Source organism: Coturnix japonica, chromosome Z, assembly GCF_001577835.2.
Source record: "Coturnix japonica isolate 7356 chromosome Z, Coturnix japonica 2.1, whole genome shotgun sequence".
NCBI lineage: Eukaryota > Metazoa > Chordata > Aves > Galliformes > Phasianidae > Coturnix > Coturnix japonica.
Window position 1 is genome coordinate 57,751,749 of NC_029547.1, and position 71,908 is coordinate 57,823,656.

The window sequence follows — 71,908 nt, forward strand, 5'->3', positions numbered from 1 at the left end:
TAGAGTTTACCAATTAGTAAGTATAAATATCTAATTCTTCCCTTGAGATGTCTACAGCTTTGCTTGTTATGGCACCTTGTTATGGCTGCATGAATGTTCATAATACAATATCCATTCAAGTTTAGATCAAAAAGCAGAAGAGTTTGGCACTCACTATCCTGTTCTTGATCTTTGCCAGGATATCATGCAGTTATCTAGCAGCTGTCTGTCAGTGGCCCTTGGCAAAGATAGTTCTCATTACTGCATTCAGTTAAGTTTACAAAGCTTCTGGACAGGTTTGAAAATCATTCCTTTAAGCAGGGAAAGTAAAAAGAGGGAAGTTACTACATGTTCTGGACTCTTATTTTCATCCAAATTCTACTAAAGAGCCTTCCCTAGCTCCATAGAGGAGTTGAAACAAGTTTGGCAGAGCATGAGGGATTAATGCAATTGAATTCCAAGATTCGGCAAGCAATTTCCCTTGCAAGAAGAGATGTAAGACTTTCATACACACTCAGAGATAAAACCTCTTTATTTAAACTTAACTAGAACAGTTACTCATCTCAGGAGTTCCTCAGCCTGTGTATGAATTGTGTCTGGATAGCAGAGTGGCTAATACTCTTTGTTTGCTAATGCAGTGCTTCACAAAGTTGGCATAATATTTCTGATATATATATTTATTTTAATCAGTTAAATAAAGTTCACAGAGTGTCACTGACAATTTACTGCTCTGACAGAACTGTGCATTCAATTATTAAACAAAACCCATTAACATTAGTAGAACGGTTTAACACTTGCATATAATATATTTTCCTAATCAAGCAAGGTATGTACTTCATCTCTACACACACACTAGCTCGGCTGTGCCTTAAACACATTCACACAAGGCTGCAAATATGCAGTTTATAGAACAAGATACTTAAATGTTTTTCTGTTGGGAGATGCTGTTCAAAGATGAAAAAGTGTAGGTGATATTTTCAGTGGATAAGGATCACTGAACTCATACCTTTGCTATTCTGTGCAGAAAAGCAGGCAGCATATTTCTGAATTCCTAGCCTTTCTTTACAACACATAGAATCTTGTGTTCTTGCGGAAGTTTGTAATAATATCTCATCCCATATCTGCCTGGTATCAGCAGTCTCTCAATATGACATTCAAGAACAAGTCCTTCAGACCAAAGAATACACTGAAGATGCCCATGCTTTCTTCTCTGTCTATGCCACATCCTCCCAGGCTTTTTCTTAAATTGATGTCTGTCAGATTGGAGGGACAACATCTAGACCAAAGTGCAGTCTGGAAGTCTACGGTCTACCTAACTTGAAGAACACTCTTTAGAAGCCAGGTAGGATCCTTCACTCCTTCTGAAAATACATTGGAAAAGAAGAAGGGAGGCAGCTAGATAACTTCAGCTGACAGCACCGTGAATTTGATAATGTAAGCTATTAATCATTCTCCCTCTTTTTAGACTGTCAAAAATAGCCATAAGAGCTAAATATAAATTGTTTTCTTAGCCCGTGTGAAAGTGACATTGTTCACGACAGGTTCGGTGCACCTAGAATTTATGGATGGTAAATCAATATTGTTATGTAAGGCATGCTTTCCATGCCTGCAGCTTTGAACCACATGCTTTACAGACCTTTTAGTCTTTGCAGTACTCCTTTTAGTCACGGGTTAAGTCTCAGTTACCTGTATGATAACAAGACTAAGCGTTTAAAAGCTAGAAGGGTTAGTTCAACCACTGTCATTCAGTGTGGAGGGAACTGGCACATAATAGTTCAGGGAATATCCATTTTTGGCTGGTTTTTTGTTTGTTTGTTTTTCTGTTAAAAAGAAAAAAGAAAAAAAAAAATAAAAAGCTTTTCCAGCATGAAAAGCTCTTATGTGTGACATAACATTTATTTTACTTTTGCTTTGTTAAACATACTAAACACCTGTTCGTAGTCGACACAAACCTAGGAACCTCAAATGGAAGGAAGGGAAAGAGAGAGCAAGGGAAGGAAGGAGGGTGGGCAGGAGGGAGAGAGGGAAACAGAGAAATTCTTCTACCACTGCTTTCTCTTGTTTACAGTAGTAACTAAATTTACAATATGTGTATGAACATAAATTTTTATGTAAGTCTCTTTGCTTCTCCACATTCACTTTCATCAAAGCCTTCTGTAAACACTCTTAACAGAGAGAACCCTTTGCACTTTATTATTTATTTTAAGACTTGAATTTTAAGGAGGAGTATGTTTGTGCCAGTAGGAACAGTGCCTGGCTGTGAGCCTTCTATTTCATTGCATTTTTCTCATAAGCACCAGGACTTTCAAAGAATGAAAAGACTTTCAAAGACTGGCAAAGGACTGTCTCTATGAAAGCATTTCATTGTAAATAGAAATAGTCTTTAACTCCATTGTTTGTACCTCTGTCCATCCCTGGTTTCTTCTTGCTTGCTGTGTAGTGCTGCTTGACATTTATGCCCTTCAAACCTAGGTTTATGTCACGCATTTCAGTTACAGTGCCACAGATTCAGTGCCCATCCTCTGCAAAGTCAGGGTTGCAGTTTTGAATGTAGTAGCCTCATATGATTGCTTAGTACAAAATATATCTATGCTGAGAACAACTCTTTTCTCAAACACCCATCCATAATGGATTATGTTATGTTCCACTTTCAGTTGGTACTTCAGAAGCTATCCAAGCTGAGTACTGAAATGTTGACTTTGCTGTTTTAAGAGGTTGCTGAACTGATTAAACTGAAACTTCTCGTTCAGCTGCTACACAATCACTAGCTATTCTACACAATCACTAGTCAAATATATTCATCTGTGCTCCCTGTGTTGCCTTAAATTTTTTCCTATGTGCAGGTATACATATGTCACAAGGACTAATTTATAGTACTAAAATAAAAACAATTGCTAATTGTGAGACAAGATTTTTCTGTTATATGTAATTTGGCTCCAGTGTCACTGTCTGTCCTTCAACACGGATTTGAACTGTTGTATAGTTTGGTTTGGGGTGGGACTCTTAAAGTAATTCTGAAGCTTGCAGTATAAGATACTGGGTTTTGTCAGTCTTAACTTACTTTCTCTACATATGTGAAAGCACTTGTAATAAGATGATCCTGAAAACTTCCTGATTTTTCAGACTTAGGAGCAATTGCAATGCTACGCAAAGCTAAGTGCAGATTTGCTGGTTTCATTTACTGCACAAGTTAGTGAAGAAGACTGTAGGAAAGAAAACATCATCCAACACAAAGCAACTGCAGGAACTGTATCACCTTTTTGTTGTTGCTGTTTATTGTGAACTGATGGATGGTGACTTAGTCCTCGACTGGTATACTTGGCTGACCAAGAATCCAATAATCTATTTTTAAAACTCTGTTTTTGATTCTGTAATGCCTCGCCTTTAAATGAAGATAATAATATCTGAATGTATAGAGAATCCTGAAAGCTAAACACTTTGGTGTTTTGTGATATTCAGGCTACTCTGACAAAGAATCTTGAACTAGCCCAGTGGAATCAATTATGTTTGCAGAGAGACATTACAAAAGGTATAGAGTAAATTGCCAAGTCCTTGGACTCTTTACTCCAGACTGCTGTCTCATTTAAAGAGAGATCACTATGCTCACCACTTTCTCAAGCAATTCAGCATTTCCATTTGCGCACCTGAGGAAAGTCCTTTCCACAGTAACCCAAAGCCATTCAGAATACTGCAGGAGACCTTGAAGAGGATTACTAAGCTTCATCCAGCTTGAGAGACAAGTTCAGAAGTGCAGCATCTCTAACAGCATGGGCTCAGGAAACAGAATGTGAATAATAGTATCTTCAAGTGATTCCATTCCTACCACCATCACAATAATTTCTTCAAAACTAGATTCAGTCGTGTTATATTATGTTCTGTAAAGCTACCAAGTGCAGAAATGTGCTTCCAGATGTTTTAGAACACTTGGTAGTTTTACAGAATTTTTACCAATGCTTTGATTTACTGAAGTATCTGCACGGAATGGTTCAGCTCTGGAAAAAGCAAACATCATTGCAGAGGCAGATTACTGGAGATATTTAGTTATATGCACAAGCCAACATTTTCTTTCCTAACACAGATGTAATATATTTTTCTCCATACTCTCTCCATCTGCTCAGATAGAACAGGACAATTTAAACAATTGTTCAAGCACCCTTCTCAAAGCTATGGGTCTCCTGCAACAGCTCATTCTAATCATGAGTGATAAGAATGTACTTTCTTTTATTATGGAGTGCAGTCTTTCTTCAGATATTTGCCCACATGAAAGTTGAATTCCTGATTTCTACACAAGGATTAGTAGCATTTGTACCCTATTCCAGCTCCAATAAGCAGGAAAGACCAAATTCAAAAGGAACAAGTGGATTTGATTTCAGTGGAGAAATAAAAATCCGCTCCTTTTTCAGTTGATATTTTATAAGTAAGGTTTATTTTATTTATGAACATTACCATTCTTCTTTATACCAAGGATCTAAAAATTAGTTCCTTGTGTGAAGTATGCTGTATCTTAGCATAATGACAGAATATGGTACTTTCAGTTTGACTGTTTTACTCTCAGAATCAGTTCAACCAAATAAACTGAGATAATTGCTTATGTCCAGTGAAATGCTTTCTATTTTTGGTTCTATACTGAAAGAAATCTGCTTAATCTTCACACTAGCAAGAGAACACACATTAATTCTGACATATAATGATAGAATACCTCTATATGTATTCTTTATTTACAGTTGCTGCCATGCATCCAAAGAATGTCAAACATGGAAGAGTTTTTGGAGCTCTGGAATACTTCACTTCATGTGCATAATATTATTATAAGCAAAATATTATCCTGAGGACATTTGAAAGTCCAAAACTCCAAATGAATGGGGAAAGTAAATAGAATTGCTTCAGACAATTGGCTGGAAATATAGAGTCAGATCTTTGAAATTCCATGGCTTCCAACAATAACAGTATCAACAGAAAAAGGATGATTTTCTTAAGATACTTACTATTCAAACAGCTGCAGTTTGCAGACATTTGGCTCAAGCAACTCAAAATGTTATCAGAATATTATGGACAACAACTAAATTGCCAAAATATATTCCTGTAGAAAGCAAGACTCAAGATATAAAGAGAAAATATTTTATACAGTGAAAGCTTGCAGGTGTTTGGGTCCTGAAGGGTACTAGTGATCTGTCAGTTCTAATTCTGCAATAGAAAAGAATTATCCATTAATTTGCAAGGAGGTCTCTTGACTTGTTTTGGGCTATATCCTACTGTTAACTCAATAGCTTTAGCACCAAAGCAATCCATGGGTCAGAGGCAAATCAAATTGCAAAGCAGTTACAAAGCAGCAAGGTAAAGGTTAGGCTCGGCAGGGAATCTAAGAGGTGGTATGTGAAAAAAAAAACAAAGTCCGCAAGTGAGTCAGAGCTGGAGGTACATTTGGAATACAAACAGAGAGTAAGTGCCTGTGTGGTACAGTAACAATATGAGTGCATATTGTTAGGACAGGCAGCAAACCTTTTTCTTACATGTTTTTGAAAAATTAGGTGAAAAAATATAAGTTGTTCCAAAGTAACTCTTTTTAAATACAGAATACAGCCTCAGCCACAATGAAGTAAAATGCTTCTTTTTGAAATAAAGAAAAACCATCACCAACTAAAATCATACAATAGTAGAATCATGGAATGGCCTGGGTGGGAAAGGACCTCAAGGATCACGAATCTCCAATCCCCCTGCTGCATGCAAATATTAGCCTCCACAGCTAATACTAGACCAGACTGCCCAGGGCCCCATCCAAATGGCCTTGAACACCTCCAGGAATGGGGCATCTACAACTTCTCTGGGCAGTCTGTTCCAGCACCTCACCACTCTCACAGTAACAAATAGGAGATAAACCATAGGCAGCCAGCTACTGTGGGCTAGACTGCAATTGTTCCTGTGTGCAGTAACAAGGCTTCACATGCTTCAACTAAAAGGCATAAAGATGGCAAGAGATTGCATCTGTGACACATTCTCCCCTCTTTCACATGAATGTGCAGTTGCGATGAAGTTCCTTATTTCTAGCTCAGTAACAAGACTGTTGACATGGTCTACCTAGACTTCAGGCCCTTGACGCAGTCCCTGACAGCATCCTCATGGAGAAGCTGCCTACCCATACTGTGGATGGGCATATGCTCTGCTGGGTGAAACACTGGGTGAATGGCCAGGCCCAGAGTGTCCTGGTCGATGGAGTTAAATCCAGTTGGTGGCCGGTCATAAGCGGTGTCCCCCAGGGCTCAGTTCTGGGGCTGCATCTATTTAACAACTTTATTAACGATCTTGACAAGGAGATCCAGTGCAGACTTAGTAAGTTTGCAGACAACACACTATGCCCTACAAGGAGCAACTGAAGGAACTGGGACTCTTCAATGTGGGGGAAAAAAAGGCTGAAGGGTGACCTTATTGGGTCATCTAATTGGGACCTAATTGGGTGATCTCTTCCAGTACCTGAAAGGTGATCGCAGTGAGAGCGGGGCTGGTCTTTTCTCACTGGTGACAGTTGACAGAACAAGGGGAAATGGCTTCAAGTTGCACCAGGGGAAACACTTCTTTACAGAAAGGGTTGTTAAGCACTGGAATAGGCTCCCCAGGAAGGTGATTGAGTCATCATCGCTGGATGTGTTTAAAAATTATTTGGATGTGGTGCTCAGGGACATGATTTAGCAGAGGGCTGTTAGGGTAGCATGGTTAGGCTGTAGTTGAACTTCATGGTCTTTTTCTTTTCCAACCTGAGCAATTCTATGATTCTGTGATTCTAATAAACTTCAGTGATTGTTCTATTCACAGCCAGCAGAAACTGCTTTAGTCACAGACAAAAATCCCTCTAAGCTGCTAACAAAGTTTAGCAAGTTACACCACAGAATTATGTAGGTAGCTCCAGAAGTAATGCCTCCTATTTATTTCCAAGCAGATATGAAGACCAGAACAAACTATGCAGGGTGGAAGTGTGGCTGGGCCCAGATGTGGGAGGACTGTGAGGTGGGCAGGTTCCCAGAGCCCTCTGTGACACGGCAGGGCGTTACAGTGGGGCTCAGCTCCGAGTCCCCCAGCGTCCCCCAGCCACATTTCCCAGTGGGGCCTGGGAAGTGCCAGGGCTGTTGTTGCCAGCGCTGCTCTGCTCTGCTAGAGCTGCTCTGCCGGCAGGAGAAGGCCAGGGAAACCTTTGAGATAGTGTGAGAATCTGCTTGCCAAGAGGCAAGGAACAGGAGCAAGGGAGTGAGCACCGCTTGTCCAACTGCTGCTCAGCATGGTAACTGGGGTGTTCAGATACTTGCTCTTGAAACCCTTGGATCCCAATGAGCTTTCCTTACTCAAGGAGCTCACCACCTCGGGTAAGGCTTCAGGGGCCCTTGGGGCAGCGCTGTGGTAGCAAAGACAGAGAGGAGACGAGGTGTGGAAAGCTGGGGGCTGGGCAGCTGGGGGAAGGGACCCAGGAGGGGCCTGGTGTCTGCGAGCAGAGCCATGCCCGGCTCAGGGATTGCTTTGGCAGCTCAGGCCCGCAGCCGGTGCCAGGACCCCCTTCCCCAGAGCGCATCCCTTCCCTCTCCAGACCCGCCCCGGGCGCAGTGTGCACTTCCCGCTCGCTGGGCACGGTCAGGAGCTGTGCTGGGAAGCTACAGCAGCGCGAGTAGCTTCTGCTGAGGGCAAGGGAGAGCTTGGTGGCAATCTGCTCTCTCCTCTGTTGGGGAAGGGGTTTCAGAGTGGTTGGGCATTGCCAGCTCCAAGCGTGATGGATCCTTTTGCTTTCCAGAAATCTGCAGAGTGTGGGACGCCACATCCAAGTACGTTTGCAGACAGCTGCAGGAGAAGAAGGTGAGCCTTACCTCCTACTCGTTGCCCAGCTCGTCCCTCTGCACCCGAGTGGCAGGCAGGCCGCACAGCACCATGCCCAGGGCCAGCAGGTCAACCAGCATCTTCCCCACCTCCAACCCAGCACTGCCATGGTTCCCTCTTCTTGTTTGACTTCTCAGGCGGTGGATATCGGGATTGGGAGCTTTGCAGTTGTGCCAGCTCGTGTCGCCGCTGGAAAGGATGGGGTTCTGGATGTGGATAAACCCATTTTCCAGATGAGCCAACACGTTCAGAGATTTTACAAGCTGAAGAAGCCTAAGACCAAAATTCCTCGTAAGAAGAATTTTGCTTTGCTTTACTCTACTGAAAAATGCCCCAGCATTTTGCTCCATGCTGAAATCCCTGTGACATGGCAAGAGCAAAGTCTCTTGCAGCCTGGAGAGTGCTGGGGGATGGTGCACACGCAGCATCCCAGCAGCCTGCCCCTCCCCTGGGCACCAGCCCTATTTGCCCAGCTCTCCACGGCTTCTAACTGAATGCTGGGAGCTGGTGGCAAAGCTTCCCTGCCCCTTCTGGTGCCCATCAGCACTGCTCTGGAGATGTGGCCAAAGCAGACAGGGGCCCACTCCCTGCAGTGCTGCACAAGGCCTGCCTGATGATGACCCTTCCTCTGCGAGTCTGCCAAACTGCGCAGGGAGTGACATGGCTGGTCTGGGTTTGTTTTGCAGCTGAGGTTTTCGAGCATCCTCTGAACCTTAAGGAGATTGCTGAAAGCATCCACTTCCGTGTGCCAATCGTAAAACAGTGCATCCATGAGACCCTGCTCTTCTTTGCTGAGACCCTCCGAGGGAAGCAGGAAGTTGACTTCTTCTTCAGCAGCCTTGGCATTCTTTCTGTGAGAGGGCAGGAGGTCATCATGAACTTCTTTGACAGCTGTGCACTGCAGCTGGATGCGACGGACAACATGCTGCCTGCTCTTCTTGGGGTGAGCCTGCACACCTCCAGGGCTCCATGCAGTGCTATTGAATGAGGCTTGCCACTCTTGGGAGCAACAGACACGTGTCTGTGGCCTCTCCTCACTTGTGTTTGTCCTGACTCAGGACCCTGAGATAATGAATCTGATTGCACTAAGAGGCAAAAACAAATTTACTCAACGCAGTGAGGATGGCTGTGTCATACTGCCAAGGTGAGCACAGCCACTCCTGCAGCAGCTGGACGGCCAAGGGTGCAGCTGCTCAGCTCAGGCTTTGGGGCAGCTTCTTGCCAAGGCCTCTCTCCTGGCAGGGTTGTTAGGGAAGAAAAGGCCTTTTTTGGGAGAGCTGCCATTCAGCCCGTGGCTCAGTCCACCCAGACAGAGCATTCCAATGGGCCAGTCCATGGGCCGTGGGCCCTGGGTGAGAGAGACTGGAGGAGGGCGTGGGGGCAGCAAGGAGGGTTCCACTTTTAGGGGCAACAGAAACTCAGGTGCAGAAGTTGCTGGAGACTGGAGGACTCCTCAGCATCCATAGAGATACCTTCAAGGGCTCATTGCTGGCTCCCAAAGAGCCTGGCCACTGTGTCAGGCACTGGGGGAGCTTGGTGCCCCTTTTGCCCACTGATGTCTTTGTGTTTCTAGGATTGCATTTGAGGACCCAAAGACTTACAGACAACTTAGTTCCCTCAAGCCCCGAAGAAATTCACAGCCATGGGGCGAGGGTGCCCGAAGAGGTACGTGAATGAGCCTGAATTGGATGAGCAATCCTTTTCTCTGCTGGGGAAGTAACCCCCAGTCAGTAAGCCCTGGCGTTCCCAAGCATCTCCCCATTTGTCCCTGCTGCTGGGAGAGGGTTGAGACAGAGCACGATAGGCTCAGGAGGAATGCAGATCTAGGATGAGACCGATGTCCAGCAGGGGCAAAGAGCCCCTGAAATGGTGGCTCTGCTCCCAGGGTGGCAATGTGTGGGAGAGCACAGCCAAGCAGCTCTGCCACTGCTGCTTATCTGCACAGTCACAAAGATGACGTGGTGTTCTCTTGCTTCCCACATGCAGTGAGCATTTATGATCCAGTGGTGCTGGCTCGGCGCAGGGCATCTCAGGTTTTGAGGGTAGTGAGAAGATTCAAGGAGCTGGAGCAGCAAATGCAAAGGGATAAAGCCAGGTGAGCCTGGTTGAGAAATATAGTGGCAGGGGGTGGGGGACGCACCGTGCTCTGGCTTGTGTCAGGGAGGTGTTTCCCTCAGCCTTGGGGTCCTTGCCAAAAGGCCCTGGAAATGGCAAGGTGACAACCTCCACAATTCCTTGTTGTGATGGAGAAGAGCTGTGGGCTGCAAGACAAGTGGTGAGAAACTGCTTCAGCCTGTGTTCCCACCAGCTCAGCCTGCTGTCTCTCTTTAGGTTGAAGCCACAACTTGAGGAGGTACATGCTGAAGAGGTGGAACAACCGAAACCAGATCAGCCAAAGCCCTCTGCCAGTGCCAAGCAGTCCTCCAGAGTGGTATGTCAGAGGCATTGATCCGCCACCCTTGAATCCCCCTGTGCTCCAGAGGAGGGCAGACATGGCAGCAGCAGCAGCTGCCCTCCCAGGGGTCCCTGCCCAAGCCCCAGGAGACTGACGCTGCCAATGGTTGTGTTTCCCTGGCCTGCAGGCAGCGCGCTTGATGCACTTTCAGACCAAGGAGAAACGGCTCCAGGTGCTGATGGCCTCCAAGCGCAAGGAGGTCGAAGCTGAAATCCAGACAGAGTGCCAGGAGTACATAAAGAGGCTGAGCGCAGAGAGAAGCCAGGTACAGTGTGCACTGAGCACCCTCAGGGAAAGGGCATTTCCCCTGCTCCTCGGGAAGGGAGCAGCACAAGGCTCCTGGATACGGCAGCATTGCTGTGGCCACCTGGTGAGGAAGCATCTTCTGTCTGCCCACTGCCCTGCAAGTCACTGGGCAAAGGCAGCAGCTGGCTGGGCACGAGCATGGGAAGACTAAACCAAGACTGTGTGAGGCACCTGCCTCAGCTGAGGCACTGGGGCCCGTTCACCCACCCCTGGGCAGAAATGCCAGTGCTGGCCCTTGGCTTCAGGGAGCGAAGGCAGAGTCTGTGTTGTTGAGAGAGAGAGCCTGCTGCTCTTCAGTGCCATTTCCTGCACAACCACATCCTGAGGGGCAGCCCCAGCTCCTTGCAACTGTTCTTTAAGATGATCTTTTGCCTTTGCAGAACCCCTTCCACCGCCTACTGGAGGGTGACCCTCGTCCTTCCTACATTGTGAGAAGGGAGTACGATCAGCAGCTGAAAGAGAGGCTGAAGGGGAGAAACAGGTGTCATCTTCCATCAAATAAAGAGAAATTCACCCCTTACATAGTGTTTGCCTTATGTAGTTGCTTTGCACCCACAAACCACATTGCCTCAGCAGTTACTTCAGTCTCAGCAAAGCAGCATTCTGCTTAGGGAAGGTTGTTATTCTAGATAAGCAGGACATCTGAAGCCTAAAGCAGTGTCAATATTCCACAGGCTGTGGGACTTGCACTGAATGCTGCTAGGGCTGATGATGGAGGCTCTGTAACCAGTGATCATTAGCAACCAGGCAGCTTACCATGTTTTGTAGAAAAGTTGTGGATCAAATTTGGGACCTGACCTACTTAGCACACAAACTTTTGGCCAGACAGCACCTGCCAGTGGAACCCCACAGCTACCAGAGAGCCCCTGCAAGAACCCCATATTGCCACCAATTGTGCAAAGTATGAGATTTTAATATGTACAGCAGTTCTCAGAGAAGATGGGCACTTTCTGGAAATTCGGTGGACATTCACACACGTCAGTACAGGTAATCTGCATGCTTTAGTTCCTGGGTATGCACACATCTATCCGCATTAGACATTTTCGAGAATGCAGAAGAGGAGCTGGGGAGACTCTCCTATTTCTCAGAGTTTTCAATTGCTTGAAAAGCTTTTCTCCTGCTTTGGTTTTAGTGTTACAGTTCACTGGTCCACACTGCATTTACTGTACTGCAACTACTAAGGAGGGAAGAACCTTGCAGGGAACCTGGCCAGAAAAGTTTACTGTTGTCCCTACAAATTTCAGGCGGAATGGCTTTGGGAGTACACCTAGAGGGACAACAGATAGGTCGTTCTGAAAGCAGTGCCTCCTATTCATTGCCATGGAAACTACAACAGGTACAAAGAGCACAGGAACTACTGAAAACTATTTTTCCATATAGTCATCACCATTAGCTATGCAATGAACAGAGTCTGCATGCTGTGCTCATAACAACCTGTGCCAGTGGAGATGACCCACTGTTTCACAGCCCACGCAGTCCAGGTCGTCATACCATGGCCTGCTGTTTCAACTGTGGCTCGTACTGGTGACTCCACATAGTGTCACCAGTAATGATGCAATCCAGGAAACTGTCACCTTTAGATCTGTACTGGTTCAGTAGGTCCCTACAAACTTGCAAATAGTGTTCTTTTTGTTCATGTGTGAGCACACACCAGTTGCATGGATCCCACAGGCATTCACTTGCTGGTACTTTTCTCAGCTGGCACTTCTCTAAAGCACTATGTTAGTTAGAAACATGATGTACCCTTCCAGAGCACTCAGAATACGCTCTCTTTCTCACCCTCATTCAGTTTTCAAAAGCCACTATTTAGCCATTATGTTAAAGCATTCTGTAATGCATCTTCCTTTACATCTGATGGTGATGTAAAAACAAAAATAAACAACTACCTTCCCTCCCAAAAGAAAAATAAAATCCAACAAAATCCTGTCTAGCATGGATAGCAATAGCAATTACACCATCAGAGCAAAAAGCATTCTGAAGGAACAAAACAACATTAGCAAAAGAGCTTGGAAATATACTAAAGCTGATGACACTCCAATCGCTTCTTCAAAATAAAGTAAAAACATGATTTGAATGGCTACTACATTTAGCCAGCTATCTTTATTCTTCACCACTTGACAGGTAGATCATACCTGACATCCGGTAAGAATTTTGAAAGGTAGAGAACAAATGACGAATGGTTTAATGTTCCTACTTGTAGTGTCAGGAAGATGTAATTCCAGAAACACAAATGTTGAGAATCACTCACTGTTTCTTGAAAGGTCTGCAGTTTTATACAAATCTATGAGCAAGTCCATCATTCGCTCCCAGTCCTACTCTTTTGTTTATGACGTTCATATGATCCTCAGGTTGTCTCTGGGTCAGCTCTCGATGACAAATTTCCCACCACCTTAATACTACAGTGGTAGTGACGTTTTGGAAATTAATTTGCCCTGGATGCCAGGCATACTAGTTTAGTTTTTAGTAACACTGAGGTGATAGTACTAGGGCAGACCTCAGTGCTCCAAAACCTCCTGATACAGAATACTGTAAGTGAAAGTGAAGATGGACACTGGGCAGACTCCTGATAATGTCCTGTTTCACAGTGTTGACCTCACATTCAGCTGACCTAGTGACACTCAAAACAGAAAGATACATACCTTTTTTTTTCTTAATTTATTATTATTACATCAAGCACGGTGTGGATGGAAAATGCCAGACGTTCATGGAAAGGGACACTCAGTTGGAGATCACCATATGAAGACCAGGTGCTTCCCCAAGTTGCCAAGTACCATTCAAAGAGGGGAAAAGAGCAGAGAATGTGAGAAAAGGTTAATTTTTAGCTGGGACCAGGCAGCATCTCACCTGTCTGAAATCCAGGTCTGGCCAAACATGGAAAGCAATTGCATCTGTTTGACCTACACCTGTCAGTCAAGAAGACTGAAGTTAGTCAGAGCAGTCTGGTTGCATTTTAGCCGAATTTTAAAGCAACTCTTTATTGAAATATTTGTAAGATCTGGCTAAGAGCATCTGATCAGCAGGTCTCACATCTGTTCCTCAGCTGTGGCACTCAACAGAACAGAGTCTTCCTCAATTACTTGTTGATTTTGTCTGCTGTTACCTCTGTATATAAACACGATGTGATGTACAAGTCAGAAAAAAATGGACCAAAAAATGAAGAAGTAGTTGAATGATGAACCTTTACACAGCTTTGCTCTGTTTTATTAATATAGTATTTCAGATTACAATAAATGAAATCTCAACTACAGGCATTGTCCTTGAAACAAGCAAAAAATCTGTATAAACAGCTCATCAAGTTGCAGTGACAGAATGAATACCATCATCTAGAAATAAGGTCCAACCGACTAACATTGGGTTCTTTTTTTAATTGGGTTTTCTCTTCACTTTTCAGATAGCAAAATTAATAGTCCTCTACCCTCACTCGGTCCCTCAGCACTTATGCCTTATTTTAAGAAGATAAACCACAAACTGTGCATAGTGTGAGGGTGATTATTCCCAGCAGCACTTCTGGTAAGAGCATGTTAATGAATTAAGCATTCATCCCGGTTTGGGCCATTTATTCAATTAGACAGGTAAACAGACTATGAAATTTTTATTACATATGCCTATTCCAGTGATGTGCTAGATTAGTTCATTTGACATCTGCATAAAACAAAAATCAGTTTCCATTCACTAGAACCCTTGGGGAGGATCACTTATAATTAGGCTTGGGATTCTTTGTCAAGTTTTTTAAGCTTAAAAAGTAAATAAAATGGGATGATTCAAATTTGTGCCCTTCCAAACTGGTGAGACTGCTTGCTTATGCACATGACGCAACCCCTATCTAAAAATACTGGTAGAACTAATCTTCCAGGATATAAGGCTGTATCTTTTAAAACTGAAAGACAGAAGGTTGTTTCTATAAACGGCAGCTGGGAAGTGAAGGAAGAACAGGAAGGCTGCTATGTAATGGTCCCACCATTAATCTTAATATCCACTGATTTAAATGTGTTTGTAAATCCAAGATAGCGCAGAAAGAGCATGATTAGCATCTGTGATATCACAGGTCAATAGCTACTGTAAAAAAGTAAAGCCTCAGAGATGTTTCCCTCTATATTTTAATCATGTGCAGCATTCAATGGCCTGTTGATTTGAGGACAGGAGCAAGATTTCAGTTCTAAATTTAGGAAGTTCCAGTCATTCCATTTTTCAGACACGCTCAAAATTGTCTTCATTTCCCGTGGGTGGTTCTCTCTCCAAAAGAAATGAAATCAGAATGAAACCATAATCTGTTACCAAACATGGTGTCTTAAAGGACAGGATCTTAATCCTGTAATTAGGTCAGCTACTTCGTGCTTAACCGTCTGTACAAAATTTGCATCAGACTCTGGCACAGTGGAAGCTGTACCTTATTTCTCATTGGCAGAAGGTCAGAGCTGTTGGATACAAGGGCAGAGAGGCACTTACCGTTGGGAAGGGCACATTCAGAAGCACCTGCAGATGTCTGGGAGCTGGAGCACAGGTCGCTGCGTGAAAACCTCAGTTTGCATTTGTGCTGCCTCTCAGGCTACAGCTGGACCTCTGGCAGCACCATACATCGCCACCAGTGATCAGGATTACTTGCAGCAAAACCACAGCTGTGTGCTTATGAGAGTGGAAATAATCTTCATTAATTGTAGGCATTAATTAGCATCTTGCTAATATTGCCAGTAAATCCTTACATCTCTTTCCAAGGTATCTTTTGGGAAAGCCCAAGCAGTTTTTCCTGCTACTGATCACTGACTTGTTAGGATAATAGTACCTGACTCAGCAGAATTCATTCACAATTTCCTAAATTCATATAAATCAGAGACATCTTGCAGGCCACTTACAAACCAAGAAAAGGACAGATTCCTTTCATTATTGTGCTATGGATTTATGGCGCTTCACTCTTTAAAAGTACACCTGCAATAAAGACCTGAAATTGGAGAAGGATCAAATTAGTGAGTACATTTCCATATGTACTGAACATAGTGCAGTAGCTGTACTTACACAACCAACTGTTTTCTTCTGCACTCTGAAGCATGGATCCATGGCTCTCAGCAGCTCTTTTTTTTCTATAGCTCCAGCTATAGCCTTTAACTGACCCTCTCTGACCCTTTCATGTGTCATTGGAACACGCACATGTAAAAGATGGATTTCATCTGGAATGCCTTTGGCCTCCCCTCCAGACACATGGGCTACTCTCCTTGGGGTATAAGCTTACACCCTGCAACCTTCAGCATACTTGTATAAGCTCTGAGTTTCACTTGTGGATATACAGATGCAAGTAGATGCTGTAAGGTAAACATACATGCAAAACCATCCACAGAATATGCCTATTTCAGCACAGACGGTGTCAGAATGATCTATTCCTTACACGACTTCAGGCAGTAACTCAATTGCTCCACTCCACAATAAATACAGTTCAGTAGAGGCAGGAGCACACGAACTAAAAAATGAAAGATTGTATAATGCCTTTTTAACAACAACTCTGAACTTTCCCTTCCAATTGCACCTTCCAAGTCATGCTCATTTAGCCTTCTAATCTGATGTTACCTGCAGTAGTCAGAAAACACCATCACTGCTTAACCATCAGCATTGTTAATGGGCATATTGGTAATGCATATCCACTTATTGCCGTAGTCAAGTTCAGCTGGGAGGAAGACAGGAAATCAGAGCAGCAAACAAACCAGTCCACTTCATGAACTAAGAGAATACTTTATTGAATTCTTTATTACTTACTTCACTGTCACAGCTAGTTAGTGTTTTCTGTAATATCTTTCACAGTGGCTTCTTCAGATTTTAGGTGTGTAATGCAGGTGAAGTGTGTCACCTACTCCCTGTTCTCTTCATCAGAAGGATATTTGGAGCAGGATGAGGTGTAACTGCTAATTTTTTGTCTGACAATTCTTTTTCCACACTCAACTTAAACCACTCAACCTCATCACACATACCCACTATTTAAACTACTGAAGACAGAATTACCTTTTATTAAAATTGCCAAGAAAAGCACTTACTTTTCTTTTTTCAAAAAGGATAAGATTAATAGAAAATGTTTTTGCTCCCCCCCCCCCCCCACACACACACAGATACACACAAAGAACTGGGATGACCAGAAATTTGCACAAAGTTTCATGGTTTTCTCCTATTAAAAACAAAACAAAACAAAACAAAAAATCATTTGAGAAAAAAAATGCTAAAAATCCATCAGGATGAGAACAAAAATAATATAATGCTCAGGATGATCTGCAGAAAATAATAAGGATTTGCTACCATTTTCTTTTTTCATTTCTCTTCTCCCTCAAATAGAATTTTCAAGAATCCTTAGGTCACGATGTACCTTGTAGCAATCAGTGTTTCTGAATGGCCTGGTAAATATAAATACAGTGATTTGTGAAAATGAGTTTCCCTCCTTCTCAGCTACAGTGTAACCCACTTTCTGGGTCATAACAGCAAAAACTTAAATTAATAAATCCAGATTTTTAGTACATTTTACCTTTTAATGACCTATCTCACAGACACTACTCTGTCTGAAACTCTTATAAACAGCTGTTTTTGTATTCTTAATTATGTAATTACAGTTGTTTTAGTCTTGCTGGGACTGAAAAGAGTAACTCAAGACAATATGGAAACACACTGTGGTCTTGACGTATAATGTAGCAGAGGACAAGGAAAAAACAAGTGCTTCTCATGCAGACCATGAGAGCAGTAGCCAGAAGGTATTCTAGATCAGTACCAGCTGAGGATTTTGGACTGCTCTAGGGACTTCTGGGTGGCCGTGTCCTTAAGATGAAGGTGAAAATCAGCTGCTCTCCATTCCAACAGTGGTGTCCTGGTCCTCACGATGGATATACTCTTTCTACAATTCTGTTGTAGCCACAGGCATTGTTTCTCAGTTTGTGAGAATCTGTAAGACGCACAGCAGGTGTAAAACATCACTGATCTGCAAAATGACCTGAAGATAACAGATTAATTCATAGTCATACTGTCCTGCAAGTATAAGCAAGATGGTAAATTGTTGGGAAATTAATTTTTAAAACTTCTGAACTATTTTTATTTGATTGGAAATTAGATCCATGAAGGCAGCACCACACCAATTGCTCCTTTTGTATAATTAAAGAAAAACTTGATAGCCCTGGGATTCTAAAAAGTTCCAAACACCTCCTTGCAGAATGAGTAGCAGCAGCAGCAGTAGCAGATTGATTGCCATCTTCCTACATAGCTCCCTTTGTTACAGGGACTATTCATACAAAAATCTCCTTCCAGAAACTTTAGTTTATGCCCTCCTCTGAATCCACAGATCTTTGAATAGGGAAAAAAATGAAGAGTCTGGTAAAATCATTTCACCATCTCAAGATGATATCACTTTCCCAGATTGATTTCAGGTACTCCCCAAGAAGGTACAGCAAGATCTTGAACATCTGTTACCACCAAGTTTATTTGCTGGCATATGAGAAGATGCAAAGGTGCATGAGCTCCTCTCTGAAAGTGTAGGAAAGGTTTCTTAACTCCTCAAAAGGAACATACATACAAAAGATTTTGATTTTTTTATCAGGTTGCCAAGAGACAATGTTCCTCTTTCTCAGACATCGTCCTTATTTAAAGAACCTGAAGGATCCTTCAAATCTATGTTTAGAAGAAAGTGACAGTAGCAAAGGTCTTATTTAGCTAATAGAAGGTAAAATGCTTCCACTGTCAACATGGCATAAAGTAGGGCAAACACTGGTTTAGTTGCTTCTACTCACTCCCTTCATCCTATTTTGTGTGCTTGTTTGTTTTTAAATGAACTTATGAACAGAAGAAAACAGTTTTTCCCTTCGCTCTCTCCCATTTAGGCCTATAATTCTACTGCCAGTAAATCTGTTCCATAAGCTCTGTGCTTGGGAATATTCTCTGAATTTCTTACATTTGAGTCATGAGAAGATAAACATAGAATCAGTATAAAAGCAGAGCTGGAAGGGATTTCAAAGAAGTCATCCAATTACATTCCTTTGCCCCAAGCCAGAAACATCTTTCAGTGTATTAATTGTGATCTATTAAACCAGACTTGCAAACTACCATATGTAACAAAAAAGTAAAGCTGTTTCTGTGTGAAAGTACTGCAGATGCTGCAGGACAGGCTTCATGAGCAGCACAGGCACCAGATTAAATACACACTGTCTTGACAGCCTTTGCAAAAGAAAAGCAAGAATACAAAAAATTTGATGGATACCAAGCAGTTAAATAGGGCACTTACTCACTACTCTTGTTGTAAACATCAGCAATTTCCTAATGAAAAATGAAATTGATTTTTAAGGCTATATCTATTATTTCTATCTGCCTATATTTTTGTTACGTTATTATTTCTACTGCACACCTCTTCTGTCCACTTCCAGCTCCCTGAATACCCACTGGACATGGGAAAACATTCCTAAGCACATAGCTAATGCAGTCTATCCGCAGAGCAAGCAGATGATCTTTCGAGATCAGTGACTACTAAAAGGACGGAGGCTACAGATCTATACCCTCAGCTCCTGCTCCACCGACCTCTGACAGCCTGCAGAAGAGGATTATCACTTCTTGCTGACTCCTCACCTCTCTCAAGTAATAATTCAGTGCATCCTGAATCATCTCTGTAGGTATTTCTCTTATTTCTTCTTATGGTGTTCTGCAAAAAGAATTCTATAATTTCCCTGGCTATCTTCTTTTATTGTTCATCTATCCTTAGGGCAAAAATCTTTCCCAGTTTCCCTCCAAATCTTTTTTCTTCTCTTTTGCTGGAAGCTACTTTTAACCTTCCCCAGTATAGAGGTTATGGTGTTTATAAGGGGTGGTTTTCTGCCACCCTTTATAAAACAGCTTCTTAGTTCCAGATGGAGGGTACTATTTGTCTCTCTCCCATTTGTATTTCCAGAAGGAACATAGCTAAATTACCCAGCCCTTCGTCACAGGCCCTATTTGATAAATTCCTTATATTCCTGGTGTTGCCTCCTGCACCCTGACCAGTTCACAAGCCACGCTCCTTTAGTGCTGTGCCCCAGCTGGGTCACTCTGTTCTGGCCTCACCAAGGCCCAGGAGTGGAGCGTGATTTCCTCCCACATCCTACATTTGATGTTCCTTTTAATATATTTTTGAGTGTAACTGCCTCCCCCTCCTACCTCCTCTCCAACAGCACAGCTGATTCAGACTCAGTCTGTGATCTGCTGCATCGCTCTTACTCGCTTTTTCTTTGTTCAGTTCATTTTTCTCTCCTTAAGCATTACACTGCATTTGCACTCACTGGATTTCATCTCACTGATGCTGTGCACTTTCTCCAATTTATCAAAATCATATTTAATTTTAATCCCATTACCCATCATGCTCTCAGCCCTTCCTAGCTCACCATCTGGTTTCTCTAAACATTTCCATTTTGCCATTTAAGTCATTAAACAAGACATTATCTCCCTGCTACAATTAACCCTCAGGACATCACTTGCAACGTCCTCCCAGTACAAGGCAGCAAAAACATCCAAGGGATGCACATTTGTATCATGTTCTACTGCATTTCTTGGAGACTTGACAGCAGCCTTTCAGTAGCTAAAGAGGGGCTACAAGAAAGAGGGGGATAGACTCTTTAGTGGGGTTTGCTGTTACAAGACAAGGGGAAATTGTTTCAAACTAGAAGAGGGGACACACTGGCAAAGGTTGCGCAGCAATGTGGTGGATGCCCCATCCTTAGAGACATTCAAGGTCAGACTGGACCAAGCTCTGAACATGTGATTGAGTAGGTGTCTCTGTTCACGCCAGTGAGATGGTCTTGAAGGGCCCATTCCAACTCAAATGATTCTGTGTTTCCCTTTTGCCCAACAAACCAGATACACTGGCAGGGAAATGTGGTAAAATAGAACTGATCTTGTAATTAGTGGAATAGTTTGAGGGTTTCAGCCATATCCCATGGATGTCAGTGAAAAGCTGTAAGTGCACTCATTATTGCTTTGTTTGGTGGAGTGATCTTGGTTCGTTTATGATTCACGTATGATAAATTCATGCCTTTTTGTTGATGTCCCAAAAAAATGGAGTGCTGTTTTCTCTTGGGAAGGCTCAAGACAAAGCAGCAGATAGATGCCTGTGAGCATCGCACAGTGGAAAATACCTTGCTTCCTTCTGCCTCTGCAAAATCCCGTTGCTGCTGCAGGAAGAAAGAAGACAAGGTAAAAATAGGGGGAAAAAATGATCAAAGATTTCACCAGTGGTTACACCTTTCCTGACTGTATCACGGAGAGTCAAAAATACCTGGCAGGAGTCCAGTCCTTTTGTCTCCTTTCCCCACTCTGAATTAAATCCAAGGGTGCTCTTCTGTACTGTTTACCATTAAGCTTTTCTCCACAACTCTCTGCTTTACTTCACATTCTCTCCCTTCATCTTCACCTACATGCCAGCTACAGGATGCCAGTCTACACAGACTTTTGATCTGATTCCAAATTTCTCCTGTTTTAGTTTGTCGTGGTTCCTCAACAGCATTTGCCAGGAGAGACGATTAGGCATTTACATCTCAGAGAGGAAAAGGCACTGCTGTATTCTGCCACAAGTCGTGTCTAGTCAGTACTCATTGCAGTAACCAGCGATGTCCAGAACTTTGCCCTGTGTATCATTCATATTTGCAGTCATTTTAACTCAGCCCCCAGCCTCAGTATCTCAGAGCACAGAAATTAAGGTGTCCCGGATATGTGTTACTTTGTTTTTCTCTGGCTCCCATGATTTTGATTCAATTACATTTCAGTGCATAGGTAAGAAGCATCAGCAAGAGCTGGCCTCTAATTCTGTCTCCTATGACAAAACTACTATTTGCCGCACTGTGTGCAGTGAGCAGCCTTGCTTTATTCTGGCTCTTTCTTTATGATGAGCTAGGGCTAGATGATCAACAAAACAGCCAAGTTCCTGTTCTCTCCTCTTTCTTTATGATCTGGAAGAAAATTGGCACTTGATATGTCTAAAATAAGTTCTGTAATGGCAGTAAAACCGCTTAAATATATGCAGTGTGCTGAAAATATCAGATAAATGGCAGGCTTGGCTCATGCTAACAAGCTTTGCATTTTTTGTATTCTTTTCATCTGTGACAAAATTCAGCACTTACCAGCCATTAAAGTTGCATTGTGCAAGTCAAAAATGCAGACAGATATTCTTAGAGCATTTAAATCATATAATCACTGAACGAAACATTCATTCAGATGCTGTATGCTCGGATATTTTTTTTCTCCTCCTAATAAAACATGCACATTGACAAAATCAAGCACTCTAAGAGACGAGATTTTAAATATGTTTGTCGGAACAGCTGGTTTGAAGATGGCGGGATTGGTGGCATTGTAAGGGACAAACCGAACCAAAAAGTTCATAACCAAAAACAGAAAGAAAAGAGAGATCTGCTGTGATTTTTTTCAAACTCTAGAAATCTACAAATGATGCCACAGGTGACAAGAAGAATGACACTGCAGCAGCATGTGCAAGCAGGCTCTGGATATGTTGCTTTTTAACTTCTGATATTTAGAACAAAACCAGCCTGAGGTGAACACGGCAAATGTCCCTTCTTTCAGCTCCTCCTGGACACACACTATAGAGACAGAGAGTGCAGCGATACAATCAGTACCAGCTACCATAGAACTCAGGTCATGAGGCAGCAACTCAATCTACATGTTTCTTGAACATCTCCCAGGATGATAACTGCATAACTTACCCAGGCAGCATGTCCCAGTGAGAGCCTGTGCAAATAAGAGCTGCAGGTAGATTCCCAGCAGCCATAACTTCACACCTCTGTGTGCTGAGAACAAAACAGGAATATATACGGAGAGTATGGGAGGGAGAAGAGTCTGGGAGAACAAAAGGAGACACACACACGTTGCTCAGTGTTGATCCTCAGCATTCTGCCCCCCCACCACTTTGCCAAGGGTCCACAGCTTCAAAGACTTTTCAAACATCCTTAGAAGAGCATACATATGAAATCGGAGAAAGGAGTGGGCATAGCAAGGTGAGAAGAAAAACACGAAGTCCAATGTCAGCAATCTTCAGATATACATCTACACAAAACCAAGCTTCATCTCTACTTCAATCTGTTCATCACTGCCTGGAAGTTCTGTGATTGCATGGAGACATAGAGGTGATGTCCTTGTATGCACAACACAGGAATGTAAACAGAAGAAGAAAAAAGTTGATGGCTTCAGGTTGTCTTCAGTTCTGGCAGTCCCATATCACATTAGTGTTGGGTTTCCAAGCTGCCCACTTCAAGATGGGATAACTTCTGTGAATTGGATTTCTGAAAATTAGAATCTAGAAACAAAATGCTTTTATTGTACAAATACCTGAAATTCAAACCAATTAGGAAGCAATTTTAAGTGAGATGTAAGAGAAAAAAAGAAAATCTTCCTCATTATCTGAATTTTTAGTCATCAGAAACCAGGAGGAGTAGAGCCCACTCAATGAAAGCAGAACCAGAAAACTCTCAAAACCTATGACTAAAAAAAATATTTTCTCAGTAAGCAGAAAGAATTCAGGCCAGATAAGCTTCAGAAAATTCTAGATGCAGGATTTCAGAGCATTCAATCTCTTTTAAATCTTTAATGGGAGGAGCCTAGTTAGTAAATNAAACTAGAAAGTTTTCAGGCCAGATAAGCTTCAGAAAATTCTAGATGCAGGATTTCAGAGCATTCAATCTCTTTTAAATCTTTAATGGGAGGAGCCTAGTTAGTAAATAAAATGCTCTTAAATTACATGAATATTGCTGTTTTTCTTCAGAGTACTTAGGTCAGACACTTTGCTTAAATCAGGAGCGGAGCTCCTCAGAGGGGCTGTTTAGTAAAAGCTCAGGCTGCCTGTTAAGCCCAGTTATATGGCCTGCACAGCCTGGCACCTGAGACAAAAGCAAGAGCAGTTCTTATCAAAACAACATTTGCAAGACAAAGACCTTTTAGCAGCCAGAGGAACAGAAAGTCGGAGCTGTTAGATCCTGGCTCTGGCTGTTAGGGTGTTGGTGTTTAGGATTATTCTGCTAGGGGTGCATTCAGTCTTAACTGATCAATAATCACAACATACTAATACTGTGATAGGCAAGCACTATTAGATTCTAAAACATTAAAACTGAAGAAGTCATGAGAAATTAATGTTCTGCTGTGATTTCAGAAGTTATCTTTGTTTACTGGGTTGGCATGAGCAGTAAGATGAGGAGACATACTTTATACTTATCCTACTTTTTAGGAGTACATTTTAGGATCTATCATAGCACTACAGCATGTCTTTGTAGGCCTAATTTTAGCCACCGGCATGGGTTATGTCAGGTGTTAGTTTCACCCCCGTTTTATCTAAATTGGATGATTTTTACTGTAAGAATTCCTAAGGAGTCCAGTCACATTATAGTAAATGTCAGTGAACATACATGAGTCACTCATTTGCTTGTTCTTTCAGGCTATGACCTCTGGCTATCTCAGCTCTTGACATATTAGCCGCAAGAAAATATTTGCTCCCATTCCTACTGCATTTCTAGGCACGTCTCTATCTGACTCTTCCCATTAACAATCTCACAAGAGGTTCCCTCTGAACAGGAAATGTGTTTTTACTATGCAGATCGCAGAGCCTTGACATAAGATGCCCAGAGGCTGTGGAGTCTCCTTGGAGATCTACAGAAGCTGCTTGGATGTGGTCCTGGGTGTCCCTGCTGGAGCAGGGTCTGGGTCTAGTGGACCCAGAGGTCCCTGCCAACCTCAGCCATGCTGGGATTCTGCAGTTCTGTGATCACATTTAGCAGCTTAATGAAAATCTAGGGAATAACTGAAAGGTTTTGTTTGTTTTCTGCTAGAGGGTGTATTTCAACCCTACCATTTAAATCCAGAATTGGCCTTTAAAAATGAAGAACTATCCAAGATATACAAAAACCAAACTGAAACAAACATACTATTCTTTTCGTGTCTGTGCCATGAGAACGAAAGCAGTAACAATGAGAATAACAACAAACACCTTGTACTGTATATTGTACATCGATTTACAAATTTATTGAAAATTCAAGTTGATCCAAAGCAAGCCAAGCAAGGAGTACCATATTTTCAATTATTATTTTGGCTGAAATTCCAGGATGAAGGAATTCAGAGAAGCCCAGCTTTCAAAAAATAAAAAAATAAAAAATAAAAATTTAAAGATAAAAAAAAAAAAAAGATAAAAAACCATTTAGAAAATGTTTGGTCCATTTCTCCATGGTCCATTTGAGCCTTATGTGTGGGGGGCATTTATTTAAAGACTCCACAAGCCACAAGCTCACAGCAGATACTGTCTGAAAGCTTCCTAAGTCACCACGGCCTTCACAAGCATTGCTGGTTGATTATGGAAAGAGAGAAATCACAATTTTAGCCTGTGTTCACTGCTCTTCACTGTCTTCAACTTGCTGGTCATATGTGCATGAATTCAAACTCCTCTTTTGACTTCCTTCAAGTCACTTCTCTGATCACTACTCCCACCTTTTGACTAGTCCAGAATCCAACATTTTAAAGCACAGATAGTGTAATGGATTTATTTTGCTATTTTCTCTTTGAATGTCAGAATGTTGTGTTTTCTGTTGTTCTTGTATTGCCATCATATTTTATTTCACCTGATCATGTCTGGGCATAGTGAGTTGCTGTTTTCCCACCAGATTTGTAGTAAGCAAAAAACTTTCCTTTTCTCCCACTTTATATGGTGTAGTAAAAGTTCTTAAAGTAAAAGAATAGCATTGGATTCCAGTAATAGGCATCGCAGAGAAAAAAGGATTCTGTTTTTCTGTTATAAGCATAAAAGAAGAAAAGCCATATGCAAAATTTGTATCTAAATTTGGATATGAGGATAGTTCTTATTCACCTCTAGCTTTGATTTCCGATTTCTAAGAAAAACTCTGTCACAACTGCTGTTACTGTATGCTTCAAAGAGCTCATCCCAGGCTGTACACAGAGCTAATCACAAAAGCATGATGCATAGCAAATCCTCCAGGCTGCTGTGGAACTTTGAGCACATTGTGTTGGATTGCATTTGAACAAATTGTATCTCACCTGCCTCTGCGAAAGGCAATATTTGATTAGCATTGGCACAGACCCAAGGCAAGACAAGTGGCAGAGCCCCCTCCTCCTACCAAGCCTAGGTCAGGTGATGGAGCAGGATCATATCAGAGAATACCCATGACTTTCCCTAGCACTCCACAAAAATACATACATTTCCTCTCCAAATCCTTATAGCTGCCCATCTGAGGTTCAGAATCCCAAAGGAAGGCAAGAAATCTCAGCACTTCGTTGTGATCAAGGATAACCTGCGAAGCCACAGCACTTTCACTTGTCTTTTCTGAAACCCAGATGTAGCCATCTTTTGTTAACTGCCTAGTGGCAATCGTTTTGATGGTCAAGAGAAAAGAAGCATGTGGATAAAGTAAATGGCAGAAACAGGATTTAATTTTAGCACTCGGCTCTCATGCAGATTTAATGTGTATGTGTGAGAAATTCACTTATTTGCTCACCATAAGCATCATCTACTAGAGACATCAAAAACGTAAATAACAGGTTATTTCAGGCCCCACTTGTTCACATTTTACAAAATTTAATCAGCTTGATGGTAGGGTATTCAAACAAAACGTTATTTGGACAGTAGGAAAAGAAATAGACGTGCTTTATTTTAATGATAAAGCTGGTTTATCCCTGAAACTGCAAGACACAAACAAAGTCAATTGCAGGTCCAAATATACATTTATTCTTGAAGAAACAAGGAAAATGACCAGGTTAGCTTAATTATTCAAGAATGAAAAGGGGAAAAAAAAAAAAGAAAAGAAAAGAAAAGAAAAGAAAAGAAAAGAAAGAAAAGAAAGAAAAGAAAAGAAAGAAAAAGAGCAGAAAAGAAGAAAGGATACAGGTAAGAAAGAAAGAAGGACAGAAAGAAAGAAAGAAAGAAAAGAAAGAAAGAAAGAAAGAAAGAAAGAAAGAAAGAAAGAAAGAAAGAGAAAGAGAAAGAAAGAAAGAAGCAAGAAAGAAAGAAAGAAAGAAAGGAAAGAAAGGAAAGAAAGAAAGAAAGAGAAAGAAAATCTGAAAATATAGAAAGAATTCCAAAATAGCTGTTGTTTTAATATTGCAATATCTCATTAACTCGAGGAGCCAGTCCTTCTGGCATGAATGGGGTGCATGCTGAAATGTAGCCCTAACAAACAAGAGTAAGCCTGCTGCTTGTGAGGAGCTTATCAGGCACAGAAGTTTGGCATTAGAACAGTGCACTTGAAGACAGCAGATATTGCGCTCAGACATGCTAATACTTGTCTGCTTTGTAAATTATCATGACGGGCAATTGTTCCTAGGCAAGGAGAGGAATATTCAGTAGCAATTTCAACAAGTCTGGTAACTCTGGGGTGGCTTAGAATATATTTGTTGGGCTATTGGATGATTATTTAGTAGCACTTTTACCCATTATGGATTTAGAGTGGCTTAAAATACATTTGGCTAGCTACTGGCAGCCTCGCTTAAACAACAGCTCAGGAAAAATTGCAGTGAATCATTTAAGTCAAAGCATTTGTACTCAGACTTATTCTGTAATGCCCTTGCATGTTTACTGAGCACGAGAAAACAAATTTTAGACTTTTTTTTGCCATAAAAAATGTGGAATTTTCCCATCAAATTCAGAGGCAGTTTTAAGATCTACTGAAACATTTCATAGGCTACCTCTGCATCTTTAGATGGCTACCATGGCTACACAGAGGAAAACTGCTGCTTGCTCACCACGCTCATGAGGTCATGGCAGAAAGCCTGCGGCGCTGCAGGACTCTCAGTTATACAGGGCCATAAACATGCATGTAAGGGAGAAACTTCAAGGTGGCCCATGTTCCAAAAGAGAATGATAACGCACAGGACAAAGCTGGAAGTTTACAAACAAGGCAAATAAAACCAACCCACAGTAATGACTTACTGTGCAGTTTTTGATACAGGAGATGCTCACCTTAAATGCTATTTAGTCCTCTCAAACAGGCTGCACAGAGATTCTCCTAATCCAAATGTGCTACAGTAGCCATTTTCACCATTATTTTAATAGTATTTTCAAGCTCTTGTCTCCTCTTTGCTTAAGTATGTCCTCTTTCAAATCTCAACCACTACAAAAAATAAGCAGTTTTCACCAGGAAATATTCCTGTTGTGAGATAAAAGAGCTGAAAAACTATCAGCGTTTGTAGAGCAGAGACAAATCTGGATTTACTACAACATTCTAACCAATCCAAGGGGAAACAAAGTGGTCATATGTTCACAAAAAGAAAGGTCATTTAAAATAGAGAAGCAACAAAAGCTCTCAAAGGAAAGAGCCAAAATCCTCAGCTAGTGTAAACTGCAGCTTCATTAAAGTCAATGGAGCTATGCCTGTGTGCACCAGCAGAAAATATGGCTCTGGATCTCTGCTTCTACTAGTGGGAGCCATATGGTAAGCCTTCACATGACTGAGTCCTCTTCATAAATGAACTATTGTATCTAAATAACTTCATACATATGAGTTTCCTGTCTGAGACTTGAGTAACATCCCATGAATAATTCATGATGGAAAATTACAGATTTTCAGTGTTTTTTCTATCATTTTGCCATAAAGCTCATACTCAGCACACTCTGATAGTATTATTTCCAGAAATTTAACTCAGGGCATACATACTACTCATGTAAGAATAAAAATATCTGGTTAAAAAGAAAGAAAAAAAAAACAGATGAGGGCTTCATGAAGCCCTCGCTAAGCATGAAGAGACATGGAATGCCAGCAACACAAACTCAAGACCAGATCCACTGCTCCATCCCACTGCTCTGTTCTACTCCATATGGCAGATATTAAAAGCACGACAGTTATAATTTTATTCACATTTTTTGTCTGCTCTGTCTCCCATTCAAGATAATCCATGACAAAGGGCCATCTTCAGCACTGCCCAGCAGCTTCATCTTTGCAGAACAATCATTTTCTCCACTCAGTTATAGCAGGCAACTCAACTCTTACTGCACAGACTTTTAAACAAAATGCTTAGATGTCATTCCTATAGAGCACACCGTTCCTCTGGTATCCATCACCTTCCCCTCTTTTGTACCATTTCCACAGGTATTCATAAACCCCATCCCTGGCCACAAGAAGTCTGTGTGTTTATTATAATACTTCAACTGCAGCCATTCTGCTGCTTGTTAGGCTGGCAAAATAAAAGGATAGATAAATAAATAAATAAATAAGAAATCTAGGTTTGCCTGTGTGATATAAACAGTGACAAAGTGTTAATCTTTTGATTTTTTTAATTTTATTTTATTTTTTAATTTTAATTATTTCTTTTGGTTCTCTTTCCCTCTCTTCTTTCTCCCAAAATACTGGCCTCTTCTTAGCAGCTGCCCACTTCTTCAAAACTAACTTCTGTTCTGGAGTCTCCATTGTAGTTCTTCCCACATCAGGTGTATCAAAATTACCTCACCCTGAGAAAAGAGTTCAGCATTCAGCTTTGGAAAACTAGACCCTTGGAGTAACTGATTCTCTCTTCATATTTTACCTTCCAATCACTCTGCCATAAATCTCTTAATTAAGAAAGAAAAAAAGGATTATTTTTGTTTTCTTCAACTATATATTCATTTACTCTCTCTCTCACACACACAGTGAATTGAGACACAAGAGAGAAAATAACTATTAGCAATGGACTGTGAGTCAGACAATACTAAGCCTGTGAGGAATATCTGTCTTGGAACCAGTGCTCTGCTAACTCCAGTCCATCACAGTTTGATAAAGAATACCTTCATTACTGCCTGCAGGAATTCTAAGAGATTTCAATCCAAAATTAGGATTTTAGGGGAAAGTGGAAGTTGGTGAGCCATAAGGTTTTAATAAATCAACTTTGGCTGAGTATTTTCAGGATGATTGTACTTTCTCTTGTTTTTGAATTAATTGAAAGTGGCTGAATTTGCCTTGGTGATAGACCACCAGGTCTCCAAAACAGATCTTTTTTTTTTTTTAATCTAAGACCTTTAAAAATGTCCATCTATTTGGCATTATTAAGACAAATTAAAGCAGTGTTATTTGTCTTCTAAAATACCTGCAGAGTCTTTTCAGTGTCCAGGTGTTTGTGCTCATATTTGGCTACAAATATTTGATCAGAAAAAGCAGGAGTCTCTTTGCCTAATTATGACCTTCAGGGAAAAGCAGATGGCCAGAAATTGTCATCTTTTCCCTCTAGTTGCAAATGTTCCTCTAGGAAAAAATATTAGAGGGGGAAAATGGCTGTCATGAAATATGTGAGTATGAAAAAAATTTTGTGCAATATCACAGACAGATTTCACCCCCCATTGAACAGACCTGGGAAATCACCAACTGGCAGATCATCTCCAGAAGAATTAATAGCAAACAGAGAGTGTGCTCAAAGAAGACACACTGAGTATTAATAGACAGACTCCTACTTCAAGCTGTTAAATTACAGTGCAATATGGAGGAAACAAGAGTGCTTAGGAAAAGCCATTCAGAGCAAGGTAGCATACAGAGAGCAAAGGATCAGTGAAGGGAATGGCAGATAGAGAGAAGCTAAAGAGATTTGGGTTTTGTCATGCAAGGTGGAGATGTCATAAAAATAATCAAGGAATAAACTTTTCAACATTTTCAAAGGTAGGACAGGACAGGACAGGACAGGATAGGATAGGATAGGATAGGACAGGACAGAGAATAGAATAGAATAGAATAGAATAGAATAGAATAGAATAGAATAGAATAGAATAGAATAGAATAGAATAGAATAATAGAATAGGGGATCTTCAAAGATCACAAAGCCAAACAGACAGAGGCTGCTGGGTTGAGGTGGGTGGGATGAGATCAACAAAGCCAAGTGCCATGTTCTGCACTTTACGACAGTATATTTCCCACGTTCATTGTTTATGATAGAAAAGCTGTTGTGTAGAATCAACACAAACTGACTGTAAGTATATCTTTTTAAAAGTTCGTCTCAGACTGGAAAAGAAAGATAACTTCATAGTTAATAGCTACAATAGTTAAAGTAACTAAAACAGTCCCGAATGATATCAATCTCTATTCCATGCACAGAGGAATGGAACCAGATCATGATTCAAGGCTTTTGAAAGTCTCTCATCTGGACATTCTCTCCCATAGTTTGGGGATAAAAGGAGGGTTTTAATTCAGTCAACATGATTATTCATTTTTACCAGTTAAGCACATGGATAAGCATTTGAGAAAACGAGGGCTTCACAGTCTAGCTAAGACAAGATCAGCTCTCATCAATATTTCTTTTGAACTGATACACAGAAGACATAATCCTGTCTATTTCAAGTCCTATAACAGTTAAATCTACTCAAATAACAAAGGTGAACCTACTTGAAAGAAAAAAAAAAAAAAAAAAAGTGAAGGTTATACAATATATGAGTTTAGGAGATCTCTGATTCCAGTACTGAATAAGTTTAATAGATCTGATACCTGCTGAGCTGTGGGTTGTCCTGAGATTATCTGTGCATTTGGTTAAAAAAGGACTAAAGTATTAAGTAAACCTTGATAAGATGGATTGAAAAAGAACACAAAACAAGTATCTAGTTTTCATGTAGAAAACACGTCTGAGGAATTTGCAAAATTCCTCTTTTTGAAAACAGATTTTGGGCCCATTTGCCTGTCATTTCCCAGGGCCTTTCCCCATATAGCAAGACCTCAACCAACATGGAGACGTCATAAGGATGTCAGACAATTCCTGCAGTGCACCTCTCTGCTCCCACAGGTCAGGTTGGTCACTCCCCTCTTAGATTTGCTCTCTTTTCTTAGGAGCTGAAAACCCCAACCTTCTCCTGGTCAAGGCAGATAATGAGGCTGTGGGTCTGCCCTCCACCACCATCCTTTCCTTGCTTGAATCAAACTATTCAATGTCAACCATGCTTTCCTTGTCACCAAACACCCCAGGCAGAGAGGGAAGTATGCAACCCAGTATTATTTGCCTCATATTTTCAAACTTGCACAGGCACAAGTATCTGCTGTCCTGAGCCTTGTAGGAAAATATCAGTATTGGAGCCTTCTCAGACAGTAATGCCCTTGCCTTTTTTTCCCCTATCTTTTTTTTCTCATCTCTTTGTATTTCCTTTCCTTTTTGGTTTTAAGCCAGTGTGTTCTCTCAGTATTTCACCTTGATTCTTGAACTTTTGCAGTGGATTCCATTTTTAGATTGGCTGCTGAATGCTATCACTCAGCTACACTGAAGATAAGGAGAGAAAGCTTCAAAAGCAAAGTATAAAGGTTGGGGTAGTAAAAACTTATCAAAACCATTTTAATATAGTGCCACTGTTGCCCTCTGGTAACTCAGAGCTCTCTCAACAAAGTGGCAGAGATGAAAAAGGGAAATTTTTAGTAATAAAAATAAAAATAATTAACAATCTCATCATTCATTCTTCTTATTACTGTGAGTTCTTTTGCTTGAAAATATTTACATGTTATTAAATCCCAGAAGATACTACCAGCATTCTTCATATGCCTAAACATTGGCTTCTAAGTAAAAATCTCTTCGCTTTTGGACAGTATTCTGTCAGTCTCTGAAGTTGTGGAAAGATGAAAAGTTCTGTAGTTTAAATACTATGCAGTTAATTCAAGGTTCTCCCTCTTCACACACAAGAGCTGAAGTGCAAATTCTTAATACTAATCTCCAGTCAGAAGGTTTTCTACAGGTTTTGCCTCTTATGACAGCCCTTAAGTACATAAAGAGTAGGCCTCAGTGCAGTCCCTGTAATCTTGCATGGGCAATGGTCTCTCAGCGGCTAAGAGCTGCATCAACACCTTTGGGAATTTGATCCTCAGCCGTCCAAATGACACAGCACAAGCACTGCTGTAGCAGCCACTCCTGGAAAATAACACAGAGCGGCAGAAGCACATGCAACCCATTCAATTTTTCCACTGCAGAAAAGGCTTCTCTAGTGTGAAGATCATTATATAAAAAGGGAAGCAGAGAGGCACTGAGAGAAACAGGAAAACTACTGGAGTGTTTAAAGAAGCCTCTGAGATAGCATGGGGAAAACTGCTTAGATAAGCCTAAACGTGCCCCAGAATAGGCTAGAAATAGACGGTGTTTACATCAGGAGTCCATTAGTTGCCATTTTGTAAGTCAATAGGCTTGGGATTGATTTTGCTCATGTGTCTTTCATGTCTAACACAATGTGTTAGTAGACTAAAAATATCTTTTGTATAGCGTATTTCAGGCACAAAAGTACTCCTGAACTTTTCATGCCACACTTCATACAGCTGCAAAAATTCCATGAGCACATACTTGCCTCCACAACTTCACTCTGTCATGTCACCTGCAGTAGAGTTACTAACATGGTTAAGGTTTGCAGAGTGTCAGAAAGGGGAGAAACAAGAGATGCAGACAAGAGAGAAAAAATAAACACTACTGCCTGAGGGGGGTCTGCTGATGGTGGTGGGAGTGGGCAGAAGATTTTAAAGCAAAGCACTAAAAGATCTTAGCCTGTGGAGATTCAGGCAATAGCAAAACAAGTGTAAAAGAGAAAGAAACAGAGGAAAAGGAAACAACAGGGTGACAAGCTCTACTACAGCAAATCTCTGCTCTCAGAAATACATAGTCATACTTTTTGGCAAAGCAAGAAAATTCTTGAGCCCCACTTCCACTGAGATGCTGCTGAGTTTACTGAGTTCATCGGACATGGGGTTGCACTGTGCACTCATTTTGATAATATTACTGATCTCACTTCAATCACTCACCCCCCAAAATCTACATGTCTTGTTTAGACCCTTAAATCAAAAGAATCCTGTGAATCAAGCAGACCTCAGCAGCTGAAGCTTAAAGCGTAATAACCAGCAGAGAGCAAAACCTGCACTACACTTTCATCTGAAGAGCAGAAAAATGCATGGCTTGGGATAAGAAAGATTTTTTTTCCTTCGTTTTTGCCTTGCCTTCCTGTGAGGAAGTATCATGTGGAACTTAATAAGGATGAAACGGAGAAAAAACTCTGTAGAAATCCACCAAGTTCTGTAAAAGTGACTTTAGACATACAAAGGGAATTTTAATATACTTTTCTTTAGGTCAAATGAATATATAGCAGTACAGCAGAACTACTCAGACCTGCCTCCACCAGGGAGCCAACACCACTTACTCCTTGGCAATCCCTTACAGAAGCCCCCAACAGCTGCTGCTCTTTGATTCCTCCAAACATAGCTCTGCCTGCTCTACAGAAGTCTGCAAAAGGAATACAGGTTTCTTGTAAAGTTTCTAAGAATAGTCTGAATCCCTAACAAAAGATTACTATATTTTCTAAAACTCAGAACTTCATATGGACATAAAAAGCATCTCTGCTTATTATATATAACTGTTGACTTAATTAGAAAGCTGCCCTTTAGCTAACAAAAAGGAAAGCGGCATTTGATGCCTTTCTACCTCATTCGACTTTCCATTCACTCATTAGCTGCACACATTTCTCACCTGTATTTTTCATTATTCACAGTCAGTCTATTTTTACAGGAGTATTTTGACAACTTTTTAACTGCAAACGCTCACTGATTTTCTGGCAGTCCTCTGCAGAATTTTTAGCAGGATATGCTTCCCTGGCTTGGTACCAACAGAACTCAGTATTTGCTCTTCCAGCAATTTAATTCAGCATATGAAACTCCTTTCGGGGGGTTCTAGTCCTTCAGTTAAATTACCCAGTCCTCAGCAGGTGCCATTAATTCATACAATGGCACTGACCCCGCTAGAGCAACAGCAAATAACACATTATGGATTTTCCCTGCTTGGTTTGCCATTTTTACAAGTCCCTGCTGTTTCTGCTAGTTACTTGGTTCGATCACAAGGCCTTCTGCTGCAACAGTGTGATGTGCTGGGTGTGATTAACTCATTATTACACACACAGGCTTATTCCTCCCACAGCTGATGACTTCTTGCTGGAACAGTCACAGGGGGACCTATTTCCACTGAATGCCTGTTGGCTTCAGATGAACAAGCTCGTTTAGGTCTAATATCACACCAACACATGATTCATCTGCATCCAAGCTACCTTCAAACATGAGCTAATGAACTAAATCAAAGCATCTGCCCTAAAAAGCTCTCAGCAGACACCATCAGAAAGCTTCCTAAGTCACCATGGCCTTAATAAGCTTTGCTGTTTGATTTGGAAGGAGCAAGTTGATCACACCTTTTGCTTGCCTTGGCTCTTCTCCTTTTGGTTTCCAATTCCTTCTGCACCTGACCAGTCCAGAATTTGAAGGTTCTCAATGCGGAAAATACAACATTCAACTTGCTGTATAAATGTGGCTCACTCTTTGTCTAAAAAACTGACACTACTTTATATTTCCACAGCTGAGTATTACAGTTTTGCTACTGAATGCAAGAGTAGTAACAAAGACATCCCAGTCTCAAATTGTGGGGATTTGCTGCTATTCCAAATTTGTTACAAGTTTCAGTGAAGAAATGGAAGGACTGAGCAGGGTAAAAAATAGCACTATTTTAAATAAAAATGTGGTTTTCAAATGTCTTATTTAAAACAGTCTGGAGAACTGCATAAAACCACACATATTTTAGCCTGACTTCTGCTTATTTTAGATTAAGATAATTTCCCTGGGTGTGTGGCACCACTGTAACTAAACCAGCTGCTATAATAGGCTAAACAGATGCATTTATTTCCAACAGGCAGGTACGCTACTACTACCCCTTCACAAAGCTGTAGTGCTCATTAACAGCCACCAGCTGTTAACGAGGCAGGAGTAGCACATCTACACTAATAATTTTGAGGTGGGTTTTTATGATCATTATTATTCATCAGTGAATAATTCATTGCAGCCATCATGAATAAGGTTTCTTTTTCTGTTCCACGATCAGTCCATACCTCTTTCTGGAATGTTTGTTGCTGCCCAGATTGTCTGCTGAATCCACTCTCCCAGCTGGTAGATTCATCATCTGGTGGCTTTTTGCTGGTGTTTGATAGACGGAATTCAAATGCACGATAGGTTTCATAAAAGAGACAGGGCTCAGGACAACTTTCTAATTGCAAAATTCTAACTATGAAATATGAATTTGAGATAGAACTCATTCCTTTAATCGATCAGGAGTGTATGTATTTAGGACACGAAAGGTATTTTAGCTTTTTTCTTCTTCCCATTTTAACAATGCTTGATGCAATCGTGCAGCGTGTAACCAATCAATATCCTTTAGGACTCTTGTCAGACCTGAACTGATGAAATATTTATTTTTTACAAATATATTCAAACATTTCCATTGTCCTTATGGAATTTTCCTTATTTGCTGGAACATCTGCAGAAGCAAAACAAATAAAGGACAAAAGTATTAATTATATATGTGTAAATAATGACGGGGAGGAAAAATACAGAATTCAGACTAGCTGGAGTAGCTGAACTGTACTAAACACAACTGGCCCCTCTCCTGTTGAGAAACCTGGGGCCTAAATGAAATCAGGAAGGTTTCCTCAAAATTCAGTCAGCAGAAACCACCTACTATTTTTGGTCGACTGAGATCATAGTAATTTGTCACGAGGCTGCCTAATATTGGATTTCCTTAGCTCCCTCTTCTCCACTCCACAATGCCTATAATCCTTTATTAGAGAGAAATGTTCTCTCTTCAGGTCATGTCAGATATTTTTTTGAGGGCAGTAAATGCATTTCTGGTTTTGTCTTCTCCATTTGTTCAACTCCTAGCCAAGCCAATTAGTTAAGCACCATCAGCTTCCACATTAGATATCCCCAATAACTGGATAAAGCTTTAGGACATTGAGTTATGCCTCGGGCTAACATACAATTTTGAAGATCCTCCCAGAAGATCTGAGCTTTTCTTCCTATATATTTATTCAGGCTTAGTTTGTGAACACTTTATGTGTACTTGGCCAAAAATTCAGTTTCCGTCAGCCTCTTTGCTGCTGCAGACCCCTGTCTGAGAATGCTAGAACATCTTTCCTGTTTATATTGAAACGCACCAACCACAATTACCCCAAGTGATGTTTTCACAGTTCTTGTTGTCTGCAGGAGATGTGTGAGGCAGGAGGGAATGAACACTTTGCATCTGATCTGCATTCCAAAGAACCTCCACATTTTTCATTTCTCAACTATAAGAGCAGCTTTCCATCTAAGTTTGGAGCAGCCAGTGGCCAAGTTGCCTGCTGATACTGATGAACCCACAGAAGTGCCCAGCTTGCTCCTTCTGTGTCATGCCTAACTGTACCAGTACACCTAAGGATGTCAATGTGTAGGATCAAAACAATGGTAGCATTTCAGTTGTAGGGAGAAATTCTGAAAGTTGAGTCAAGGGCAGAGCATAATTTTGCTTTATTAGAAGAAAGGAAGAAAAACATCTGAGCTCACAGTACCAGCACATTTTGCAATTTCCACTTTGTTCCTAGAGGCACAGGTTGTTTATAGCACATTCCCTCTTTCCCTCCATCAGCTCACTTAGAGAAGCTGCTCTGCTATGGATAACCAGCACATGACAATTCTTCCTACTAGCAGCCTCTCATCTGAGCTGTCTATGATCATAGCAACGCATCACACTTCTTACAAAAATCCTTTTAAAATGAAGAAAATAAAACTCAAGCTATCTATCAAGCATTAATTAATAATTTACCTTCCAGATGCATCAAATTGCTTTGTCTTCCTTTTCAACACTTCTTACAAAAAGCATCTATCAATAATAATTATTATTGATAATGGTATTTATTACTAATAATGGTATTTATTAGTAACTATTAATTACAGTTGTACTTTTTTTTCCCCTCTGGTATTTGTCAGGGGGTAGGAACACACAAGGCTTCAGCCAAAAGAAAAACTAAGTCTCATTCTCTGTGCTGTCATTATGTTGCCTTTCTAGAAAGCTTTTTACACACAACAGTGTGTTGTCTCTCCATGTTTAAGGGTACACCTTGGCGCTTGCTTGTCACGCTGCGAGGCACCAGAGCAGTGCTGAAGTTGCATTTCATAACAAGGTACTGAAACTGATTAAGGACCTACACAGTGCAGCTGGAAGGCACACACCAGTTTCCAAGCCCAGGATTATATCATAAACCCTGAGATGTCTTTACTCATTCTTCTCACAGGATATGTTTACCCCCTGCTAACCATCAACATGTTAAAAATACCTGTGCTTACTCCAACGCAGCCCATTCCTGCAATGAGAGTAATTTGGTGCTGGCGGTAGCACTCTGGATTTTCATGAGCATAATGTTAAAGGAAGCTTCTGTTTTTAAAAATATATCAGACTTCGCTTTTCTTGAGCAGATATTTAAATTCCCCCATTCTTAGGTTGCTTCTGGAGCATGACACAACCCATTTGTCATTTGTCATATGTACACATCTGATTTAACTATTGCTTCTTCTGTACTGCCTTACTAAGAGGGCAACCAGCCTCACATTACTTAAAGGTTCTCTTGAACAAATGCCACACATCCAGTTCATCTATTTCCTTCTAAAAACACGACCTTGGGTGAATGCCATTCTCACTTGTACTTTATCTCTCATGTCAGCATTTTACAGCCATTTCCCTTTTGCCACTGTAATCTCCTATGTGAGCCTAATCCTACCAACCTCTTCCACTGTTTAGCTTCCTAAGATGTTTACTGGTATCACATATCTTTTTCCTGGTATCATTTTGAAGAGGGAATAATTGTAATTCAGACTACATCATAGGTTATATACCTGCCTGTTGTTAAGCCCACATGTGTAGAAACATGGCTCCTTCACAGAATCACAGAATCACAGAATGACCCGGGTTGGAAGGGACCTCAAGGATCATGTAGTTCCAACACCCCTGCCTAGCAGGGCCACCAAACATACACATTTACTAGATCAGGTTGATGCAGAAGACTCTTATCTCCATTCATGTACATGGCCTTATCAGAGTATTTGATATAAATAGATAGACTGAATAGAATCATAGAATCATTAAGGTTGGAAAAGACCACTAAGGTCACCCAGTCCTACCATGCTTACTGACCATGTTCCTAAGTGCTACATCCACACATTTCTTGAACACCTCCGAGGACAGTGACTCCACCACCTTGTCGGGCAGCCCTTTCTGACCACTCTTTCTAAGAAGAATTTTTCCTGATATTCAACCTGACCCTCCCTGGTGCAACTTGAGACCATTCGCTCTCATCCTACTGCATCCTACCACATCTCTCTCATTCCCTGTCTCATTTTAATTCCCCCTACATGGGAGAAAAGGCTGACATCCCACCTTACCACAACCTCCTTTCATGGAGATGTTCCCAGTTCCCTCAACTGCTCCTCTTAAGTTTTTTTAGGCCCTTCACAGCTTCATTGCCCTTCTCCAGACATGCACAACTGACACCAGGTACCTCCTGGGACATTTTCTACTGAAGCAAAGGGTGAGCAAGGTACACGGTCTGTCCCTGGGGCTCCCCATATCACTAGCTCAGCACTATACAACAGGGTGATTTTGTTTCTTTTTTTCTGGGTATGCCACATCTTGAGGGAAACTTCAGCAAGAAGCAACTTTTAAGAAATCAATTACCTGCCACAAATACGTGCACACCAGCAAGATGCCATGCAAATGAAGCAAGTCACTGAAGATACCAACAACCCTATAGCCAGGCAGGGGCTCCATTAACAGGTGTGGTTGCTATTGCTAAAACATGTAAATGCAATTAAAACTGAAAAACAAGGGCCCAAGCAGGTTCTCCCTTCTGGTGGAAGCTGAGGAGGCAGCTTGGCTGGAGGCTGGGACAGATGCTCACCTCATGCTACACCACATCCCTTGGTGCCAGGCTGTGCAGCCCCAGGGGTGCCTAAGGCAGTCATGTCTGCAGCTGGGGAGGGGACTCCTGTCCGACCCACTTTTGCTCTACTGGAAATTGTTGTTAATACCAACAGTTTTCACCAGGTTCTCCCTCCTGCCCTGAGGTCTGCAGATTCAGCGCTTCCAATAGGCAAGTGTAAGGGTTAAGCCCACACTGCTGCTGCACAGGAGATGAGGCAGTTTGCCAATTTTGCAGCCCTCAGTAAACTTGACAGAATTGTTTAGCTGGACAAATTGGGTGAATTATCTCTTACACAGGTGCTGTTGTGGCCTTTCTAGAGATTGCTTATGCAGTCTTTTCCTGTTTTTAACGCAGCCCTTAACATGTAACTGTGATAAGCACCTGTGATATCACTCCTCCCATCTCTAAGAGCAGAGGCAGCAAAAAATATGTGATCCTGCCAGGGCCATGTGGTGGGGTTTGCTCTCCTCCTGTGGTGGAAATTGAAGGCTTTGCCTGGAAGTCCAGTGGTCTTCCTTCATCTTTACAAATGCAAAAGTATACAGGCAAAGTTGCATTAAATCCAGGTTGGTCCTACATGGGTCTGATGGCATCAACTTTTCATGAATAACACCCTCAGTGGGGCCAACGCAGAAAATTTCCCACTATGAAAGAACAACTGGGGGAGGGAACACCTGCCTGCCTGCTGACAAAAAGCCAGAAGAATGTCACTGCATTCACAGCAGTAGCATATGAACACAAGCACACAACACCCTCAAAGCCACTCCTGTGCTCTCTACTCAGGGCTTGCCAGCACAGCACAGAGAAGCTGGCCAGCAGTGGGAATGAATTTTCCTCCTTAATGACTCCCTGCAGATGATGTTCTTCCCTTTGACTCAGTTCTGAAACATTTCTGGCATATAGTGGGGCTTTTTGATAGAGTTTAAAAGGCCATGGTCAGCAGGTTGAGGGACATGATCCTGCCCCTCTACTCTGTGATGGTGAGACATCTCCTGTAGTGCTGCATCCAGACTTCAGTACAGGAAAGACATGGGCCTGTTGGAGTGTATCCAGAGTTGGGCCACAGAAATGATCCAAGGGATGGAACACCTCTCCTACGAGGACAGGCTGAGAGCTGGGACTATTCAGCCTGGAGAAGACTCCAGGGAGATCTGGGAGCAGCCTTTCTGTATCTAAAGTGGAGCTACAGGAAAGAAGGAGGATTAGTAGGTTCTGTGATGACAGAACAAGGGGAAATGGTTTCATACTAAAAGGAGGGGAGATTTAGATTAGATATAAGGAAAAGTGGAAAAAAGTTTTCTACAATAAGGGTAGAAAAGTACTGGAATAAGTTGCCCAGAGATGTGGTGGAAGCCCCATCTCTGGAGATTCTCAATGCCAGGTTGGACTGGGCTCTGAGCACCTGATCTAGCTGTAGGTAGCTGTATTCTCTGCAAGGGAGTTGGACTAGAGGATCTTTAAGGGTTCCCTCCAACTCAAACTGTTCTATGATTCTATGACTCCAGTACTCAGAAGGCTGCAGGAGGCTTTACATTAAACCAGACCTTGGATCCTCAGAAAAACATCCCTCTAAACGGAGGGTCTCCCAGAAGGCTCTCTCTCTGTGCCTTACATTGTGCTGCTATAAGCAGTGGTGGGCCCATTCCTTGCTACTGAAGCTGCTTTCATGGCCACCATATTAACCTAGAGGGAGCAACACGGGAGATTTGATAACACAGCTGGAGAGTCAAAAATAAAAGCAGCTACAGGCAGTGGCAGAAACTTCAGGGAGTCATATCCACAGGCCTAGCACTCAACTGGATTATTAAGGTGCTTTGGTATTGGTTATGGCTTTGCCCAGGTTTAATGTATCTCAATGGAGAGAAAATGAGGAGGCCTGCAGGCAGACCAGCAAGGAAGGAAGAAAACAAGACGAAACATCAAACTCAAAATATATAGCATGAAAATAATACATGGCAATTGGGGATCTCAAGAAGGTTTTATAGCTGCTTGTTTGGGAAGATATACACCACCACATCCACCAAGTAGCAATAAAACGAGTCATTGGATCACTCACATTAACAGAGCACCTGCAAGGATACTTGTGCTTCCTCCTTCTGGCAACAGAAAATGGTCTGTCTCACAGTTAGAGCTGAGCCCACTGTAGGCACCTCAATACCTTGGCCTGACTTGTGAGCATCACTTCCACTTCAGAGAGATGTTCAGGAGCCAACAGAGAGCCTGCCTATACCAGGGAATCTGTAGGCATAAATCTGGAGTGGCCATGCCCTGTAGGTTCATACCAGGCCAGCACTAGGGCAAGGCAAAGCTTTTCAAGCAAAACAGCCTACTTAACATGTTTAATGCAGTTTTGGGTTTCTGAAGGTATCTGCAAACTCATAAATACTCCTGGCTGGAAAAAGATTTGCGGAGAAGAGAATGCAAAAACACTGAGATTTTTATTTTGCCTCTTCTCTTCCTCCTTAAAATGGCAATTAAAATGAAAAACATGGCATGTTGAAATGTCTGTAAATGTATTTAGATAAATTTGGACATTTAAATAGAAAAAAAGTAATTTACTCCTTGTTGGTGAGAAACTAAGTTTAGCCTGTGCCAGGCTTTTCCCTAATTCTCATTTCTTAATGACAATTATCATCAGTGGAAAAAGAAAAAAAGAAAGAAAGGAAGAAAAAATAAAAAGAAAGAAAGAAAATAATTTCATTGCAGACTGACCCATAATAAATCTCTTACCCACTCCAGGGACAGAGGTAGTGTGTGATACCCTGAATCTCAGCTGGTGACTTCAGCATTCTGAAAAGCAGGGTGGATGAACACGAGTGGAAGCAAAGGGCTCTCACACTCTGCCAAGTGCAAGCAGACTGCCTTATTCCAAGCAGGCTGTGCTGCTTAAAGGGAATGGGCCTTGCAGGAGGATGCCATGACACACAAGAGGACAACTGTTCTGCATCCCAGAACACAAACAAATAAATGACAATGAACCAAGCAACTGGAGAAGTAACAGCAAGAGAAACACAAGCAGCAATTTTAATCACATTTCCCCAATGCATTTTTCATTGCTGATGGGTTCTCCCCAGCTTTAAGGGATGGAGGCTGAGTGCTTTCTGTGGCTGCAGCTTCCCAGCAGGCAGTGCCACCAGTGCTGCATGCTCGGGGTTACCCAAGGGGATGGCTGACTCAGAGCGGGTCTGCCCTGATCTGCCTGGTCTTATTTCAGCTCTAAAGGGAGAGCAGAGCAGATGCTGTGTCTGCAGCCCCCATGAGGAAGGGGAAAGCAGAAGGCAGTTCTGAGGCCAGAGATGAAAAAAGTCACTCATCTGTCAAACTTTAAAAATTTATTCTGCTTTGGAAGAGGGACAGCTAAAAAGCAGGGTGCCCCTGACTCTGAATGGGCTCAAATGCCTCTTATCAGACCCAACAAATTGTGCCTCTTTTCCACGTGTATATTTGTGCAAGTAAAGTAATGAACAAACTGATTGTACAACTTTGCAATCACTACGTGTGCATACTTTTACAAAGTCTGTACCTTTTTTTCAGACCAATTTCTACAAATATTTGAGCCTCTTAAAGAAGAGCACATGTCAGGGTTTGAATATTCTTCAGTCAAGCCCCTGAGTAAGCACTTTGGCATTGTGTAGAACTTCATTAATAATCAGGAGTATATGGGTAAAAATAAAGGCTACAAAGAAAACCGGTAACAATTTGTTGCTATAAGTAATAAATCTGTACAGTGCTGAAGTCCTTCAAGTCAAAACAATCATGGACTCATTAAGGTTGGACCATACAGACCACCTGCAGTCTGCCCACTGCACTCTGCTGAAGATACTGTGCACGGCCATTTGCTGTGAACCACTCAGAAGTGGGCTCTGCACCAGGAATTACCTACAGCAGAAGTCCCAGCCTAATGAAGTTTCAAATAAATGGCAATTTAGGCTGTCTGTTATTGTTTCTTCTAAAACTTGGAATGCATTTTATCCAATGACCAAACTTCAGGCTGCATAAGTCTGAAACCTAATTACTTTAAATCTTAGTCTAGAGATCACGGAGTCTCAAAGACTTGCTGGTTCCACTTGTGGCCCACAGAAACATCCTCTCTCACACTGGAGCCTGTGCTGCATGACCCAGTGAGAACTGGTTGTTACTGAGCTACACAGCCGAGAAGTTACGTGATAAGCAGGCATTTACAAGCCTGAGAAAAAGGATGCTAATATACAGGTAACTCTGAAAGCCAGTTGTTGTGGCCTTGGGAAAATAAAAAATAGAATTAAAAATAATAATAAAGAAAACAACACTGTTAAAGGCAGCAGTGCATATTGGCATGCACACCACTCTGCCATTTGTGGCTTCCCAGCATGCAGCCACATGAGTCCAAAGGTACAGTATGAAAGAAGCAGGGCTCACTTGGGCAATGGGAAGTGGCACATGGGAATGAGGAGGTGCTGAAGCAATGGACCTGAGGGCGTAAGAGGTAAAACAGTTTTTGTAGAAATGCAGAAAAATGCAAAGATAACGAACGACAAGTGCTGTGTACACCTCTGGTGGGCTCCTCTCACAGAGGGTGGATTTAAAATACATGCTGTAGAATTATATTAGCACAGAACCGTGTGAGTTGGAAGGGACACTTAAAGGCCATCTGGTCCAACCCCCTGCAGTGAACAGGGACACCTACAGCTCCATCAGGTGCTCAGAGCCTGGTCCAGCCTGACCTTGAGTGCCCCCAGGGATGGGGCATCCACCTCCTCACTGAGCAACCTGTGCCAGTGCCTCACTGACCTGTTAGAGGGAAAAGACCACATTCTTGATATAACACGATTGTTTTCTTTAGACGTAGATTTTCTGCCTGTCAATTAAATACTTTAATAATAATAATAGTAATAATAATAATGAAAAGCTAAAAGGGCGGTTTCTGACCCTTTCAGGAGCGTAGGTCTGGGCGCAGGAGGCGGCAGCGGGTCGGCACGTTGCTGGGAGCATCCCATACTGGGTCCTGGGGCTGAGTACGGAGCGTGGACGCCCGTCGGAGCGCCACAGCTCGGGCTCGCACGAAATTAGCGGCTCTGAGGCGAAGCGGGGACTTTCCCCAGTCCCCCGCAGACGCAAACGCGCCTCTCCGCTCTGTTTTCTACCGGGAGAAAGGTGTTCTGTCATACAAACAACTGCAGAAAGCGCTCACGCCTCGCAGAGCGCAGCGATCGGGTCCCACGCGCTGAACAACACGCGCCGTCAAAGCGGCCGCACGCAGACGGAGACACCCACGCGGGCGGGGGCCGGGGCTGACACCCCCCAGCTCTGCGCCCTACAGGCTCCCGCTCGTCCTTCCCGCTCTTGCGGGGCTCCGCTCCGTCCGTCGGGGCCGTCCCGACACGCGTCCCCGGGGGAGGGAGCGAGCCCTCCCCGCCGCTCTCCATCCTCCCTCCGGGCGGGCGGCTCCCTACCGGCGGGGGCGGCGGGGACTACAAGTCCCGGCTGCCCGGGGAGGAGCCGCTCGCCGTCCCTCCCGGTGGGAGCGCAGCGCAGCCCAGCGACCGCCCGCAGCCCCGCCGCCCGGCAACTTTTCTCGCTCTCTCCGGAGCCGGGCAGGGCAGCGCGCCGGGGGGCTGCGGAGCGGAGCCGGGCTGGGAGACGGCCGGGGGACGGCGTGGGGAGAGGCACCGCGCGGGGGAACCGCTGCGGAGGCGGCGTGGGGGCCGCCCCGGGGCCGTCCAGCTGCAGCCCGGGCTCCGCGAGGGGCGGGCCGGGGGCTGAGCCCCCCCCCCACACTCCCTCCGGCCCCGGGGCGGGGGCGCGGCGGCGGGGCCCCATGGGCGGCGGCGGGGGCGGCTCTGCGCCGGGTTCGCCCGCCGCGGCTGATGCCGCTGCCGGCCGCGTGCGGGGCGGCTGAAGCGGGGTGGGCCGGGGCCGGGGGTGGCGGCGGTCGGCGGCGGCGGCGGGCCATGTGTCGGCCAGGGGTGCGCGGGCTCCTGGGCCGGGCGTGCCTGCTGCTGCTGCCGCCCTGCGCCCTGGTGCTGGCGGCGGTGCCCGGCTCCGCGTCCCACCCGCAGCCCTGCCAGATCCTGCGGCGCATCGGGCACACCGTCAGGGTGGGGGCCACCCACCTGCAGCCCCGCGCCCCCGCCGCCGCTTGGAGCGGGGAGGCTGCGGGCGGCGGCCCCGAGGGGGAGGTTGCGGCGGGGGCCCGGGGTCGCCGGCCGGGGGGCGGCGGGGAGCGGCGGCCGGGGCCCGCTCCCTCGCCGCGGGACGCGCTACTGCTGGCCGTGGCGAATCTCAACGGCGTGGCCGGGCTGCTGCCCTACAACCTGTCCCTGGAGGTGGTGATGGCGATCGAGGCGGGGCTGGGCGACCTGCCCCTATTCCCCTTTTCTTCCCCCAGCGCCTCGTGGAGCAACGACCCCGTCTCCTTCCTGCAGAGCCTCTGCCACACCGTGGTGGTGCAGGGGGTCTCCGCCATCCTCGCCTTCCCGCAGAGCCGCGGGGAGATGCTGGAGCTGGACTTCGTCTCGGCGGCGCTGCGCATCCCCGTGGTCAGCATCGTGCTGGGAGAGTTCCCCCGGCGGAGCCCGGTAAGGAGATGGGGGGGAGGAGGGGGAGCGGCGCGGTGCCCGCATCCCGGGAGCCCTGCGGGAAGGAGCCGGGAGCGGGGAGCGGGGTACGGCGTGGGGAACGAGCGACGGATTCGGGACCACCCGTCCTGAGCTCTGTCCCCTTTCCAGCACCCTTTCCCTGTGGTGGCGGGGTACGAGCATCCTCTCTTAGCACGAGAGGCGATCAGAGCGAAGTTGCGAGCGCGGCGTGGTTTGCCGTGCGGAGTTGCGCGGCTGAGATGAGATAGCGGCTCCTGCGGTGCAGCCCGTGCAGTGTGAGAGGCGATCCTCTGGAGAAGCTTAACTTGGCTTTTGGAGAAGTTTCCCGTACCAAAAGAGGGTAGTTAGCCAAAGTGTGTGTGGGGAGGGGGAGAGATAGGGGCTACTCATGTCTTTATTTATTACTTTATATATTTATTACTGGTAAAAATGCTTTGCGGGGTTCGTGTGGGGTAGTATCTATCGACTGTTTACTCGGTGACAGTTTTCAGGGAAGTTATTTGCTCTTCCTTGGCTTTTCATTGAGCATTTCTGTTACTTGTAGTTCGTGCATCGCTGCTAGTTTGATTTGCGGGGTACTGAAACGCTTACCTAAAACAGTAGGAACTGCAGGCTGACTGTGTCTGCGTTTGGCTGTATAGCTGAAGTCACAGCATCAAAACTCAGTGCCTAACTGCCTGAGGCACAACTTAAGGCTGTGTCCCAGGAGTGCTGAATTTTCTGCCATGCGGAGGTGGCATCGTTGTGTTTTAAGCTCTGGGAAAAGGTGATGATGGTTCAGTATGTTGCAAACGCAGGTTCGGTGTCAAAAGTCATGTCCAGGTGAAGGAGTGGGAAGAAAACACACTTTATGTGGCCCACAACGAGGGAAGTTGTGATGAGATGGCAGAAGCTGCCATTTAAGTAGCCAGGAGGAGCAGTTGTTTTACGTAGGAGGCAGCTCAACTTTGCGGTCAGAATTCAATCAGAAAAAAAAAAGATTACCAACTAAATTTTCTTCGCAAAAACAAACAGAAATCCCAGCCCGGATCAATATATTCTGTATATTTTTTTTAATGTTAAGACTGTGATAGAAGAGTTAAGAAAAGAGCTAGTTTGTAATTGGAGGTGTGACCACTGTGTGCTGCTCTAAACTCTGCTGGTTTTCACTAGCTTGGCAAGGATGGTAGAGGGTTTCTCTACAGATTACGCCTAAACTCAAGGATGATCCATACCACTGAATCCCCCTGTTAGGATGTGCTTTGTGCCAATAGCACCCAAATGAGCTGAGTGTCACCATCCCACTTTGCAGTTACATTCACTGTTGTATCTGAGCTAGCAACCAAAGCTCCCTGAAGACCAGAGCTTGAACCATCTCCGTGTTAGAGTTATTTTCTGTTCCAAGCCAGATGGGGCTAAGTGCGTCTGAAGCTGCCTGAGGACGCAACATATGTTAAATGCATATCATGCAGGACAGCAGTCATTGTTCCTTTCACAGACTTCATGGTTCCTGCTTAACTTTCACACTCTTCTCAGGGGTGAGCCAACTGTTCTCATTGGATAAATCTGCCCAAATCAGGACTTTGTTCCTAAGCAGACGTTTAAATGTTGTTGTTGTCTGTGACGGTGAAACCAATGCCAGACTTTAAACCTGTGTTTAAGTGCTGAGGAGATTCTTTTTTTTTTTTTTTTTTTTTCATATCAGCTTAAAAAAAAATATAAATCATTCTTCAAGGCTTTGTGGATATTAAAAAAATCTCATCTATATTTAAAGGCCAGCCAGTAATACAAATCTATTCATCTCCAGAATTGGCTTGGAGAGCCTGCACATCCTTCTGAATACTTTCACTTAACAAACACCGTTCAGAAGCTAATTCAGGATGCCTCACTTCATGTGCTGCCCAGAACTGCAGGATTTCCAGCACCATCTCGGGCCTGGGAGGGCTGGAGTGGTTGTTATGATGGTTTATTGCCCCAGGCAGGGGTTTTGTCTGTCTCCATGCTGTTCTAGCACTGGTGTGGACTGAATATCTTTATGGCCTCCAGGCCTAAACGCCCCAAGGCCGCAAGCTGCGCTAGCTACAGGCAGCATTAGAGCAGACATCAGTGAGTGGTGCCGTGGTTACGTGAGATAGGCTATGCCACTAAATAGGCTGAGAAGCCAGATTTTTAGAGGGGGGATGTAATGAAAGGTGTTGAGGGCTGGGATCTCACTCTTCCCCAAGAGGTGGTTGGGCCCTGGAATGGATGATGAGCTGCTGGAACTCATGGGTTGTTTGGACACTGCCCTCAGACACTGGGGCTTGAATTTTGGGTGGTGCTGTGTGGAGTCAGGGCTTGGACTCTGTGATCCTTGTGGGTCAATTTCAGCTCTGGATATTCTGTGACTGTGTTTCTGGCGTGGAAGCCATCAGCCCTGAGAAGCCTCCTGTCCTGCTCTGCTGGGCAGGGCTGTCCTGTCCTCACTCCTGCACAGCGACATGCCCCAGGGCATGGCCTGCAGGCCCATGGCTTTCCAGCTGGAGTAGCAGCGAGCCTGCAGTGTGTTTGTCCTTGAAGAGCATTGCCTACTGCCTGTCATGTTGGGAATGTTGCAGACGTGCGAACAAATATGACATCTGCTAGGTGCTGTCCTAGCAGCCCATCCTCAGAATGACTTGGAGCTTATGTTAGGGTTGTTTTAGGGGAACAGCAAGGTCTAGTTTTTCAAGTTAGGCCACAATGGGAACAAGTAAATATAATACTTGTGCTGTCACTGAATATTAACAACCTTATTCCTTCATATGGAAGTTTATAAAGAGCAGATATCCACTGTAATTGAAAAGTACTTGGATTTTTTAGTAAGTCTTCCATAATGTGGAACAAAGCGATACCTGAAATGAAGAGAAAGACCAGGATCTGGTACTGAAATTCATTTTAATAGCACAGGCTGTTGCCTCCATCACATGTGATGGTGTGCTTCAAAAGTGTGTATGCAGTGGGTGCTTAGTGCTTTTGAATGCTGAGTCTGAGCATCTTTTGAATGCCTTTTCTTCATTAAAATCTCTTCTGAAGTTCAGAGAATGACAAAGCTAACAGCGTTCCCCCACAACAATTAACAATGACTTGGCAACAGCCATCACAGAGATACAGTGCTGAGGGCTGCGTGTGTCAGAACACACACACAGCTTCCAAAGATGCTCTGCAGAGTAAAATGTGACATATTTTTCTTTCACTTTGATTTGTATATGCTATTTAGTGACTAACGTAGACTGACAGTAAATCCAGACACTGTTGTGACCTGAAAGAAGCTGTTTACTTTTCTGAGTTTGCTGTCAGTCCTGTAAATTTTCACTCTCAGTAAGCAAAAGTAACAATTTATCACCGTCATTCAGCGAGCAGAAAACCACTGGATTCCTTTACTGCTAACACGAATGCAGATCACATTGAAGCTTTGACAGATCATTATTTTGGAAATAGCAGCTCACGAGCACTGATGTCACTGAGGCAGGACTTACCTTGTTAATTTTTTCATAACATATACTTTTTCTTTTCAATACTGCTAATGTCATTAACTATTTTCCCAGAGAGGAAACTGCAAACAGTACTAGAGAGCATGAACCACAAATAAATACAGTGATACCATTTGTAGTACAGAGCTGGGAGTTTGGAAAGGATAGCCTGCAATTTCTATTTTACAGGTGATAGTATCAGGAACACAAGGGAGATAATATTTGCAGCAGCTTTTGTCTGAACTTAAGAGCTAATGGACTGTTTTCAGGGGGCTTCAGATAAATCAGTAGACCTAATGTCTTTTAGCATTAGAAGGATTCTTTCCAGAGCAGCAAAACAGAACAAAATAAATCTGAATCATCTTGGTTCCTGCACGGCCAGTCCATACTTCATTTGGTTTCCTGAGTAACTGGAATTGCCAACACTTCTGATCACTGCTATGACTTCAGAAAGGGTAAAAAGAATACATAAATCATGTCAAGAGTTTTAGTTTAAACAGTGAGTTTCCTGACAAATTATCAACCTCATGCCGAGGATCTAAAAGCAAATGACCATTAGCATTTAACTTTAAAGGGATTAAGTTCTCTTTTGGAAAGAAAAGGGGCATGGGGGTGTGGAAGAGCTGTGTAGCTGATAGCACAGACACTTCTTTTCCTCCTTCAAGCCATAATTGCATCAGAAAGTTATTTCTGATGTTAAAAAAAAAAAAAAAATGGACTACAGATCTGCTATTAAGTGAGTCTTTTTACACTGACGCCTAATGTAGTACCTCCTGTAGTCAGCTCTCCTGGAGCCATTAATTCTTCTAAACACAAACTTAAGAGGTGTAATTCACATTTTGCTAGCAGTGTTGTTGTCGTCGTGCCATGAGAGAGATGGAGTGCACTTTTCCAAGTCTCACCCTTCAGCACTGTTTCCAACCCCTCTTCTTTAGAAGGAAGCCCCTCGGAAAGCCATCGAATTTGCCATCCTGCCACTGGGCTTCTGGAATTAAGAGATCTTGCAGCTTACAGTATTTTATTGTGATATGTGATAAATATACCTTGAGTTGCAAGAATGCATTTTCTTAGCTGTATTATTGCTTGTGGAGGAACAGTATTACGAGGTGAAGGAGTGTTTTTAAAAGTACTATTTCGGGACTTCATGCTCTTTGTAACCCTAGAAACTTATCTAGTATTCTTTACCACCTGAGTTGCTGTGAAATATTTCAGCAGGCTTCTCATATTCATCACCTGTGTTTCTTAAACATCTTTGGTGCGCAGCAGTGTTCTTGTTTTCTAGTATTTGTGGTTTGGTCAGCCACCAATCACAGTGTTATTCATAGTCCATACTTTATTGTACTTTTTTTTTTTTTTTTCCCCAAACAGTTGTTACTTAAGGAAATGTTGGCCATGCCTCAGTCTGAGTGCCTGCTTGTTTTCAAGTTAGGAGGGCTTAAGTAGAGCACACGGATCTAAGACATTGGAAACTGAGTAGTGCAGCGTTATTTGAAATGTGTGCACCAGAGATTCTCTGTTCAAGTAGCTTCAGCTCAACAGTGAGAAAACTGTCTCAATTACAGCAGAGGTTTATTACCCAGATTCAGAATGATCGCTGAGTCTATAATTATTTAGGGTATCTGACTTTGTGAATCTTTAGATAAAATTATATCAATGACTACTTTATTCTTGAAGTGCATCTACTTCTGTCATGTTTTATCAAATCGTGTAGTCAACTTCATAAGCTCCGTTGTGTTTTCAGTTACATCAATTCCATTTGAAAAGGGTGTAGAAGAGCTGCAACTGGGGAAGGAGGTGGGGGGGGAAATTATTCTCACAGTTGAATATTGCATTGGAAAGCACTTACTACTTAAACTAAGAGAAATATCTTTATTGGATTGATACAGAAACTAAAAAGCAAAGACACCTGCATTGTAGCCTCATGCGCATTTATCTCTGTCTCCTTCCTTGCTGTATTGGTCATACAGTACTAGATTTTGGAGGAAATAACTGAGGTGTCTATTAACAGGATTTCCTCATTCCCCATCGTGTATTATTGCTGTGATGCAGGAAACACTGAGTTAGTGTCAGATTCTGTTGCAGACTTGGTGTTTTCTTCTGTGTATTTGCTGTTACAGACATTCATAAAATGGTATCTTCCTAACTGAAGAGATCTTTTGCAGTACAGTGTACATACGTTGATAATGAGTGTCTGATTAAGTTAAGTGTTTAATTCTTACTGTACTTAATGACACCTGCTGACAGAAGAAATACCCATGTGGCATTCAATAAATAAAAATTAAATCTTGGCCAAGCAAATTTGCTGGTAGGTACTACATGAATACAAAATTTAGGCAGTAAGCAGAATATTGACAAAGAAAACATTATCTACAAATGTAAATTGGGGTGCTCAGTGTAACTTCCACAAGAATTTATTAACCACAAAAGCCTGAGCAACCCATATTTGCACTGGAATACATGGCTGACCTCAGTAAGCTGTTAATCAATTCAATGTTCACAATTAAATTCAAAGACAACTTATAAACATTTTCATCTAGGGTACATTTAATGAATTCTTTATTATTTAAACACATGAAATAATGCAAGCTCATGGCATTAGAACTCAAATCTGTTTTGGATTTAGCTACTTGTTTGAGCCATCAAATAAAAATGTTTAGCCTGTGTGTTATTTGAATATGAAAGAAATCCGGGTTTAGCAAGAAGCTGGGTATGGGCCGGCAGTGTGTGTTTGCAGCCTGGAAGGCAAACTGTGTTCTGGGCTGCATTAAAAAAGGGGTGGCCAGCAGGGAGAGGGAGGTGATTGCCCCCCTCTACTCAGCTCTTGTGATGCACCATCTGCAGTACTGCGTCCAGGCCTGGGGCACCCAGCACTAGAAAGATGCAGAGCTCTTGGAGTGGGTCCAGAAGAGGGACCACTAAGATGATCAGAGGGCTGGAGCACCTCTCCTGTGAGGAAAGGTTGAGGGAACTGGGCTTGTTTATCTTGGAGAAGGCTCTGGGGAGACCTCATTGAGGTCTTCCAGTACTTGAAGGGTGTTTGAACAGGAGGGGGAATTCCTGTTTACGAGGGTGGATGGTGATAGGACAAGGGGGAATGGCCTTAAACTAAAACAGGGGAGGTTTAGGTTTGAGATTATGAAGAAGTTTTTCATTCAGAGAGTGGTGACACACCGGAAGAGGTTGCCCAAGGAGGTTGTGGGTGTCCGAACTCTGGAGGCATTCAAGGCCAGGCTGGATGTGGCTCTGGGCAGCCTGGTCTGGTGGTTGGTGGCCCTGCATGTGGCGGGGGGGTTGAAACTGGATGATCATTGTGGTCCTCTTCAACCCAGGCCACTCTATGATTCTGTGATTCTAAGAAGACAGATAGAATTTATGTATTGCTGTTAATTCCTTATGGTGACGAACAGAAAACTGGAAAAGGCAGTTGCTTTTCTCATTCCAGGCTTGTCTTCTAAAGAAGAATCATGTTTCCATAGATCTGATCAAAGAGATTTTAAATAGGGTAAGGATTGTGTTTTCACTCGAACTGAAGAGCCCACCAAATCACACTGCAGTGCTTATAGCTGTGTATTGCAGAGCTTATACTGAATAGCTGGAAGAAGCCAGAGAAAAGAGAGGAAAACAAGAAAAGAGAAAACTAGAGACATAAATGCAAGTGACACAAGGGCAGATAAGGAGAAAATAAACTGAATCAGAGCTAGGAGAAAGTGCCCTTCTCTGTCTCTTATTTTCTCTGACTCCAGAAGCACAAAAACAGAATAATAGAGTTTTATATGAAATCACCGTACGAGGAGCCAGGGTCACCAAGCAGAGAGCCAGGAAGCTTGCCAGGGTTGAGTTGGCTGTGTTGCCTTGCTACCTGGGTAGGGACACTTGTCTCCAGCAAGTTATACTTCCCAAATTAGACCTGCAGATGTCTTGGGGAACTGCCAAGTCAACAGCATCTTCATGGGGGGTGCCAGGCATCTTGTGGTTCCAGCGTGTCCCTAACACCTGGGGATGGACCAGGACTGTACCAATACGTGCAACATGAGACCAGTAGGTATCCAAACAGGACTTAACTAATGAGTGGGAGCAAGTCCAAGCACAGCAGCTTTGGGATTGCATCATCTGGCTTCAGTAGCTGTTCTGTACATTTGATCTGGCCCGAAGTTCTGCCTGTTTTTGCCTGTATTCCATTGATTAGCCAAACTGGTCCTCACCACCATGGGGAGAGGATGTACAGCAGAAAGAGAAGTATTTAAGCTTGAGTAGGCAGCAGTGATGGATGATTCATTTATTAAGGGAGTCACACTTCAGCAAAGCCATTTGTGCAAGGGACTCCTCAGCAGCATGACTAACAAGTCTACAATCTGGCCCCAAGTGCTTCTCAGCTGTCACATCAAGCTCCAATCCTTACTTTTGGCAATTATTGACAAATACACAAGAACTACCAGGAGTGGGGAGGGACAGCACAAACAGCAGCAAGCTGTAGCTGGAGTCATGTGCAACCTGTTTGGAGTAGTGCTGGGACATGGCTTTAGCTGCATGTAGGCTTTCAGGACATAGCTCTGTTCAGCCTTGACATTCACTTTTCCATTCTGAACTTACTGTGTTGTTTCCCCACAGAGCAGTATGATACAGCATCTTGCAGCCCTGTGTTGTATATATAGCCTGTGCAAGGAGCGTGGCTGCTGCAAGAACTGGGGATAGTGAGTGAGGCAGCAGTGATGCTGAGTCTCTCTCCCTCTCTGGGCTGCACCAAGCTGCTTGCTTGGCTTCTGCATTGCCAGAAGGCTGACTGGAAGGTTTTTGCTTGGCACCTGATGGAAAAGATCTGCTTATCAGCGTGCTGGCTAATTAGCTTTTATCAAGAGTGCTGCAGTCACCTGAATCTGCCCAACTGCAGATGGGGAGGTGGAGATGAGGGGGGAAAGTGAGTGTGATCACAGGTGCATCCTCTGCTGCCAGTAACGTGCAGCAAATGGGTAAATTACTGCAATGTTTTGATTGCTGCTGTTGTATGGGAGAAGTCAAATGTCAGGAAATGCAGAAACTGGCATCATTTTCCTTTTCTTGCTACAGTATTTTTATGACTTTTTCTTCACCAGCTTTCATCTGTGATAGTAGCTTGCAAAGCCTATTTTACAATGTGGAAAGTATTTGAAATGCATTATAAAAATCTATGGATATGCTGCACAGGCATATTTTAAATTCTTAGTATTTCCCTAAAGGCGTACTATTCCAATTTCAGCTTTTTTAAGAATGTGAAGGAAATGATTGCCCATGCTGTTCATCAGACGTTTTACAAGGCTTAACTTAAGACAAGGTTAAAAGACAAGATAGATCTCGAAGCAAAAACTGAGATCTTGAAAATGAAGCCTTGCATTTGTTACAAGGAAAGAACTATTAGACCTAGCAATTAATAGCAGAAAAGAGCAGCTGTATTATGCACCGGGCTCTCTCAGTGATGTCACTGATAAAGCAGTTACATTACACTCGTTTTAATAGCATACTCATTCAAACCAGCTTAAAAAGAACTTTTTTTTTTTAACAGATGAAAAATCAGTATTATGAGTTCAGTTTGATAATTTTTCCGGTGCTATTTTGGATGAAAGCATAATTATTTATCACTTTCTCAGCTTGTAAGGCTCACTCACATATTTCAGTTAAACAGCTCTCGGTAGGGGAACAGTTTCTAAGAATTTACTGTACTTGACATAAGCATCAATACATGGGAAGAATAGATCTGAACATTTCCTGGAGCTGATAGCTGCCCTCTGTAGAGCATACTGAAGCTGTTTTAGCTGTAACTTACTTTTTGTAGCGCACTAATACTGTACAGTTAGTTTTGCTCCTACATTAGAAGGGCAACAGGGTGAAGCAGTTACTTGTCTGGGCTTCCTCAGCTTAAATTGCTTGTGATAGGCGCTGAAATGTAGAGCTCTGAGAGGATGAATGCATGCCCAGTAACTGCCTTGAGGGGAATAGAGGTAAGCAGTTGAAGCAAAACACATTGGAGCTTTTGGTTTCAGCTCTGGGACGTGAAAGCTTTTAATGTCGTTGCAGCATATTGTGCTGGCCAGATGGGAGTATCCAGGGGTTTAGTATGAGCACATAAAATCAAGCAAGGCTGCAAGAGAAGGTGCTGCTTCGCTGTTGTCTTTGCTTCCTCTTTTCCAGCTATACTGTTGACACCGGTGATGCAGAAATTAACACCCAGAAGATGTGCTCAGGACCCAGAAGATGTGCCCAAAGGAGTTTGGTGCCATCTGCAGCAGAGGTTGAAGTAGTTGAGGCTTGGTTTTCATGAGGCATGGGATGCGGAGCTGAGCAGCTCAGCCTGATCTGGTGCTCTTACACTGCTTGAGGCTGAAGGCAGGGAGAAATGTTGGGAGCAGCCTCCCCTTCCTGGCTGCCAGGCTTGCTCAGGATGTGAGCAGATGTGTGATCAGTGCAGCTGACAGGCTCTGTTCAGCCCTGTGCATTTCTCAAAGAGAAAAAAAAGAAAAAAGAATTATGATCAAACATGGCATCAGTGCTCATTTCCTGGGGAGTCTGGGGAAAATAAGACTGTTAATCAGCTCTTTAAAAGTTCATGTAAAAATGTATTGGTATGGAAACATGCTGGATAGACTGGTACAGCTAATGATACCCTGGTGGCCTCTGATGAGGTATCCCGCCTCCAACAGTCAACCCAGGGAATGCAAAATGATCATTATCCAGTCACCCTTATGATCATCCTTTTATACGCATGAATTACTTACTTAGTACAGGCTACTTACACACTTGTTAATGAAAACCAGCTTTTCCATTGTAAGACCTGTAAGATCTCTTCAGAGCATGTAATCCCTCTAAAAGTGTTTATTTCAGATTCATTACGCTGTGTTTTGTGTAATGTAGCCTTTTACTGCATAAATAGAATATCCTTCAGAGTAGAATACCTGTGGGAAAAGACTCCTTAATACCTAAACTTTCATTTTTTTTATTATTTTTTTTTCCTGAGAGAAAGATGAGCGAGTGATCTGTTTCAAATATTGCTGCCCAGAATCTCCAGGAATCCTCAAATTTCATTCAGCTGCACTGTTTTGTTCCTACTCTTCCATTTTCAATGCAGCTTTCTTCTTTCATCCTCTCTTAGCTTTGCCCACCGGTCTTTGTACTGAATACTGTATTACACTGTAGGATAATACAGATCCTAAATTAACAGTCTTGACTCCAGAAAAAGACCGCGAGGCTCTATTGTGATACAGATGATCAGCAACATAAATTGCTCATCACTCACTGTTCGTCACATTTTCTGAAGAGCACCAAAAATAAGACACTTATTTATAAATAGCTTAGCCTGCTAGTTTCCAGTGGAACTGAATTTCGTATCTTCCCACCATTTTGACAGTGCATATAAATATGTAACATGTAGTTATGTGAAAGTTAGCTGTTCCACGATGTCCTCTGTGGGCATTCACAACCCATCCGGGTTTGAAGCAAAGGAATAAATGGCAAAATGAGGCTTGTGGGATGCAGCATGTCACGTTATTAGCATAAGAAAGATGCCTTGCTTAGAGAATGGGAGCTTGTTGCCCAGATCGTGCTGTTCTTGTATTCCTCCCCAGAAGTGCACTTTAAAAGGAAAATGAATTAAAAACTCATAGCGAATAATACATCTGATAATTGCAGACATTTTCTGCATGAAAAACACCTGAGGTTTCAGGAACAAGGATGAACAATAAAGGCATTGGGTATAACTGCATCCTCCAGCCTTCCAAAAATTTATGTAAATGCTTCCTCTTACCTCACTGGCTTTCAGTAGGGACCAGTTTGAGATATGGTTTTAGTTGCTTGGCTAAGCCACATGGTATTTTTTTTCCCATCCAGTCCAATGAGCATGAGAACTGAGATATACTTGGAAACTGAAACTTGCAAATACTGAAAGTGTTAATTTCTGGTGTTCACTCTCTATGAAATTCTGTCCTGACGCAATTTGATTGCTCCAATGAAAGGAAACGTTGACTACAAGAAGAGCTGTGTGGGTATCTGTAGTTGTTTCTGTTGCATTTGCTATTATAAACAAAAGGAAACTAATACATTCAGACTTCCTGTTCTCTTAAGCATGATCTGGCTTTGCTGAGAATGAGGAATTGTCTAACAAGTCTGTGGCTTGCTACTGTGATATTTAAACTATATTCACAATTGATCTCAACATGGCTATCAACATTAACCTTTAATTTTACATGTATGTACCTTATTTTCACCAGAGATTGCCTTCACTTAAAGATGTGTAGAAAGCCATTCACTGAATAAAACCAAAGATACTAAAGACAATCCATCTTACTGTGGATCCTACATACTCTAGTGTTATAAAAGCAAATGCATGTCTTCCAAGGGGTACGCAAAATTATTGCCGATCTTATTAGTGAATAACAACCAACAGGATGGTTTATTATTGTCAGTTAGAGGGGAAGAAATAAGAATTCCATGTAGCCATTGAGCAGATGACTATAATCCAGCCTTCTCTAGCTGAAGCTTAGAGACTTGAAGGGAAGTGTGGTGGGGTAAGGTAGTGGACAGCCAAACATCTTTAGTTGGAAGTTTAACAGTCTGCAGCTATTCAAATCAGTGTTCCTAAGCACGTACTCAATCTCCAGTCAATTGAAGAATGGTGTCCAAATAAACACTGCTTACCTTGCCTTCATTTCAGGAAAGAACCAAAACAAGCCTTCCACAGAAGATGCTGCTCTATATGCTTCTCCCTGCCTTTTATCCTCGCAGCTGCCTGACTGTTTCACTCCTGTTTATTAATAATACATTGTGGTGTTCTGCGTGGTACCACTGAGGGCTTTAAGCATGGAATTTTGCAGAATATTTTAGATCCCTTGCTCAGATGGGGCAGTGCTGCTTTTGTATTGATGCAAAATACCGAAATTCAGAGCTTGTGTTATTTTCACCTTTAGCCCCATCCCAAATCACTGAAACATGTAGAACTATAATTTATCTTTTGAAAAACTGACCAAGACTTGCATTCAGGTGCTGGAGCCACATAAACAGAGAGAGAAAAGTGAAATAGGAAAAAAAAAAAAAAGGAACATGTTCCTGTTTCTCTGAGAAATATGCTGGTTTTGTGGTTTTAATTATAGGTTCCCTCCCCCTGAAGCAGCACTGTTTCCTGCAGCTTCGATCATATGTTTCTGTCAAACTCGTAGGAGCAGTGCTCTGTCATCCCTTCCCTTCAGGTTGTCTGGGGGAATTAGGTGCTTCTCTGCAGCGCTAGCAGTTGTTGAGGGAATTACGAAGGCTTGCTGAGCCAGAACCCACTGACGTGTATTCCTGATCCCTAAGCGTAGTTCACCACCAGGCTGCACAGTCGTTGTGCATTATCTGCATGCACACAGACAAACTTGAGCATCTTGCTGGGATTAGTGAGACACGACACTCTTGTATTTTATCACAACTGCTTACCCGTGTCAGAATTCCAGGGTGTGCTTCATTTTCACTGGTTCTTATCCTCTCTGTTAGGAGGATACAATCACCCACTCAAGGAGCAGAAATAGTGCATGACTAACTATGTCATGGAACAAATGATTAGCACTAAGTAGTTTGTGCTAGCTGTTTGCAAACAATCCACATGCCGACAATTATGCTGAAGCAATTTTGTGAATACCTAACTCAGTGCATTTTGCATAACTCAGGATGGGCTCCTGGATCGTTTAATCTGAAACTTTTGGTAAATTTGCTGGAGCCCTTCCTTCATTGGACATTGTGCTGGGAGCGTGGACCACAAAGCCATCCTTAGCGAGGGCTGTGGGAAGAGTGGTGCCTCTCCAATGTGTTGCAGCTGTGTGGGGTTTATATGTCATGGAGTGCCAGGGAGGGCAGCCACTTGCAGGCGGATCCACAGAAACAGCCAGTGTTTGTGGATTTGCAGTAATGCAAGCCAAGGTGTTGATTTGCCCCAGCTGTGCCCAGCCCACATGCAGAGATCCCAGTCTGACTGCTGTGCGTCAGAGCACTTGTTAGGTTCATTAGAGGGAGATGAGGGCCAGCTCGTCATCCACATGCTGACGTTACAGTTAGTGAGCTGACCTAATGAGCACCAGGTGCTGATGCAAGACTTTGTGGTGAGTAAGAAGGCATCTCGTGTGTTGGTACAGAGCTCAGTGCTGACAAGAACTTATCGGTTCCTTTGGTGCAGAGTATTTGAGAGTATTTTGTTTGACAGAAATGTGCAGCCCTCCTGGATCCTAAAGCACAGGGCTCTTAAATATAGATACCCACCATACTCGGGTAACTGGTAGTTTAAAGTGAGTGGAGTGTTAGTCGGTTGTCACAAGGGTGTGAAAGTGCAAAATGACCTCAAGGAGGAGATGTATTATTTTATAAGAGGGGGAATATTGAAGTAGTGGAGATTTAAAGGGGCTGCAGCAGAGGGTGAGTCAGTATCGAAAATGAGATTGGTAAAGCCTGTCACCTTGTTCCTATGCTACAAAACATTCTGCCCATCAATAATACCCAGCCTGTTGAATGAACAGTATTACTTTCGTAATTATATGTATATGCAATATATATATTTCATAATACTGACCTACATATATTGAACTTATCTATCACCACAGGCTTTGCTGGTCAGAGCATTATGCTGAATTACTGTTGTCCATTCACTGATGAGTTTCTTGTTAACAGAGAAAGGTCTAATATTTCTTTGACACCATACAGACTTCCTTTTTTTTTTTCCAACTCTTTGCAGTGCAGTAGCATTCATTTGGGTGTGTATGCTGAGGGGAGCTGGAAGCTAGAAGTGCCACTCCAGAAAGGATGGTCTGAGTGTCCGTGTTAGGTGCTGGTAGCTCTAATCTGTACAAATAATTGTTCACAGTAGAGAGGTAAAGCTACTATGTATGTATTGTCAGGTATTCAGATTAGAATATTAGATTCAGAAGAGTAGATCACTACAAGGAGCTGTAAATGTCCACCTGATTGGATATTGTGATGGCTGGTGAATTCTGATGAATTTTTTGAGCCCCACCCCGTGTAACTGCTCTGCACACTACCTTTACAGTAATGTCCGCCTTGATCACATTATGGTTAATGGTAAGTTGTTTACGCACTTAGAATTAATGAAGTCGGAGTATCCAAGTGCTTGCTAGGCATCAGGTCCTGATGAGGCGAGCATCACTGAGTCAGTAAGAGGAATCCAGAAAGAGAGACAGGTGTGCTGTGAATAGAGCAGTGGTGCTGATGTCCAGAGTACTTAACAGTAACTCATCAAATAAATGTATTTGTTACTTCACACATTCTTTTATCTGCTGAGGCAGCTGTGTCTGGTGTGGGTAGAAGAGGAATTCTGAGCATCAGATTCTGCTTCTGGCAAGATCTTGGTATATCCTCTAAGATATGTGACTTAACCTCTTTTTTTTTTTCTTTTTTTTTTCTTTTTTCTTTTTTTTTTTCCTTTGTCCCTTCAGATCCCTCTCTGTGCAAAGGGATGTGAAATATTTATCTTGCTGTAAGTTGCAGGACTTCAAGGGCAGAAAGCCACTCCACAAGAGAGAAACTCAGACATGCTGTGGTGTCCGTACCCTGTGGTGTTTACTTATGCACTTCAGCAGGGCCATCCTTGTCTTGCAGAAAGGAGCTTACATGCAAAGGGAGCACAAAGCAAGGCAGGGATTTCAAGTGGGACTGCTCAGTTGCTATACTTGACACACAGCCAGGGTATCTTCCTCCTCCTCTTTTACCTACCATCTCTCTCTGCCTTGGCAACAGCACTGTGCAGTCAGTCACACACTTCTGTGGGAGGCTGCTGTGTGCTTGGTTGGAAGCTTAAATGCTCCTGCCTTTGCTAGCGAGGGAGCTCTGGACTGCAGGATCACACCTTGTTTGTCTTGTGCATGACCAGAAGAGGAATTTGCAGAGAGCACAACAAAGCTGCTGAACTTTACACTTGTCTTTTGTTGTTTTTTTTTAAACATTGGTGGCAGTTGTGTTTTTTGTCTGTTTGTTTTCTCTGTTTGTTTGTCCATGATAATGAATTCAGGATTAAGAGAGAAAAAATTGAAAGTAAGTGTAAGTCACTGAGCTTTGCTGCGTTTTCAGAAGTCATACTTCCATCTCCTATTGAAGGAATGTAAATCTGCAGCCCAGAAGCTAAGCAGATTCATAGAATCATAGAATGTGTTGGGTTGGGAAGGACCTCAAAGTCCATTAAGCTCTAATGCCCTGCGTTGGGCTGATTGCTCCCCACTGGATGAGGGGCTCCTTCCAACCTGGCCTGGGTTGCCTGCAGGGTTGGGGCACCCACAGCTTTTCAGGGCAGCTGTGCCGTGGCCTCACCACATTCTGAGTATAGAATTGCTTCATAACATCTAACCTGAATCTCCCCTCTTTTAGTCTAAAGCTGTTCTCCTTGTCCTGTCAATATGAAACAATATAAAAAAAACTGTCTCCTTCCTGTTTATAAGTTCACCTCAAGAACTGGAAGGCTGCTAGCACTGCCCAGCTGGTGTGGTTAAGGGAGAAAAGAAACCTGGCAGAGAGTAGGACTGGGGTGCTCCCAAGGAAATCTCTGCATCTATTAGAAGAAAAAAAAAGGAATCTGCAGGATTTGTTTTTGAGAAGAGCTGCTTGATGTAGTTTTTTCCTTCTCGCCCCCTTCCCCTAAGAGCTAATTATAAGTCTTTCTAATTTCCCAGCTTTCTAATTAAATCCTCGGTGTATTAAATAAGAAACCTCAAGCAGAGATTTTTAAATGCTGTTCCTGATTTTAAGCCAAGCAAGTACACACAGAATTCACCTTAGAGCCATGATTTACATGTCTAGCCTCATAAAGATGAACTACTAACTTAATTCACCCTGGCCTCTATTAATGGAGTTAAAGAGATCGGTCTTTGCAAGCTTAATTCTCAGCTTTCCTTCATACAAAAAATCAATATAGAGTAAAATGCACCTGCAGGTGAAATTAATCCTGTGCAACATGCCCAGAACAAGGCCCAGCACAGAGGATCGATGGTGAGCTGGTGCATAAAATCATAGAATCGTTAAGGTTGGAAAAGACCCGTAAGATCATCACATCGGACCAGCAGCCCATCCCCTCTGTGCCCACTCACCATTTCCCTCAGAGACACATTTTTTTGAGGACCCAAATCAGGGTCATTTCTCCCACTGGACTTTGCCATGAATCTTCCAGTGACTGCTCCATGCATAGCACGGCAGTGCCAGGGGTGTAGTCATACAGGTGCTGAGCTGTGGCTGGTCAGTGCGCTGGAGGAGCAGTATCCAGCACCCTGATTTCCTCCAGGGCACGGCCTCAGGAAGAACAGGAGAAGCTTTTTGGTTAGATTGCTCCCTCTCAGCATTTGTTTCCAAGAACAAATAGCTTAACTTCACTGTGCTGGGCTGCAACCACCAAGTGGGGCTGCAGAGCTTGTTGGCAGGCTTATTGTCATCTTTAAAATAACAAGGCACAGGACGCAGCTCCTGCAAGCACAGGGAATGCAAATGCGCTAGGCGGGTTGGAGATATTCTAAGCAAGGCTGGAATTAGACCAGTGGGTGGAAAAGGTGCTCCAGTTTTTGTTCTTGCTGCCTGTGTTAATGGTGAATAAAATCTAATTGGATAAAGTGCTGTGTGGGTACATGGGGTACTTAGCAGCTTTTGTAGACTGAGATCAAGCTTCTTTTCCCTTCATAAGGTAAAATAAAAGGCCAGAACCAGCCTTTTCTGTACTCACTGCCCTCATATTAAGCTTTTTTTTTTCCTGCGTTTCTTTTTGTTCTGTGAGATTTTTGCTCACGTCTGAAAAAGCAGGTAATACTGAAAGCAAACTCACAGCTGCACGTGCTTATGGAAAAGTAGCATTTCCTTATGATACACTGCAGAGAACCCATCTTGCTGTTGGGAAGATGAGGTCTGCTGTTACCAGGAGAGTATGGGAATGCCATTGCAAGAGCCCTTCTCACAGGGGAACCTGGCACAGCTGATGTGCCAAGGAGCACAGTGGGGAACAGCGCTTGGCAATATGCATCGTAATTACAGCCTGGGTTGCCAAATTCTCTGTCAACTTTCACGTTGTGTTAATGGTAGTCCTCAAGAGCGAGGCATTAGAGCAAACACTGTGTGCAATTAGCGTGAGCTATGGAATATGCAAAGCCAAGAATTTGCTGTTAGTCTAATTAAAGTCCTAGCAGTCTAATCAAAGTAGTGTTATTGGTCCCGCTGCAACGATACTTACAGACAAATTATCCAAACAGAACAGCTCATTCTCAGCAGTGACACAGTTCAAGTTATTATACATTCGCTTCTGCTATCTCTTGTCACACCTTTCTCAGCACCTTCCCATTCGTCTCTGAATCCGGAGGTCAACATCACAAATCTCCTCTAGGGAGCAAAGCAAATGCATTTGTCTCTTCAAGGAGTTGCTAAAGGGAATTCTGCTGATCTCCAAAGGTGGGACTGTTATGTTGGTGATGACAGTCTGTTTCTCCTGAGTTTTCTTTTGGCCATATTTATTTGTTTGCTAGTATTGTCTGTGTATCTGCTGTACTTGGCTGCCAGCTTCTCATTCATTCACAGTTACACCTTATCTGCACATCTGTTGTATATGTAAGCAGGATACTTGTTCTTTGCTCTCTTTAAAGCAAGTTTTAGCCGGCTCTTTAAGCAGTAATCTCTTAGTGACCCGTAACTGACCATTGGTGAGTAGTGATTTTCATACCTGACACCTCTTGTGCCATCCTGTGCTTGCAGTCTGCTGTCATCCCGTGGTAGTGCTTATGGGGGTCCTTGACACATCCTCTCCTCATTTTTTATCAGCAGCCTTTGAGGTGTGATTTCTTCATAAATCAACTGACATGTTACTATGGCAGCCTTATCTAAAGTTGCTAGTAATCATTCTAAAAGAATAGTAAGAAGAGTTCTTCCATTCAGAGACACTCAAGGAGTGCTCTGGTAGCCTCCTAAACTATTATCTTCAAGGTAAGACAGCACTTCCAGTGTGTTCTAAGAACTGCCTTACAGCAACCTAGCCTTCCCACACCGTGCTTTAAGGACCAGAACACAGGAGGCATTCTGTAACTTCACAGCCTCGGAGGTCATGCACTGTCCTCTCCCTGGTGCTGCCATGGATTTGGTTCTGCTGATGGTGTCACTGTTGGACACCCAGCTATTCTGTCTGCACCAGACCACGCCACATTGCTTTAAGGGAATGAATTATTTTTACTGAAAGCTGTTTTCGAACTTCCATGCTTGTAGTGCTGTTCAAACTCCTGAAAGATGTGCCTCTCTGGAACTCGATGAGGTCAGCTGTAAGAAAATGTATTACTGGGAAATCACACTGCAAACAAAGCCTGGGGTAGGACTGGCAAAGAGCAGCATACACTTGATGGTGTGTGCTTACCTATCTGTCACGGCTACATTCTGTAACAGTGCTGAACTTACAGAAAACAATGCTGTGCTGTACTGAGTTGTCCACTGTGGCTAATACTTGCATTTAATACTCCCTGGCATCTTTTATCCAAATGCTTACAAGGGCTTTGCAGATGCTGATTATAAATCACAACTTCTTTCCGTGGAAAGGAGGACTCTTCAGGTAACTGTTCAGGCAAGGAAGGAACAAGCAGTCATTTAGCAAATGCCATGAATTAATAGCCCAGTTAAGAGCAGCCAGTAATAATTTGGATTCTCTGCAAGGATTGTGGGCTTTAAAAGCTAGCGAATACCTAATCTTCCACATTTCTATTTCCCACTTACATTAGTAGAGCTCTTGGGAACCGGATTAACAGACAGGGACCAAGCCACCTTTCTCCCATGCCACAGACCGGAGCTGATCCTCTAGAGCACCGTACTGGCATTTTAATGATGGGGGAAAGCCTTTTATGGAGAATTAGTGCAACTCCCCCTGGTCTATTTGTGTTATCAGTCATCTTTCTTCTGACAGTAATGACATGTTTTAGGGAAGGAAAAACTATTTTGGCTCTTGACATCTGTATGAAATATTCTCTGCTGAACTTTGAATGTTGGTTATTCCCCCCCTAGAGCAAAGAACACCTTGAAGTTTTTGAAGTAGTATTACTTAAGATAATTTATAAATGGCCATGAAGATAAATAATGGGTCTTTCTTTCCAAGAACAGCTGAATGTTCTTATTTTATATTGCCTGTTTGACCTTGTAGAGAACTGTACTTACTCGGATTAGTTTAAAGTTTTTGTATGTAGTCATTAGGGATGTTAATCAACCCAAATTCATGACTGTCTGGTCGAACAAGAGGAGTCATTCTGAGGACAAACTAAGACAACCCTTAAATTAATCTTTGTTTTTGTTGTTGTTTCTTTTTAAATCAACAGTTAGTGCCTCGTTAGGATCTGCTGATAAGTGCTGCTTGGGCAGTTGCCAGGCGTGTTTTGCTGTAGGAATACGAAGGGCTTTAGCTAGTTCGAACTGGCTTTTCTCTCTCAGAAGCTTTGAAACTGCCTGCAAAAAGATATTCTTTCTTTGGGGATCTGCGCTGTTTCAAATTACGGTCTTGTTCAAGCAGGTGTAAACGTGGAGAGAGAAGATGTGCAAGACAATAAAAAAGAATTAGTAAAGTCATCCTCTTCTTTGGCCAATGCAGAAGAAATTCTTTGCTTGACAGTGGCTTGTTTTACATAGATGAATAGTCCTAATCATCTGGGTCTAGGATTTTCTTCCCCAGAGAAACACAAGATGAAGTTATTCTTCTGTTTAAATAGCAGAAGAAATTGGTATTTTTAATCATGCTGACGCTGTGTAAGTAGATGTTTAAGTGTTTTTCTGGATGAAGGCCTGAAGGCTGAATGAAACACTTAGTGATGTCCATGAGAAGCCTTAGGGGGTTTAGCTGGGGCTGGAAAAGGGCCAGAAGCAGCATTAGACCACGGTTCCAGCATTTGATACCAAAGGCATGCTAGGCTCTTTGGACTAACAAGTTAGGCACAAAAATGAAGGGCTGAAGGTATGGAGAGCTGTAAGCTCCCCTTCTCACCATCGGTGACCCTGTTGAAGGGAGAGGTGCTTACACTTTATCAACTCCTCACCCATCTCCAGAATGCACCAGCAGCCGCTCCCTGGCTGGTTGGGCAAACAGTGGGACCTCTCCATCTAGAGCCCTTCCTGCACTCTGACAACTGCCAACACAAAACCTCTTGAAGTGTTGCAGTCTCCAGCTATCAAAGCAAAACCAAAATATTTCATAGCATCTTTCTTTTTGGTATGTAAGGAAAAAGAAATACTTAGGCACTTAGTCTGTAGGGAGCTGGGTATCGAGCCTAAACTTTGTTGTTTCAATCACAGAAGAAAGAGCTGCTCAGTTTTTGAAGCTCCAGCATCAGCTTGCTCACAGCTGCCATTTAGCTCTGTTTGTAAAGCTGTGAGTCCCCACAGCTGCACTGAAAGCCAGAATGTTCTTTTTTTTTCTGTTCAGCAGAGGTTTCTCTGATGTAATTATATAACTTGTTTTCTCTTTTGTTTCTTATCATAAATGTGCATTTGAATACTGCCTTTGTCCCTGAGAATCAGTGGGGAATAATATTTTCAGTGTATTATTTGTCTTTACGATTAGCAAAATTTATTCACATACATGCTTTTAACTCTGCTAATGGATCTATCATAATGTCAAATAAAATGTCACCATGGCCATGTGGAATTAGCATTACAAATTTGACTGAAGAGTTAAATGGTCAGGTCCTGCAGGGTACAAGTCAGTCTAGCTCCAGGCATTGATTATGTCCTCAAGATTTTCCTTTACTGAGAATGGGTCTACAGATGACTGAAGCAGCCTTGAAGATCTAATTGATGAAATGCAAATCATGCATTTGGTGTTAAGTGAACCTGCTATCTCAAGTATCTCAGATAGTGAAACTAAAAATTGCTCTGGTTTCAGTACTGACGGCAAATAAATTGTTACTGTCTCTTTTTGTGTAGGGAACTGAAACACATCAGGCCACATAGAGTTCAGTGTTCTGTGATTGGTTTGGTCTGAAGCCCACTGGAAGTCAGCGGAAAGACTGTCAGTATCTGATCCAAAGGTGATTAATCAGAAGATAAGAATTCTAGGCTCGTTAGTTACCCAGAAGACGTTGAAGTCAAGTCATCAAGGCTGGTTTATAAAACATGAGCTAATTACATGCAGTAAGAAATTAAGTCTTCATAAACATTGAAAATGCTTCTGCTAGTTGAGACTTTGTAAATACAAACACATCATTAAAAGTAAATTCCAATTAACATTATTCAGGTGAGTTTTAATTTTCTGTGTTATGTAGAGAGAAACTGATGCAAGTCATTCCACCTTTAGTGACAGCTTAAAGTAAAATTGAAACAGAGCAATTGATTTTCCATACAAGAATTAATTGACGGTTTAACTGAAACAGTCAAACTTTACTAATTTCCAGAGTCAAGTAATAAAGCTGTCTGCCTAAGAATTTTGGTAAGGATGGATGGGCACAGTTCAATACACTGATATCATCTCATAAATCTTCTGTTTCCTGATATGTAAAAAGTTATACACATCTAAACTATCATTTAAGTTGTCAAAAGCCTTTGCTCTGAAATTATGCAGCCTCAGTGATTGCTATTGAATCACTGAATAGGCAGTTTTTGGAAGTTCTTCATTAAAAAGCAGTAATTTTTTAGTTTATAGAAAAATGAATCGTCAGGAATAGATAAAAGCTCGTCAAAGTCTGTGTACTGTGTGTATACATGTGGCTTTAACTGTGTAATGTTTTCAGCCCCTCTAGGTTTATTTGCATCCTACAAATGACAAATAAACCTTTCAAAATAAAGTTAAGAAGGTATTAAATCCAAATATCTCTGTGCATCACTGAATTATTTATTGAAAGGTTCTTCCCTTGCATACAAAAACAGTAAGGTCAGACAGAGTTTCTCTATGTGAACCCTGTAATTGGGTGCGTGGTGAACCAGCCAGGCCCATCAAGTATCCCTATGTAGAATCCCAATCACAAAGCTGACATTAACTGCTAGTAAAGATCCTGTAGTAGTATCAGAAACAATTGATGAAGATCAAGATCATCAAAGGGGTCTAATGAAGGAGCTGATCAAACTAGTCCAATTAATTAAATGCGATGAACCCTCCTTCTCACTTGTATCATCAAAAACCTCAGCTGTTAAACACAAATGCTTTCCACCTGGCCATGGATGTTGCTGAGCAGGAGAGGTGGCCAGTGCTTTATCTTCATACTGACTCATGGATGGTGGCAGATGCCTTATGGGGGTGGTTACGGCAGTGGGAGCAAAATAACTGGCAAAGGAGGGGAAAACCTATTTGGGCTGCTGGACTGTGGAAGGACGTTGCTGCATGAAGAAAGAATATGGTTGTAAAGGTGCATCACGTGGATGCTCACATGCCCAAGAGTCGGGCTACTGAAGAACAACAAAACAACCATCAGGTAGATCGAGCTGCCAGAATTGAGGTGGCTCAAATAGACTTGGGCTGGCAGAACAAGGGTGAATTATTTCTAGCTCGATGGGCCCGTGAGACCTCAGGCCATCGAGTAAGAGACACGACATATAAGTGGGCTAGAGACCGAGGGGTGGACTTTAGCATGGATGCTATTGCACAGGTTATTCATGACTGTGATACATGTGCCATAATTAAATAAGCCAAGTGGATGGAAGCCCTCTGGGAGGAAGGGCGATGGCAAAATTATGGAGCTCACTATATCACCTTGCCACGATCTCGCAGTGGTAAGTGTTATGTTACCATGATGTTTGTTTTCTTGAGCCCAGCTCCCATCTCCCGACTCCTTTTCCTTTTTTCCCTTCCCATTTTTGGGGACCAGGTGACCCACAGGCCTAGTGGGTTGACGAGTGGCTGAAAGTAAAGTGGAACACAAATACCTTCTAGTTGATTTTTCTGTATGTCATTGTACCAGAAAAGTTGTGAGTATGCCAGGCAAGTTTGTAGTCAGTTCCCTTCAAAATACTGTTTAGTCCTGATATACTTCGTACTACTTTTTCAGGGCTTAAAGTTTACCTTTCAAGCATGCTAACAAGGAAATAATCAGTTAATCACAGTGCTAGTAATTGCTTGTGTAGATGTGCCTGTTGACTACAGAAAATGATAACTAAAACTTATTAACAACCTCTTAAAAATGTTTGATCTAAGCAATTCACATCCACTCAGAGAATCATAGAGTGACAACTGTTTGAATTGGAAGGGAGCTCTAAAGGCCATCTCCTCTAACTCTCCTGCAATGGACAGGGACATCTATAGCTAGATCAGTGTGCTGTGGACTGGAGGAAATCTTATGTAGCATGCAACAGTGCATTAGCACTGTGTTTAGCATGGGGGCATATAGGTCTAGAGATATCTGAACCTGTTGGGTGAGGTGGAGCCCCAGTTCTCTTGCACTTACCCATACTACTGGGTATAATGGTAATTTGGGACCCACACTGCCACTGCAGGGCACCAAGGAGAGCCACTTGGCATGGACTCACCTAGAGCCCTGGTGGATTTTATCTTCTATATCTGCGTGTACACTGAAGTAGCTATGAAGCTATTGAGATGCTGTACTTGTGAATGTACCACAGAGTTTTGAGTTTCCTGATGCAGTAGGTACAGGTTGTATGCTGTCATCTGTGTGTGCAAAATGTTCTTGAATAACTCACTTGCAATTGAATGACTTACTTCTAAACTAAAAAATTAACTAAGTCAGTAGGCTTGGGAGATTGTTTGGAGGCAGATTGTTTTGTAAAAAGTGACCAGACTTACTTGTTCTTGGGCAGAATACACAAGTAAAACCTCCTATTCCTTTCTGTTTCAACCAAGGGAGAAACTGGAGTTAATTTATTTTATGAGCTCATAATTTTAGCCCAAAAAAATTGTCTTAATTGAGTTTTTAGACACTAATTTATTCAAATCAGCTTCCAAAATCCAGGTATTATGTGCAAAGCATTTTTTTACTGTGCTAATCGTGTATTTTAATTAATAGGCAATGTTTAGCTTAGAGCTCAGAGTCTGCACAGCTTAGCTTCTTGTGCATTCAGTAACTTGTCCTTTATCAGAGTCAATCCTCTTGCGTTTTATTGGCAGTACATGATGTGCATTGATTGTGGTCACTGATCTATTCAAGTAGCTTGTTTATGTTTCTGTGTAAAAACAAGCCACTGGTACCAAAACCAGGAGGTAACAAAAGAGCTGAGAGCTTCTTCAATTAAAGTATTCTCATAATCCAGCTTTGAATTTCAATGATCTGCTCAGGAAAATGCATGATGAGTTCATGTAGCTACAAATCAACACAGTGAAAGCTTGCTGCTTTTAAATGGTGTTCAGCTCTTCTGTTTGTTTGGGGATTTTTTGTTTGGTTGGTGTTTTTATTTGCTGCATTCTACCTCTTGCATCTAAAGTGGAGAGCCAGGGTTTCATTTTAGTGCATTTCTGATTACTTCAAATTTAGAATGGTATTTCTAAGATCCATCCAAGCTGGAGCCTGTAATGAGCACTAAAATACTGCTAAAATCAAAGGACAGCATTTTATACTAGCTTTAAACAGAGTAAAAGTCTGGTTCCCTCTCATATACAGTACTTGTTATCTACCTAAAATGTAAGAGCATGAGGAAAAGACCTGAAGTCACCTGGAGTGACTTAGGAATGGATAGAAAGATGATGAAATTCAGGAACCTGTGTAGGATAATATATAATTTGAGGGGGCATGAATGCCAGCAAACATTGGCGTGAAGTCACAACAAAGATCTGACAAGCCAAATCAAATCCTGAAACTGACTTCGTAACTGGCTTCAGAGAAAAGCTATACTGAGGACTGTCAGCTTCTGAGCTGAAACCAAGCAGATGAATTAACCTCATATCCTCTCTCCTTTCTTGGAAAAGATGCATCAGAAGGCAGTGTTGCTGGGAAATGTGGCTGGTTGTGTTCTATTCTATCATCAGTGACATAAAAAATACAAGTATGGAATGCCTATTTATCAAGTATTTTCCAACTCAGATAATACAGAGTGTTCACATCTTCACCTTTTGCACATTCAGTAACTAGCCCCTTACAGAGGAATTAATCTTCTCGGGCTTTATTAGCAGTACATGATATGCATCGGTTGCCGGTGATGATCTGTTCCATTAGCTTGCTCATGTGTCTGTGTAGGAAAAGTCCACTAATACTCCCCCAACCAAAACCAAAAACAAAAAACCCACAAAGCAACCTGAGAGTTCTTTTTAATCTTCGTTTACTTTTTACCAAAGCACTTGACTGTGTTCATTGAACTTAAGCGTTATTGCCATGATTGAATGCAAATAATAGTCTTACTTTCTCATACGCTCTGTTAGAAGAAAATGGAATTCAGTGATTGAGAATGCCAAGAAATCTAAAAGTACGAGTGGATTTAAAGAAATCCAAATAATTGGAAACAGGCTCTATGGTGATTATTGAAGTTGACTCAGATTCTAGCCCGGGAGGCCCTTGATTCACTGTCCACGTAAGTTGGGTAGGTCTATGTTTCCCAGTTTCACACACCATTACCTAGATGAACAATTGATTACTTTGAACAACATGACTGAACATGTAATCCTCACGTAAAAAAATCAAGAAAATGCATTAACTCTGGTTCT

General features: G+C 42.7%; 2 protein-coding genes and 1 long non-coding RNA gene across 4 annotated transcripts in view; 2 read left to right on the top strand and 1 right to left on the bottom strand.

Annotated features, from left to right (window-relative positions):
* The first annotated feature begins 7,246 nt into the window (after positions 1 to 7,246).
* On the top strand, positions 7,247 to 9,506 carry LOC107306549 (coiled-coil domain-containing protein 81-like). The gene is made up of 6 exons (XM_015849803.2): positions 7,247 to 7,331; positions 7,751 to 7,812; positions 7,971 to 8,124; positions 8,520 to 8,776; positions 8,892 to 8,977; positions 9,407 to 9,506. The coding sequence occupies exons 1-6, from the start codon at positions 7,247 to 7,249 to the stop codon at positions 9,504 to 9,506; spliced, it is 744 nt and encodes a 247-aa protein (XP_015705289.1).
* A 4,321-nt stretch (positions 9,507 to 13,827) lies between these two features.
* On the bottom strand, positions 13,828 to 15,895 carry LOC107306545. 2 transcript variants are annotated; one of them, XR_001552176.2, is made up of 4 exons: positions 15,605 to 15,895; positions 15,445 to 15,530; positions 15,041 to 15,217; positions 13,828 to 14,827 (listed from the first exon to the last, which is right to left on the bottom strand). It is a non-coding gene; the product is annotated as an uncharacterized LOC107306545 (long non-coding RNA). The 2 variants fall into 2 exon arrangements; XR_004305623.1 differs by having other exon boundaries at positions 13,828 to 15,217.
* A 29,230-nt stretch (positions 15,896 to 45,125) lies between these two features.
* Positions 45,126 to 71,908, top strand: part of GRIN3A (glutamate ionotropic receptor NMDA type subunit 3A) — a 59,788-nt gene continuing 33,005 nt past the window's right edge. Inside the window, exon 1 of the mRNA XM_015849825.2 lies at positions 45,126 to 45,853. Within this exon, the coding sequence (XP_015705311.1) occupies positions 45,143 to 45,853 (711 nt within the window). The 5' untranslated portion in view covers positions 45,126 to 45,142. The remainder of the gene's footprint in view (positions 45,854 to 71,908) is intronic.

Coding starts and splice junctions, on each gene's coding strand:
- LOC107306549 (XM_015849803.2), top strand. CDS start 7,247: ATGGTAACTGGGGTGTTCAGATACTTGCTCTTGAAACCCTTGGATCCC. Junction 7,332..7,750: donor CAAGGAGCTCACCACCTCGG/GTAAGGCTTCAG, acceptor TTTGCTTTCCAG/AAATCTGCAGAGTGTGGGAC. Junction 8,125..8,519: donor GCCTAAGACCAAAATTCCTC/GTAAGAAGAATT, acceptor TTTGTTTTGCAG/CTGAGGTTTTCGAGCATCCT.